The following is a 68,648-nucleotide window of genomic DNA, read 5'->3' as shown; positions in this document are numbered from 1 at the left end:
CAGGCGTCATTTAAATGTTCGTGATTTGTTGATACTGTAACAAAAAATACAATTCAAACAAGCAACAAATCCACTGCATTCAGGGAAAATTTTGATTCCACGTATATCTTAATGCCATATTTATTGCGTTTGCTTTTTATGTATTGTCTAAATGACAATCTTCCCCTCCAAAGAATCACTGATTCACCTATTGATAAATCTCTTCCCGGGTAATACACTTGAGACATTCTCGTGTTAAAATAATGCAATATAGGTCGTATCTCATATATACGATCGTGTGGTTTCGAGTTTCCTGGAAATGGATTTTTTGCAAAACGCAGAGAGCGTAATATGATCAAATACTGGTCTCCTCTTATACTCATCGCTATTTCTCTATTCTCAGACAGCGGTTCTTTCTTCCAGTAGTCCTGTAATCGTGGATATTTGACATTACCCATATGTAACGAAACACCCAGGAAAACTAATAATTCGCTTATACTTAGAGGTTTCCATTTACAGTTCCTAGATACCTCTATTGTATTTTAGCTCAGCAATATGTTGATTGCGTTATTATTTGTTTCGTCAACTACAAGTTCCAACACATCGTCTGTTACCCATAATCTTAAGAAATCCATAGGAGAATTACCAGCAGGATGAATTTTCAAAACTTCTTCCTTTGTAAATGGGTAATACTGCATATTATGTGGTTCTTCACGCCAGGACTCACCTGGATTCTCTCCAAGTGACAGGTCGGGCTCTGTTTCGTCGTTGATTTCCACACAATCGTCGTGATCCGTATCGTCAGATTCGGAACTGTCACGAAACAGATTCGAAAGCTGTGCTTCCACGCTATCATCACTCCGCAATTCTTCAGCAGCCTCTAAATCACCTTCTCCGTGGTATGCCTCGTCCTCACTGCACAGAAAATCACTGTCGTCTAGTACACTACGTAACTGTTCCTCTGTCAATTTAACACTTTTCCTGTTCCTTTGCACATTGGAAGGTCCAGGTGTTGGTTCATTAGCCGCCATTACAGACAATATAAGTTCGATAACTAACCACACAAAACAAAAGTTTACACGCTTCGATGCTAGCTTAGACACTGAAACTAGACTGAGTAATCCGATAGTGAGCGCGGACGCTTATAAGCGTCAGCCGCACTGGCTCATGGCTTCTTGTTACGCTTATAAGCGTCAGCCGCAGCGAAAGCATGACAGTATATCCTCAGGTAAAATAATATGGAGGTTTAGATCTCTGTACATTGACCCTCCGGAGGATGTGTAGAAATCAGAAAAGCAAGACTGGCTTTCTACAGGTCAGAGCATGGGATGTTAGATCCTTTAATTGGCCTAGTAGATTAGAGAGTTTAAAAAGGGAAATGGATAGGTCAAAGTTTAGATATAATGGGAATAGTGAAGTTCAATGGCTGGGTGAATGGGACTTCTGGGCTGGTGAGTACAGGATTATAAATGCAAAATCAAATAGGAGTACTGCAGAAGCAGGTCTAATAATGAATAACAAAATAAGAATGCGGCTAACCTACTATGAATGGCATTCTGAACACATTCTCAGAGCAAAGAAAGACACCAGCTAACACACACCATAGTACAAGTTTAGATGCCTACTGGCTCCGCAGATGACGAACAGACTGAAAGAATGTATGATGCAGTGCAAGAAATTATTATGATAATAAATGGAGATAAACATAGGAAAAATAATAGGAGAATATGAACTGGGGAAAAGAAATGAAAGAGGAAGACTCCTGGTAGAATTTTGCACAGAGCATAACTTAATCATTGCTGACACTTGGTTTAATAACCACGAAAGAAGTTTATATATATGAAAGAGACCTGGAGACACTGAGTTTCAGATTGATTACATAATGGCAATCCAGAGATTTCAGAACCAGATTCTAAACTGTAAGGCATTTCAAGGGGCAGATGTGGGCACTGACTGAAATGAGAAAGCAATACAGTAGAATATGAAAGAGTAGCTTTGAGAGATGAAATAGGAAGATCACAGAGGATCGAACAGGTAAAGAGAGAAGGCCTAGAAGAACTCCTTGGATACCACAGGACACACTGAATTTAATTGAAGAAAAGAAACCTTATAAAATGCAGGAAATGAAGTAGGCAAAAGGGATCAGACGTCTAGAAAATGAGACTGACAGAATGCGCAGAAAGGCTAGAGGACAAACCCAAGTGTATAGAAGCATGTATCAATAGGGGAAAGATGGATACCACCTATAGGAAAATTAAGCTTCTCGTGCACAGTGTCCACTTCAGTGGATAGCAAATTTTCTGTTTTGTACACCCTTGCTGTTCCTCCCTCTAAGAGCTCTGTTGCATACAGTCCCTGGGTGCAGACATTAGCTACTCAGTGGTGCTGCCTTGTGGGCAGTGATATTTTTACTTTGCTTTGCTTTTGGCCTGCATAGAAAGGTCTTGAACCTATGGCCTCAGTTGAAACAAATTCATTTTACGGAAGGCATTTAAAACTGGTAGGAAAAGTATAGTGCCTAATAACAATCTGATTTGCATACTTTGCATCATTGTGGAGAATGAATTTTAAATGTGTGTCCACTAAAGTTCATGTGTGTTGTGATTGCAGTAACTTGTGAAAAATCACAAGTTGACCTTTATGTCTACTTCAGGACATACTGGAGCATCTACCACAGGACTCTTGACTATTTGATGGGTGCTGATAGTAATACAGATGAGGTCTCGGACATCTGCCATAACAGGCAAACAATGTACGAGGGCAGTTCAATAAGTAATGCAACACATTTTTTTTCTGAAACAGGGGTTGTTTTATTCAGCATTGAAATACACCAGGTTATTCCCCAATCTTTTAGCTACACAACACTATTTTTCAACGTAATCTCTATTCAATGCTACGGCCTTACGCCACCTTGAAATGAGGGCCTGTATGCCTGCACGGTACCATTCCACTGGACGATGTCAGAGCCAACGTCGTACTGCCTCAATAACTTCTTCATCATCCGCGTAGTGCCTCCCACAATTGTGACAGCACTACCAACAGAGATGTCAAGTTGAGCACTGAGTTGTTTGATGGTGATCCGTCGATCATCTCGAACGAGTGTGTTCGCACGCTCCGCCATTGCAGGAGTCACAGCTGTGCACGGCCGGCCCGCACGCGGGAGATCAGACAGTCTTGCTTGACCTTGCGGCGATGATGACACACGCTTTGCCCAACGACTCACCGTGCTTTTGTCCACTGCCAGATCACCGTAGACATTCTGCAAGCGCCTATGAATATCTGAGATGCCCTGGTTTTCCGCCAAAAGAAACTCGATCACTGCCCGTTGTTTGCAACGCACATCCGTTACAGACACCATTTTAACAGCTCCGTACAGCGCTGCCACCTGTCGGAAGTCAATGAAACTATACGAGACAAAGCGGGAATGTTTGAAAATATTCCACAAGAAATTTCCGGTTTTTTCAACCAAAATTGGCCGAGAAAAAAAAAGTGTTGCATTACTTATTGAACTGCCCTCGTAATTGTTCCACAAACTTGTTCTAGCTCAGAGGAACCTGAAGCAGTGGCTGAATTTCCTGCTGTTCTTACACGTTTTGTGACCACTACCCCAGCCCAAAGAAGAAACGGGAAAGTGAATAGAACATAGTGTGTGGCAGAAAGTGGTTTTTCCATATCTGTTTCTCCACTTTTAGGGGAGCACAAAATAAAAACAGATCAGAAGGCAACTGTTGATGTTTTCAATTCTCTGTTTCCTTTTGCTTTGATGAAAACCATTGTTTGCCAAATTAATCTGTATGCAACATAAAATCTGAAGACAAAACTATCTGTCTGTGCCACAGTTGCAGAAGTTCTTGGGTATATATTTAATTGTGTTGTAAGCTCTCTCACCTTGCAGTTTTAAGTGATCTGCCTGTGATCCTAATGGTTCGCTATCGGAGTAAAGGGTGAGAGAATTAAATCAGCTGTAAGAGCAAAAAAACTAAACTGTAGCCTAACTGTACTTGGTATAATGGTAATTATTTACTATGAAATTAGCCACAAGGGCTGGTCAGGTTCCTGTTAAATAAAAAATGACACCCTTTGGATTGATTTATTCACCTACAGACAATGTAAAACATGCCTAATTATTTCAAACTCATTTTTTTGAGGATTCTGACAAATTCTGCTCTCCATGCCCTTCAAATAACTTACAGACAATTTAACATTCCTATTCCAACAAATTATGTCCCTCAAATGCATTACTGAACACTTCACAATTCAACTTCACATATTTCCAGCTCACAACTTGTGATAAAGCAGGTGGTTTCTTTCCATCTGTTATGTTTTTCTACTCTGAAAAATAACCAAAATCTTTTTACCAATTTTTGTCTTGTTTAGACCAAATTTAACTATAACGCGTTATTTAGGTTCTCACTTCCAGTGTTCCAATTCCATTTGTGAAACTAATTTTCATTAATTTTTCTGTGCCATATGACATAGAGCTCTGATTAATTAACTTACTAATTAATAATTTCATGAAATTCAGTTTGATTTGCAATATTGCACTTATTCATGTAAACGATATGAATCACAATGTAGAAGAAAAATAGTGTTTACATATTTTTATAAATTGGTGGCCAGCAACATTTTCCTTAATCTAAAATTCTATTAATTTTTGTAGTCCATCAAAAACATTAAATTACAACCAGGCTATATTTCAAAGCACAATGTATGAGCTGCATCTAGAGATGGCATGAGTATTCAGATAGGAATGCGCATGCGCAGGTGTAGAAAGAAGGTATGTGGGGAAAATGTAGTATAGTTTCAGTCTTGTGACTGCACTGGTTACCACTTAGTGCTATGATAAAATGGCTGCTCTGAGACTGTCTCGCATCAACTGCGAGGTTCACGCGCAGTTATCAGATTTTTGCATGCTCAGAAGCAATTTCCAGCAGAGGTCCATCACCAATTGTGCCATGTGTATGGACACGACATTACGACAGTCAGGTCTGACAATGGTGCAGGCAATCCACTGAGGGACAAACCAATATTCATGACAAAGACTTTAGAGGCTGACCATCTCTGGTGACACCAGAACTGGTGCAAATTTTGCGCAGCTAGCACGTGACAATTTCAGAGGCATTACGCCTATGCACGACAATGCAAGACCTCATACAGCGAATGCCACACGAAATGTGTTGAATCGGTTTGGATGGGAGATCTTCAACCATCCACCCTACAGCCCCGACTGCACCCCAAGTGACTTTCATTTCATCCACCTCATGAAGCGTCTTCTGGCAGGAGAACATTTCCAGAACAATGCTGAGGTGCAGACTCAAGTGACTTCATGGCCTCGGACATTGGCGACAGACGCCTATGACATGGGCATACGATTGATGGTGCACTGTTACGATAAATACCTTGACAATGATGGTGACTATGTTGAGAAATAGCAATGAATCTATTGTCATCCAAACTTACTTTCTGAATTCAAGTTTTCAAAACAGTTTGCTCTTATGTTTCTCTATAAGAAATTGGACATCACACTAATATTCATTCTACAGTTTGGAGTTTGGAAGCCAGTGAAACACCGTTCTGGATGTGCACTTATTATTTGTCTCAGATTTATATTATGCACATACCGCATGCAAGAATACACATCCTGCAAACTGTGAAACTCACTAACTGTAAGTTTAATTGTGAATTCAGTATGTACAATCGACATTATTCTTCTCAACTGTGTTGGTATTGTGAAAAGTATATAATGTTATTGTCATCAAAACTAGCTATTGTTGGATTCTGTGATGGACTCATTTAAATAAAGCACTGAATTGTAACCCTCTTTAACAAATTGCTAAAGGTCTGTGCTAAATACTGTCCCTGTTCATGCTCATTATGTGCCCATAACACTGAAGACTGCATTACTTTATGACACTGGTAACAGGAACCGCGATAACAACTACTTTTCTATTCACCTCGCTTCTAATTTTGTCCTTTCTAGTTGTTTGATTCACAGTTCCAATGAATCTCATTTCTGTTGCCTGAATTCTGCTCAGGTCTTTCTTTATTAGGGTACATGTTTCTAAATCACATGTAAGGACTGGTACGAAATAGGTGTGGTACATGGTCGCTTTCGCATTTTGTGGCATTTTATGGTCCCAGAGAAGATTTCTGACTTGACTGTAGAAATTGGATGCTTTCTGTATCCTGCTGAGTACTTCCTGCCTAATGCTGTTGCCTTTCGAGATCATGCTTCCTAGGTACTTGAAGTGGAAAACCAATTCTACTTTGACTCCTCCTAGAAATATATCTGAGGTAGTTTCTTGCCTGTTGATGGTCATTTCTATTGTCTTTGTTTTACTTATTTTTAGTCCAACATTTTTGGATGTGTTGTTCCAATCATTAAGTTTCTTTTGAGCTTCAGCTTCTGTCTCTGTAATTTCTAAATTTTCATTGATTGCCCTTTTTGAACAGAGGGACGATGACTCCTTTACTCTAATCTTCTGGAATTTTGATTTCTTCCCAAATAACTTTTCTCTATATAGCCAATTTAAGCCTAATATTCCTGCTGCCTTTATCATGTCTGAGCTGAGACCATCAGAGCATGTCAACTTTCCATTCCGCATGCTCTTTAATGCTGTTTCTAGCTCAACGTTTTATTGGGTGTTCGTTGGTTTGGAATTCATTAATTACTCTACAGTCATTGATGGTTGTGTTGCCCTCACCTCCATTTAGCAGCACCCTAATTGCTTCCTTTGCTCGTATTAAATTGTCATCTGTTTCCAGCACAAGGATATTTACATATTCATTTTGTTTAGTTTTTAGTACTTTGTATAATAATTTCCTACTTCACTGATAGTCTCAGTTTTCGGGCATTTGGCTGTTATTCATACCTCATAGTTCCATTTACTTTCCATGTCCTTCAACAGTCAAGTCTTAATCTTTGGCATTCTCTTTTGTTTAAATTTTTGCACTTTAACATCGTTTAGGTCAGAAATTAATAGCCAGTGGTCACTATCTAGGCACTCACTGGGTAAGACTAACATCTGTAACATTTTCTATCAGTGATGACAAAGTCTCTCGTAGTCTTAATCTCACCATCCCAGCTGTATCTCGTTATTTTATGACTTTCCCTCTCTTCTGAGACCACGTGTTCTGTATGGTTGTTTAGCACGTGGAAATCAATTAGGTTCTCTCCTGGGTTTGTTCCCATAACCATGAGAACCGATGATGTCTTCACATCCCAGTCTTTCTTTACCGACTTGAGCATTCAGATCACCCACAATGATGGCGTTCCGTTATTTGTTCTTCAAGTTCATTAAGGAAATGCTGATTCTCCTCAGTGGTACATCCTGTCTGTGGTGCATATACCAGCAAAACAGTATGCTGTGTATAGCCAGCTCTTAGTCTCATCTGGATGATCTTGTCACTCACATATGCCTATATCTTTATAGAGGACAAGGCCAACTCCATTCTTGGATTCACTATTGTTACCACATATAGCACATATCCATTTCTCAGTGATTTCTTCCCACAGCTTTTCCACTTTGTCTCACCCAACCCCAATACATTGAGCTTACACCTGTCCATAAGTTCTACTAGTTCTTCATATTTCTTTTTGAGAGGGGCTTGCGTCTTCTCAGCATCTTTCATGAGCACCATCAGGCATTTGCTCATCACTATTTCGAGTGGTACTAGAAGAACTGTCATTTCTTGTGTTTAATTTATTCTTACATCCGATGCTTGGTTTAGATTTGGAAGCAGTATATACAGACTTACTAGGCCTGATACAGATGAGGATTAGCCTTTGAAGATCTCTCTTCTCCACAAGGCAGTGGTGTCCTCTTCTAATTGTCCCCAGGGAAGATGGGTTGCCTCCTCCACCATCTCTACCGTTTTGAAGGTCTCCTTCTGTGCTGAAGCTGCCATTAAGGTCTTTGCCCATAACCCTGGGCATAGACTTTCCGAGATACATGTTCTTGAACAATCGAACACTTACACTTTTATTTATATAGATTAAGTGGGACAAAAGGTAAGTTCACAACCTGTAGGCCTAATTGTAAATACTTTATTATCACAAACAGCTTACATAATTAAAAAATACTGTACATGCACTACATTATAGTTCATCTGTCAACTGTTTACAAATTTACACGTTTAAGAATTTTTTTTTTTTTTTTGGGATTACTAAAAGCTACTAATTCAATTTAATATTAAGGTTTTTAAAAGACTTCACCACTCCAAGTCTGCCAAAGGGACATCATCAATGAGTGGCTCTGGGTAGCAAGAGTCATCCACTTCAAAAAGTTCATCTGCAAAATAAAATCTTACTTCAGAATTTTTTATTATCTCTTTATATTGTTGCGCCTTTTTTTCCGTCTGCAAATGAGAACACATTTCAATAAGATTGCTATGGTAAGCATTTGAGCATATTTCAATGAGAAATTTAACATCAAAAAGAGATTTTTTTTATCCGGGGGGAAGGAGGAAGAAGAAGAAGGGGGATGCATTTAATAGCTGGCACAACCATGCTGTGGGCTTTTTGCTATGGTCTTCTCATGTTCTTTCGCAATGGTCTGTTACTGGAGCAATCTGTGCAGTTTTACGCAACAATGACAATTTTTCAGTACAAGTGTTCCAACATTTAGCAAGTGACTGTTTTGATGCAGCAACGGGGATTTAGGCTTACTTGAGGCCAGTTACACGAAGACTTTAAAGTTAAGCATTTCCACGACTGACGATTGACTTGGGGGGGATGCTTTTTGGACTTATTTGCAGTTATTATGACGAATAAAATTTAACACAAATTGCAGGTCTCTGATGTTAACCATATTTACTGTGAATATTTTGTAATTGTAAAGCCACCACCTGTCAATGTGGGAATGAACAGAATGGAATCTTTATTGTCACATGACATTTTATATACAATCATATGATTGAAACATTGGTGACTCGTCAATGGATAATTCTATGCCTACCTAAGTATACCTCAAAACAAGATGCGCTAAAAGGAAGCACATGGATGCTCCCGGACACACATTACAACATAAAATGATAAATACACGTTAGATTTCTTACCGTTTCTTAAAATTTTCCTCGGTGGCTTAAAATCTTTCTTTTTGAGTATTTTTCATGTTTGTATCTCAAATTTATTGACTATGGACATACTTAATAAGTGCACATACTTCCATGAAAGGAGTATATGTGTATACATCTAGATATTTAGATACACAGTTTACACAATACAAGTATGGACCCACCATAAAAAAAACATATACCTCCATTAAAAGAGAACGTAAGCATACACATAGAACATAATGTAGGCAAACAAAGCAAATGTTTTATCTCTTACTTGTCTTCCTCGTTTATAAAATCGTCCCCATTGGAGTAACATTTGCTTTTTAAACAGTTTTCAATGTTTGCATGTTTCTAGCTTGCAGTCCTAGAATTTTGAACAAATTTTATTGCTAAGCTTCAAAGTCATATAATCTTGTTTGTGCCTTGTTTCATAAGCAGGTGTGAACAAATTTCCTTAAAAAATGTGTGTGTCTTTTTAGCTCAAGAGAAGTGTTTCAAATACAAACAGATAGGATTATCGGTAAGTCAAGGTCTGCAAATAAAGGTTTGCATGATCGTCTACCATTTGTTCCAGTCATAGCTCTGATAATTTTTTTTTCCTGTTGCTTGAACATTTTAAGGCTGCTTCCTTTTTCAACACCCCGAAAAATTATGCTGTATCTTACAACTGATATAAAATAGACATGATACACAATTTACACAACAGCAAAGTCAGTTACTTTATTTAGAACCCTCATTGCATAAACAGAACTATTTAACTACTTCAGTAGGCAATCCACTTGATCAGTCCATAACAAGCTTTTGTTTATGGTCACTAAGAAATTTAACAGTCTGCAGTGATCAGTTCTCTGCTTTCATAACTCAACTGTGTTAAGTTTGTTTGGTCCTGAAGTGACAGTTTGTGTCTTTGTTAGGTTTAGTTTCATAGCATTGTTATTTATTCAATTTTCTAGTTCTTGAAGAGTTTGTTTCGTTTTCAGTGATAATTCTTCAGTGTTTTTACAGCAGACTACTGCTGTTGAATCATCCGCATACAGAATTACATCTGAAGTTACCTTACCTGGTATGTCATTTATATAATATAGAAATAGTAATGGGCCTAGTATGGACCCCATGAGGTACACCTGCTTGTATTTCATTCCAACTAGAGCAAGATTTCTCACCCTTCTATTGAGTAACTACCCTCTGCTTCCTATTTTTGAGATAATATGTGAACCAACTTAAAAAAAAATTCATGGAAGCCATAAGAAGCTAATTTGAGGAGCAGCTGCTTATCGTTTACCATTACAAATGCCTTACTGAGGTCACAGAAGATACTGTACACTCTCCTTGTTATTGAGGCATTTGCTTAATTTTAGTGATTAGTTCATTAATAGCATACTCAGTGCTTCAGCCCTTCCTAAATCCATACTGATTATTGAGAATAATGTTATATTTTTTGTTGTATTCTTCTAATTGGTTACACACTATTTGATCAAATATTTTAGAAAAAATTTGTAGTAATGATACTGAGTGAATATCTCCTATCTCCCCTTGTCTGTTCTTTTTGTGAATAGGTTGAATTTCCGAAGTTCGGGATAGCAGCCCTCATCAGATGATTGATTTATTATGTGACAGAGTTGGGGTGCAACATTATCACATCTTGCCTTTATTATTTTTGTCCGAATTTCCTCCCAGCCCACAGACTTGAGATTTTTTAGGGATGTTAGCCACTTCATAATGGGGAGTAAATTTGAATACTCCTAATCTGTGTCACGTTATATTGGGACTTACCTGTGGAGGAGGGAGATTATCAATTTTGTTGTTGTTGTTATGGTCTTCAGTCCTGAGACTGGTTTGATGCAGCTCTCCATGCTACTCTATCCTGTGCAAGCTTCTTCATCTCCCAGTACCTACTGCAACCTACATCCTTCTGAATCTGCTTAGTGTATTCATCTCTTGGTCTCCCTCTACGATTTTTACCCTCCACGCTGCCCTCCAGTGCTATAGAACATGCCCTACCAACCGGTCCCTTCTTGTCAAGTTGTGCCACAAACTCCTCTTCTCCCCAATTCTGTTCAATAGCTCTTCATTACTTATGTGATCTACCCATCTAATCTTCAGCATTCTTCTGTAGCACCACATTTCGAAAGCTTCTATTCTTTTCTTGTCGAGACTAGTTATCGTCCATGTTTCACTTCCATACGTGGCTACGCTCCATACAAATAATTTCAGAAACGACTTCCTGACACTTACATCTATAATCGATGTTAACAAATTTCTCTTCTTCAGAAACGCTTTCCTTGCCATTGCCAGTCTACATTTTATATCCTCTCTTATGACCATCATCAGTTATTTTGCTCCCCAAATAGCAAAACTCCTTTACTACTTTAAGTGTCTCATTTCCTAATCCAGTTCCCTCAGCTCACCCGTCTAAATTCAACTACATTCCATTATCCTCATTTTGATTTTGTTGATGTTCATCTTATATCCTCCTTTCAAGACACTATCCATTCTGTTCAACTGCTCTTCCAAGTCCTTTGCTGTCTCTGACAGAATTACAATGTCATCGGCGAACCTCAAAGTTTTTATTTCTTCTCCATGGATTTTAATTCCTACTCCGAATTTTTCTTTTGTTTCCTTTACTGCTTGCTCAATATACAGATTAAATAACATCGGGGAGAGGCTACAACCCTGTCTCGCTCCCTTCCCAACCGCTGCTTCCCTTTCATACCCCTCGACTCATAACTGCCATCTGGTTTCTGTACAAATTGTAAATAGCCTCTCGCGCCGTGTATTTTACCCCTGCCACTTTCAGAATTTGAAAGAGTATTCCAGTCAACATTGTCAAAAGCTTTTTCTAAGTCTACAAATGATAGAAATGTGGGTTTGCCTTTCCTTAATCTTTCTTCCAAGATAAGTCGTAAGGTCAGTATTGCCTCACGTGTTCCAACATTTCTACTGATCTTCCCTGAGGTCGGCTTCTACCAGTTTTTCCATTCGTCTGTAAATAATTCATGTTAGTATTTTGCAGCTGTGACTTATTAAACTGATAGTTTGGTAATTTTCACATCTGTCAACACCTGCTATCTTTGGGATTGGAATTATTATATTCTTCTTGAAGTCTGAGGGTATTTCGTCTGTCTCATACATCTTGCTCACCAGATGGTAGAGTTTTGTCAGGACTGGCTCTCCCAAGGCCGTCAGTAGTTCCAATGGAATGTTGTCTACTCCCGGGGTCTTGTTTCGACTCAGGTCTTTCAGTGCTCTGTCAAACTCTTCACACAGTATCGTATCTCCCATTTCATCTTCATCTACGTCTTCTTCCATTTCCATAATATTGTCCTCAAGTACATTGCCCTTGTATAGACCACCCTCTATATACTCCTTCCACCTTTCTGCTTTCCCTTCTTTGCTTAGAAATGGGTTTCCATCTGAGCTCTTGCTATTCATACAAGTGGTTCTCTTTTCTCCAAAGGTCTCTTTAATTTACCTGTAGACTGTATCTATCTTACCCCTAGTGAGATAAGCCTCTACATCCTTACATTTGTCCTCTAGCGATCCCTGCTTAGCCATTTTGCACTTCCTGTCGATCTCATTTTTGAGACGTTTGTATTTCTTTTTGCCTGCTTCATTTACTGCATTTTTATATTTTCTCCTTTAATCAATTAAATTCAATATATCTTCTGTTACTCAAGGATTTCTACTAGCCCTCGTCTTTTTACCTACTTGATCCTCTGCTGCCTTCACTACTTCATCCCTCAGAGCTACCCATTCTTCTTCTACTGTATTTCTTTCCCCCCATTCGCGACAATTGTTGTTCCCTTATGCTCTCCCTTAAACGATGTGCAACCTCTGGTTTAGTCGGTTTATCCAGGTAATATCTCCTTAAATTCCCACCTTTTTGCAGTTTCTTCAGTTTTAATCTACAGTTCATAACCAATAGATTGTGGTCAGAGTCCACATCTGCCCCTGGAAATGTCTTACAATTTAATACCTGGTTCCTAAATCTCTATCTTCTAGTATCTCCAGGATTCTTCCATGTGTACAACCTTCTTTTATGATTCTTGAACCATGTGTTAGCTACGATTAAGTTATGCTCTGTGCAAAATTCTACCAAATGGCTTCCTCTTTCATTTCTTTCCCCCAATCCATATTCACCTACTATGTTTCCTTCTCTCCCTTTTCCTACTCTCGAATTCCAGTCACCCATGACTATTAAATTTTCGTCTCCCTTCACTACCTGAATAATTTCTTTTATCTCATCATACATTTCATCAATTTCTTCATCATCTGCAGAGCTAGTTGGCATATGAACTTGTACCACTGTAGTAGGCGTGGGCTTTGTGTCTATCTTGGCCAAAATAATTTTGTTAGAATTTATAAAATCCTATTGAATTCTTCACATGTATGTCTGGAGTTTGTAAACATTTCCCCATCTATTTCTAATTTAGGGTTCACCTATTTTAGTCTTGACAATCTGCCATACCATTTTTGGTTTATTTGTGGCATCTAATATGTGTTTACTGTTTGTCATTTGCCTTTGCCTGTTGAACTACTTTGTGAAATATTCTTTTGTATTTGCTTACATAGCTGACAAACTCTGCATCATGGTTGTTCTTTGCTTCCATGTGCAGTTTCCTCTTTCTAATACTGGAGATCCTGATGCCTTCAGTTATCCCGAGTTTTTTTACAGTTTTTGTCATGTGCTGTTATGAAGGGGAACATTCATTGAAAACACTCATGCATTCTGATACAAAAGCATAGTAGTTTGTGTCTACTGAGTAGTGCTTGCTGAACAACTGGGAAGTTCCATTTAGTCTTGAGACAAGTGTATTCACATTTTGTTGGCTGACATTTCTGACTCAATTTCACTGTTACAGTTTTATCTAAATTTGTCACCGACATAAAAAGGGCTGAATATTCAGATATCCCTAATTCTAAGATGAACTTCTCTGTAGCACCATAGTTGATACTGCTCACTACATTATCTATACCTGTACTTGCTAAAGATTAATGTTAAGCCATTTGTAAATAACACGTCTTTCAGAGAAATGGCAAATCCATCATCAGCTCTTACACTCATGTTGAAGTCAGCACAAACTATGACCTTTTTACATAAATTTTCTACCTGCAACCTACACAGCAAAGTTTCAAATCAACCTACACAGCAATGTTTCAAATTTGTCTTGAAACGCACATGTAGCTGAATAATCAGGGATATGATATATGCTAATAATTAAACAATGCCTTCCAAAAGTTCAATGCACCAGCTTTCAAATAATAGTTAGTTCATTGTTCAAGCAATTAAAAGTCTGCCTGACTTAAAAGCTTGGTGATTCTTCTACTTGAATGCATGACCTTCCAAAAACCATTTTTCTACAAAAACTCACTGATGAATTGTAACCGGAAAGTGAGTTTATCAAGTTTATATTTTCACTTTTAAGCCAGCGTTTGTTTAAGCATATAACTTTTACAGAACTTGGGTTCCCCAGAAATACTTCTAGTTCATTCAATTTGTTGGTATTCCTACTGACAGACCCCCTATAGTAAAATGCATTATGCAACTATTATGAACTAAATCCAACACAGAATCATTTAACTGATCATATGCATGAATCTAATTCTGAATTGCATTCTGTTATTTTGTTTCTCGTGGACCAAATTCCATGGGAATTGGTCCACTCCGTTAGTTTCCCTGTGAAGGCACACCCAGCACAATAAATGACTTATTTCTACTTTTGTTGACCAGAGAGATATCTTCAAGAGCATCGCGTATGTTAGAAGCTGGCCTCCTTTTACCATATTTGTTGAGATACATTCCATGGTTTGTGTGAAACAGTTTCTTTCATAATTACTAATGTCTGTCACCTTAACATTCACCAACTTGGCACTGAAGCTTCTCAGCTTCATATTAGTAAGTCTAATTTCATTGTTAACGCATGATCAGTCTGGTAAGTCATACCTTAGTGGCAATGTTGTTACGATGACACTGGTGAAATGCAGGAGCCGCAGCAATTTAAGTAGCTTCTTAATCAAGGCACTAGCTTTGTTCCTACAGAAGTTATTAGCACCTCCTATGAGCACAGCACAATCAGTCTTTGAGAAATCAGAACATTCTTCGTTAACACTCACCGTTATACTATTGAAATTTGCTCCAGGTTTTACACCGCCAGAAACTTTAACACTGTCTTCCACATTGTTTATCAATCATACCTGCATGTTTCACTGCCAAAGAACCCACAAATTGTCAGACAACAATACAGTATTTCTGTTCAACAATAATGTTGCTATTCCATGCTGGGCTTCCACTGTGAGTATTTCAGTTAAATATGGATAGGTTAATTATTATCCTCAAGCGCAACTAGTGAAACAACCAATGCCGGGGAGTAGGAGGCGAAGAAGAAGAAGAAGAAGAAGAAGAAGAAGAAGAAGTAGAAGTAGTAGTAGTTCAATGGCAATATAGTGATAATTATTTATCTTAAGTTTTTTTTTTTGGTTTGTGTGTGTGTGTGTGTGTGTGTGTGTGTGTGTGTGTGTGTGTGTGGTGACAGAACACACCCAATCCCTGAGTGTGTTGGGTATAGTGAGAAACTCTGTAATGCTGCTATGGTTTCCAGTAAGCAAACGAGTATTTATAGCAGTAAAGAATTCAATAATATCCAGTGAAGTTATTAGCGAATGCGAATGTGAAATAATCTGGGTTAAGTTAAGTATCAGAGGTGGGTCAGATATGATAGTCGGATGCTTCTATAGACCACCTGCATCAGCAACCGTAGTAGTTGAGCGCCTCAGAGAGAACCTGCAGAACGTCGTGAAGAAGTTTCGTGATCATACTATTGTAATAGGGGGAGACTTCAATCTACCAGGTATAGAATGGGATAGTCACACAATCAGAACTGGAGCCAGGGACAGAGACTCTTGTGACATTATCCTGACTGCCTTGTCCGAGAATTACTTCGAGCAGATAGTTAGAGAACCAACTCGTGAAGCTAACGTTTTAGACCTCATAGCAACAAATAGACCGGAACTTTTCGACTCCGTGAATGTAGAAGAGGGTATCAGTGATCATAAGTCAGTGGTTGCATCAATGACTACAAGTGTAATAAGAAATGCCAAGAAAGGAAGGAAAATATATTTGCTTAACAAGAGTGATAGGGCACAAATCGCAGGATATCTGAGTGACCACCATCAAACGTTCATTTCTGAGAAAGAGGATGTGGAACAAAAATGGAAAAAATTCAGAAACATCGTCCAGTACGCCTTAGATAAGTTCGTACCGACTAAGGTCCAAAGCGAGGGGAAAGATCCACCGTGGTATAACAATCATGTACGAAAGGTACTACGGAAACAAAGAAAGCTTCATCATAGGTTTAAGAGTAGTCGAATCATAGCTGATAAGGAAAAGCTGAACGAAGCGAAAAAGAGCGTAAAGAGAGCAATGAGAGAAGCATTCAACGAATTCGAACATAAAACATTGGCAAACAAGCTAAACAAGAACCCTAAAAAGTTTTGGTCATATGTAAAATCAGTAAGCGGATCTAAATCCCCTATTCAGTCACTCGTTGACCACGATGGCACCGAAACAGAGGACGACCGAAGAAAGGCAGAAATACTGAATTCAGTGTTCCGAAACTGTTTCACTGCGGAAAATCGTAACACAGTCCCTGACTTCAGCCGTCGCACGGACGCCAAAATGGAAAATATTGAAATAAACGATATCGGAATTGAAAAACAACTGCTATCACTTAGTAGCGGAAAAGCATCCGGACCAGACGAGATACCCTTAAGATTCTACAGTGATTATGCTAAAGAACTTGCCCCCTTTCTATCAGCAATTTATCGTAGATCGCTGGAAGAACGTAAAGTACCTAGCGACTGGAAGAAAGCGCAGGTCGTTCCCATTTTCAAGAAGGGTCATAAATCAGATGCGAATAATTATAGGCCTATCTCGCTTACGTCAATCTGTTGTAGAATAATGGAACATGTTTTGTGTTCTCGTATTATGACGTTCTTAGATAATACAAATCTCCTTCATCATAACCAACATGGATTCCGCAAACAGAGATCATGTGAAACTCAGCTCGCCCTATTTGCCCAAGAAATTCACAGTGCCGTAGACACTGGCGAGCAGATTGATGCCGTATTCCTGGACTTCAGGAAGGCATTTGATACGGTTCCGCACTTAAGTTTAGTGAAAAAAATACGAGCTTACGGAATATCGGACCAGGTTTGTGATTGGATTCAGGATTTCCTAGAAGATAGAACACAACATGTCATTCTTAACGGTTCAAAATCTGCAGATGTAGAGGTAATTTCGGGAGTACCGCAGGGAAGCGTGATAGGACCTTTATTGTTTACAATATACATAAATGACTTAGTTGACAACATCGGTAGCTCCGTGAGGCTATTTGCAGATGACACGGTTGTCTACAAGAAAGTAGCAACATCAGAAGACTCGTACGTACTCCAGGAGGACCTGCAGAGGATTAATGCATGGTGCGACAGCTGGCAGCTTTCCCTAAACGTAGATAAATGTAATATAATGCGCATACATAGGGGCAGAAATCCATTCCCGTACGATTATGCCATAGGTGGTAAATCATTGGAAGCGGTAACGACCGTAAAATACTTAGGAGTTACTATCCGGAGCGATCTGAAGTGGAATGATCACATAAAACAAATAGTGGGAAAAGCAGGCGCCAGGTTGAGATTCATAGGAAGAATTCTAAGAAAATGTGACTCATCGACGAAAGAAGTAGCTTACAAAACGCTTGTTCGTCCGATTCTTGAGTATTGCTCATCAGTATGGGACCCTTACCAGGTTGGATTAATAGAAGAGATAGACATGATCCAGCGAAAAGCAGCGCGATTCGTCATGGGGACATTTAGTCAGCGCGAGAGCGTTACGGAGATGCTGAACAAGCTCCAGTGGCGGACACTTCAAGAAAGGCGTTACGCAATACGGAGAGGTTTATTATCGAAATTACGAGAGAGCACATTTCGGGAAGAGATGGGCAACATATTACTACCGCCCACATATATCTCGCGTAATGATCACAACGAAAAGATCCGAGAAATTAGAGCAAATACGGAGACTTACAAGCAGTCGTTCTTCCCACGCACAATTCGTGAATGGAACAGGGAAGGGGGGATCAGATAGTGGTACAATAAGTACCCTCCGCCACACACCGTAAGGTGGCTCGCGGAGTATAGATGTAGATGTAGACATTTGTCAACAAGACATTCCTGTCTGTGAAGTAAACATGTGAATTACTTTCACTGGTAGTTGGAACAAAATAAAAAAAACAACTGAAGCTCATAACTATATCAGTACAAGTTTATGTTAATGGGTGTTGTTGCGTTGAACAACAAACTGCACAATATTTCAGTGAGACAGCTACTTCTCAGTTTCAGGTGCTTACTAACGTGCTGCTGCAGTGGCTTGCCAGTATATACGTTGGCTCGCTAGGGAAGCACAGGCGCCAACGGGTGGGGCTATAGCATCATTGTGGACGAATCAAGAGCGGGGCAGTATCCAGTGTCCCCTATCAGAGGAACGGGGCATGGTCTTTGCGTGTGTGATGCGGGGAAAAATGTGGCAACACAGTGAGACTGCTCAAGAAATAAGATGAGAGACCTGCAGGCCCATAACCAGGATGCCTGCACCCAAGCAGAACACTGAAGAAAGGAAAGCACTCCATTTTTTAAGAGAAGACACAGAAACTAATTTTACCTGCTGACACACTACTCTTCTTTGGCCTGCAACATCTTACTTAACATGATGATGGATTTACTGCAGGACTCGGCAGGTACAAGTGCCAGTTCCACCATGACTTTATGGGCTGCTTAAGATCCATAAGGACGGGGGTTCCACTTTGGCCCACTTTATGTAGTACCGGAACCCCAACATATTACCTAGCAAAATATCTGTCTTCTCTTCTGAGTCCATGCATGCATGTCTGAAGGAACATGCACTGGGGTGATTACAACCATTATGAAATAAATGAAATGTATTTGCAGGTGCGAATACAGATTACTATCAGCTATATAATTGAATGACAACAATGAAAATTTGTAATATGCTTGTTTGCGTGGCCATCTTCCGAAGCAGCTGTTAACACTGTTACTATAGGTTATCTGTCTTGAGCTGACTGCAATCTAATTAATAAGAATTATACCAGACGCATTTCGCTTTTATTTATAAAGGGTCTTCTGTAGGTTATTCTATAAATTGGATACATACGTTTGTACATTTTTCTGATTGGTTTAGGTTAGAAACAGCATTTTATTTATAAAGTTGGTCTGCAAGCTACTTATGGTGTTTCTTTACATAATCTGCTCCTTCCCTTCTTGCTAGCAGTGGTTGGTGTCTACAGGCTTCATTTCACATCTGCACTTGGGAGTTTTTGGCATCCTGCAGTGCACTATTTACAAATGACTTTCTTAACTGTTTTTCATTCTACACTGCCACAGTGTTTACGCCTGTTTGTTTGGTTTCATTCACATAGTGAGTGTTGCCAATTTATGGTACGATTGTGTGTGTGTGTGTGTGTGTGTGTGTGTGTGTGTGTGAGAGAGAGAGAGAGAGAGAGAGAGAGAGAGAGAGAACCCCACTCCTCTCATGTCACTACCTTCAAGACTATTTCACTAACTCATTACTGAAATATTCAATTCCAGAATTTATATTTACTTGCTGATGCACGTCACTAATAATAACATTTCATACGGTCTGAATGTTCCTGAATCATTTCTTCTGAGATCATAAACAGGAGATATTCATTCAATTAATGCCTGTGTTTTCTTTCACACATTCTGTTACATACGCAATAGAAAACACACATATTTACAAAATTATAAAACTTTAAATAAACTACTACAAGTTGAATTTTGTAACCCAGTATGTAGTTAACTCTTTCCAAATTCTCACTTTGTCATTAATTTAATTGTGAACATTTTATGAAAAAAAATTAAAAACTGAATTGCACACAGAACATTATGTACCATTTCTACATAAAAATGTTATCTGGAGGAAGTCTAACACACCTTTTTTGAAAATTCTCATTATTTTCTTTTAAGCAAACATTTTGTCAGCAAATTTATTAGTTTAGACGTTATCAGTATTAACAAATTTCTAACTTTAAAATGTAATTACTTTGAAAATCCCTTATTAAGAGGGCTTGCTGAAAACTATTATCTGTATTTTTAAGTAAAACTCTTTAAGCTTTTTAAAACAAAGATTATTAATATTCTACATCTTAATTCTTCAAGTTTACATATATATTTCTGTACATACACACCCTGGTGATTAACACACTACTCCCAACAAGAGACCAGTTTGTTGATATCGCAACTGTGGACCTATTGATGGAGCCACAACTTCACCTCTGCTTGCACTGCTTCATATATATCAAAAGTGAAGTCCTCGAAGGTGTTCTTCAAGTTTTGGAACAGATAAAAATTAGATGTGACAAAGTCAGGATTGTACGGAGCATGATCAATGACAATGAACCGATGTCATCAGATTGTTGGAGATGTTGCACCACGTAAGTGTTCTGGCATTGTCAGACAGAAGGAGAGGGTGTTCTATCTGTGGACGAATTCTTTGAATCTAAAACTATTACAGTAGACTGTTTCTCAGACACCACCACAGTTACATTACACACCACCATCTTGCATGCTACAATTCTCAGGCCTCTATTGGTGGAGGTCTGCAAATATGTAGACATGAAGAATAAAGATATAGAATGTTAATAAAAAATTTTGTAGAACGTTAATAATGTTTGTTTTATTTAAAAAGCTTTACGGGTTTTCAAACAACAAATTCAGAGACATTACTTTTCTGCAAGCCCTAGTACAATTTAATTGTCCTGATATTTCTGTTCATTAAAGTGTCCTTTTTGTTAAAATTCATCTTTTGATTATAAAGCTAAGGTTTTGTTTCCAGAACAATCACATGTTACAAAGGTACGTTATAAACACAGGCAAGGTACGCCAATAGTGGATTTCAGTTTCAGTACCTCAGTTGTTCTCATTACTATTATTTTACCCACGAGTTCAACCTGGTCTGGAGCCATTTAAATTTCGTTATGTGGGAATGAATTTTTAAATTTTGTGAACATTAAAAGCAGGAAGATGGAAGAAAATAAATGGCAATACGAAATGCGCAAACAAATGTTTCACCTGCGAACATTAAGGTCTAGAGCTATTTTGACGGCACCAGCAGGCAACTGTAGACTGCACAATAAGCTGTGTAGAATATTTTAAAATTCCGTTCCCTAATGAATTTATGAAGTAATTTTCTTACTAGAAGCACACTTTTATTGCCTGAGATTAATGCAACTTGCGAAATAAACATTGCAAGTTACTAGACTTGTCTGAATCAGTACAAACGTGTTTTCATGTTCAAGATGAAATGTATTGGTTATTAAGGCCACACAAATGTTCTGCGAACAATACCTTCCAACAAATTTCCACATTCCACTAGATCAATATCTTCATGGTAATGAATCCAATGTTAAGATTCAGTTCACACAGAGAAGATACAACATGTTGCAATGAAGGCCACATGATGCTTCCTGGTGCGACACTTATGTTCCCACTGAGATGACACTACATGTGATACAGCTCGCCACATGACGAGCACCAAGACAGCATAAATCCTGTTTCTGTCTCAGTTACTATCTTGGGCTCTTCTGTGAGGACACTGTGGAGTATCATTATTTATAGCCCAAAAAACTGGGCAAGAAAAGGAAGTGTTGGGTGTAACTATACAATGCTATACATATAAAAAATATGTTTGATTGTGGTTTCTTGTGAGGTCTCTCCAACACAAAACAATTCCTCCAATTCTGCAGAATGACTTCAGACAGTTTCTACTTTTTGGAGCAAATAGGATCAGCTACTCTGACAAGGGAGGACATAAATTTTCGACTTGCTATTTCTCCTGCTGAGGAGCTTCTCACTGCAATAAGGTAAGTTGGTGAAAAAGAGGGAATAATGTTAAAATGCCACCATGAAAAGTTAATATTTTGTAAGACCACCTAGTATGATACTTCATCAATTCAGTACATATATAACATGCCGTCCTCAGCTTCACACAGCTGCTCATTCAGAAGTAACTCAAATTAAGTTTCAGATCTCTTTTACAACTGTCACAAAGTTTTCTGAAATCAGGGAACATAGACTGAAAGAAATCCCAGTCAGTATCATCAGCTGATGATTCCTGGGATGTTTTACTTTCAATAAGTTTTTTCATTTTGGGCTTCGACTTGCATCGGAGGCTTACAAAAATGAGGAACACGAGGCAGCTCCGCACTTCACATACTAGGAGGCAAAGAGCCTCGTGTGTGACGCATAACTACCAACCGAACGAAAACCAGTTTATTATCAAGCTATGATCTTGAACTGTAAGAGGCAAAACTTTTTTATATTTTTTTATTTTAAGAATAGTTTTCTCAAAACCAAACAAGAAAGACTTCATAGGGGAAAACATATGGTACCAACAAAACAATGGTTTTTAATTTTTACATGAAAAGTAAAAGTTTAACTGACAAAATTAACTACAGAAACAGATGTAACTTGGCTTCATATACATAAAACAATTTATATTCGAGCCACATAATATGACTTGAAATTTCCCGTCTCCATATATTGTACGACCCAAGTTGCTTGTGTGACCAGCACTTCGTACTGTGCTGGGCGACATGACAGATAGGTACTGGGGTCGTATTTCTGTCATCAGACTATTAATCAGAGAAGTAGTTTCAACTGTTCCTATGGGCTCCACCATTGCTGGCTGCTTCTGCACAGTATCGCGACTCATATCGCCTCAAGAGTGGAAACTGTGCCTTACAGTTACCTGAATGTTGTTTACAAAAATTGATGTGATCGTCATTTTTATGGAAAATTTTGTTTATCAACTTTTATTTTTTACAAACCATGGGTAATTTCATTATTGCTCCTTGTTTTATTGATGAGACTAAAAACATCCTAAGCAGCTATAGTTACTAACATATATACTGCCGCAGTTACTGGAAGACGTCACACTGAACTTAAAGCAATCTATGCGGTAGCAATGTTTGGTTTCGGTTTTGTTCTGCTTTAGGACACAAAAAACAACTGGGCCCAAGTCAAATCTATAGAACACGAAGAAAGAGAGGAGTTAAAAATCGACTATAAGTCAGTCCCAACTGGCATAATGGAAGACAGCTAAAAACAGGTAAAGGGCTATAAAATACACCATACAAAAATGGAGGCCCAAAACTAAAAATTAAATGGCCTTCGCCATATTGCTTTGGTGGATAAAAAGTAAAACGCGGTCAACAGTCCGTGCGTCATTTGCTAAAATGGCCAATAAATCAGACGGCAAACCCAAGCAGGAACATAAACAGTTACAAAATGGACATTCCATTAGGAAGTGGCGGACAGTTAAAACTTGGGTGCAATGTGTAAAAAGTGGTGGGGTAGTGCCACTTAGCAAATGACGATGGCTAAAAAGGCAGTGCCCAATATGCAGCCTAGTTAAAATGACCTCCCCCGGCAGGAGGGCCAAGAGGAGGTTGTCCAAGCCTTGGCAGCAGCACACGTGCCCTCATCTCGTTTCCTCGCAGCCCGACATGACCAGGAACTCACAGGAGCACCACACTGGCTCCACCAAGAGTGAGCAAGTGACAGTTTTCCTGGACCCGCTGCACTATGGGATGGGAGGTGTACAGCACACGTAGACTTTGAAGGACACTAAGCGAGTCTGAGCAAATGACACAATTGAAAAGGCTGTATCGCCAGATGTACTCCGTGGCCCGAAACAAGACAATGAGTTCGCCTGTAAATACTGAGCAATGTGCTGCAAGCTGAGAGCGAAAGACACGGGTGCCAATGACGAAGGCACACCCGACCTCACAGTTGGTTGGTTTGTTTGTGGGGGCTGAAGGGACCAGACTACAAAGGCCATCGGTCCCTTTTTCCACAACCATGAAAACCCACAAGGAATATAAACATCAACAGAGGTAACAAGGGACGACACAGAACAAGAAAACCAGAAAACAAGGAATTAAAAGCACACTGAGTTTTACAGTGGTTGGCAGACCATGGAAACAAAAAAGGAAAGGCCAACCGCCAAGAGAGACACTAAAAACCCCAATCTAAAACTGTAGGCCAAAGGCCAGATGCAGCACACGAAAGGGACAAACCCTCACATTGAACGATAAAAGCCCCCTGCTCAAATAAAACTCAAAACTACGGTTGCCACTGCAGTGTCATCTGTTGAAAGTGCAGGGAGCGTATCAGGCAGTGCAAATGTCTGCCCGAGTGCAGTTAAAAGTGGACAGGCCAAAAAAATGTGGACCACTGTCAACGCTGATCCACAGCGACATGGAGTTGCGTTCTTGAGGTGCAATAAATGAGCATGCATCAGCCAGATGTGGCCAACGCGCAGGCGGCAGAGAACAACGGAGTCCTTGCAAGAGGCTCACAAGGAGGAGTGCCATACACCAGTAGTCTGCTTGATGACCCAAAGTTTGTTGGGGGGAAGGCAGGGTGCGCCATTCAGCACCCCAAGCACCAAGGACTTTTTGCCACAATACCGACTGGAGATCACATTCCAGGACCGGAGCACTGAAAGCCTGTTCGGCCAGCGTGTCAACATGTTCATTACCCAGGATGCCGACATGACCCGGGATCCACACAAAAACCACAGAGCGGCCGCAATAGGCAAGAATATGGATGGACTCCTGGATAGCCATCACCAGACGAGAGTGAGGAAAACACTGGTCGAGGGCTCGTAAACTGCTCAGGGAGTCACTACAGATAACAAAGGTCTCACCTGAGAGGGAGCGGATGTACTTTAGGATGAGAGAGATGGTGACAAGCTCTGCAGTGAAAACACCACAGCCATTGTTCAGAATGATACCCAAGAGTAATAGCATAACCAACTTGACCTGCAATCACCGAACTGTCGGTACAGACCACATCAGAGCTGTGAAACGCAGCAAGGATGGAAAGAAAGCGGCGGTGGAGGGTCTCAGGAGGGACTGAGTCCTTCAGGCCGTGCCCAATCCACCTGAAGGCATGGGCAAGGCACACACCGCGGGGGTATACGTATATGGGCCCAGAAAATGGGTGAAGAGGGAAAAACTCAAGCCCAGAGAGAAGAGCCTGGACGTGAACCGCGATTGTACACCCTGACTGGGGCCATCGTTCTGGATGATGGACGACCGAGTTGGGGAACAGGAGGCGGTAATTTGGATGCCTGCGCAAACTACAAACATGTGTAGCATAAACTGCCAGCAGGTGTTTGCACCGGATTCGCAATGAAGGGACACCAGCCTCCACAAGTACGCTATTTACAGGGCTTGTGCGGAAAGCTCCAGTTGCACGCACTGAAGTATGGGGTCAAGCAACCGCAACGCGGAAGGTGATGTCAAACTGTAAGCCAGGCTCCCATAATCAAGACAGGACTGAATCAACGCCTGATACAATCGTTGAAGGGTAGACCAATCGACACTCCAGCTGGTGTGACACAAGCAACAAGGATTGTTAAGATGGCGCCAGCATGTTTGTTTAAGCTGCCGAATATGAGGGAGCCAAGTCAACCAGGCATTAAAAAGCAATCCCAAAAACCGATGCAGCACCACCACCACCACAGCAAGAGGTTCACCATCAAGATAAAGCCGTGGCTCAGGGTGAACAGTGCGACGCTGGCAGAAATGCTTGATGCAAGTCTTGGCGGCCAAAAACTGGAAGCCGCACTATGCGGCCCAAGACCGCACCTTGCTGATAGCGCCCTGCAGATGCCGTTCAGCAACCGCAATGCCAGTGGAGCTATAGTACAGGCAAAAGTCATCAGCATACGAAGAAGCCAATACGGATGTTCCCACAGCTGCAGCAAGACCATTGATAACAAGTAAAAAGAGGCAGACACTCAAGACAGAGCTTTGTGGGACCCCGTTCTAATGGACTAGGGAAGAACTATGGGAGGGACCAACTTGCACACGGAAGGAATGAAGGGACAGAAAATTCTGAAGAAAAGTCGGGAGTGGGCCCCTATGACCCCACCCATGAAGCGTGGTGAGGATGTGATGTCACCATGTTATATCATATGCCTTCCGCATGTCAATAAAGTCCGCAACCAGATGCTGTCGGTGAGCAAATGCCATATGGGTGGCAGACTCCAGGCAGACCAGATTATCGGTGGCAGAGCGGCCCTTACGGAACCCACCATGGGACAAAGCCAGAAGGCCCATAGACTCAAGGAGCCAACTCAACCTCTGGCTCACCATGTGTTCCGAGCAACTTACACGGAACGTTGGTGAGGCTAATGGGGCGGTAGCTGTCCCCCTCCAGTGGGTTCTTTCCAGGTTTCAACATGGAGATGACGATGCTTTCCCGCCACTGTGATGGGAACTCACCCTCGACCCAGATACAGTTGAAAAGGTCAAGGAAGCATTTCTGGCAGTTTACCAAGAGGTGTTTGAACATCCGATAGTTGATGCGATCCGGCCCGGGAGCCATATCAGGGCAAGCGACTAGAGCACTTTGGAATTCCCACTAACTGAATGGAGCATTGTATGATTCGGGGTGGTGCATATGGAATAAAAGGCTTCGACATTCCAACTGCTGTTTCAGGGAGTGGAAGGCGTGGGTAATTCGTAAAAGCGCAACTCTGAGCATACTGCTCGGCTAAGAGTTCTGCAATCGTATCAGAGTCAGTACAGACTGCTCCACCCAGGGAGAGACCAGATACACTGACGGGAGTCCGATAGCCATAGAGTCGCCTAATCTTTGCCCAAACCTGTGACGAAAAGGTACGGACACCAATGGTGGTACTTTTCCCAGCACTCCTGCTTCCGTCGGCGAATAAGGTGTTGGGCTCGGGCACGGAGCCACTTAAAGGCAATGAGGTGGTCCAGTGACCATTGGAGGGCCCACCTGCGATCCCAAAACGCCTCAGCAACCTCTGGTGACCCCAAGGCACAGTCCTCAGCCGAGGGGACCCTTAACAACAGGAAATTGCAGATTCCGCTTCAGAAGCTATGCCCGTGGTGACCGTGCGAACCACCACATCAATGGCATCATGAGAAAGAGGCTCAATAGTGGCAATGGAGGCGAACGAGTTCCAATCAGCCTTATTCAAAGCCCAGCTGGGGAGGCACCTAGAAGAGTGACACTGTGGCAGTGATAGAAAGATTGGAAAGTGGTCACTACCACACAAGTCGTCATGCACATGCCAGTGGACAGATGGTAAAAGGCCAGGGCTGCAGACCGAAAGGTCGATGGCCTCACGGTCAGTCCGAGAGCCATCAGCATATACAAAGGTACTATTGCAAAGTTTCATGTGAAGGTCGTGAAACTGAAGGTGGTAGACCGAGGCTGGAGTATTGTCTTTAGGAAGTGAATGAAGGCAAAGGTTAACATGGGCCATTTCATGAAGCCAAGGTGGTGAAGGGTTCACACCCACCGGAAAAGTTGCAGGTAATGTGAAGTTAAGCCACCGTAGAAAGTGCCGAAAGCAGATTCCAGAAGGTAACAGAAGAGGGACGTGCCCCATACTGATGATCACAGGAAGCATCAATGAAGGAGGCATAGGCTGGATGGTCACAAATGGCAGACAAACGGCATGTGTCCCTACTGAGGAGAAAGTCACGACGGTAGGACAGTGGTAGTTCAGCAGCTTTAGCACACAGACTCTCAACCGGGCTTGTGTAAAAGACGCCCGTGGCCAAAGAGATTCCGTGACGGTGGACAGTGTTGAGACGGCGAAGAGGGATGGGCGTACAGATGCATAAACAAAGCACCCATAGTTGAGTTTTGAATGGACAAGGGACTGGTACAAACAGGAGGAGGTTGGTTCGATTGGCACCCCAGTAAGTACTATTGAGGACACGTAGAAGATGGAGGAACCGCGTACAGCGGGCTGTCAGGTAAGACACATGGGAGGGCCAAGAGTGTCTCCTATCAAGCATGATCCACAGAAATTTTGTAGTTTTGACGAACGGAAGGGCAACAGGTCCAACAAGAAAAGATGGTGGGAGAAACCACTTGTGTTGCTAGAAATTCATACAGACAGTTTTGTCAGTGGAAAAGCAAAAGCCATTGCCGATGATCCAGGAGTAAAGACGATCAAGACATCGCTGAAGATGTGCTCAATGAGACAGGTCCGTAGAGAACTGCAACAGATGGCAAAATCATCAACAAAAAGGGATCCGGACTCCAGGGAAGAGTAAAGCTGCCAGTCAGCCTTAGAAAACTGCCACTTGGGCGTACACGTGGATGAGGTAGGAGTCAGCAAATGGATAGCACATGGGAAATGGTCGCTCGAGTAGGTGTCAGAAAGAACGGACCACTCAAGACGAGGGGCAAGCTGGGTAGTGCAGAAGGATAGGTCCAAATTGGAATAGCTGTGCGAGGAGTCTGAAAGGAAAGTGGGAGCTCCAGTGTTAAGGCAGAAGAGGTTAAGTTGGTTAAGAAGGTCAGCCAAGAGGGCACCTCACTGACAGGTCCTGGGAGAAACCCAAAGGGGATGATGCACATTAAAGTCACTGAGTAGCAAAGATGTGGGAGATAGCGGCCCAATCAGCTGAAGTAAGTCTGCCCTGGTGACATCAATGATGGAGGGAGGTAAATGGTACAGAGGGAAAAAGTCAGGTGGGGAAGGAGGAAAAGGCAAACGGCAACATCTTGAAGATGGGTAGTCAGGGAGATGGGTTGACTATGAATGTCATCCTGTATGAGCAGCACGATGCCCCCATGAGATGGAATGCCGACCTCAGGGGGAAGTTCAAAACCGATCGGTAAATAATGTGAAAACTCAAAGCAGTTGTGAGTATGCACTTTCGTTTCTTGAAGGCAGAGTACAAGAGGATGCTGTGATGCTAAAAGCAGCCGTAAATCCTCATTGTGGGACCGAAGGCCATAAACGCTCCATTGGAGGGGAGTCCGAGGATCATGCTCCATGGGGTCCACAGAAGCATTGGATTGCTAGTGCAGTCAGTCTGTGGAGTCCAATGCTGAAAAACGATTGGTGGTGTGTACCGGCAACATTGCAGCCGGGCGGGCTAAGGTACCACATGGCGGCACCGTTGAAGAGGATCTTCAATTTGGTGAAAGAGAAGACTGTTTGCCTTTGGTGGACTTGGTTGAGCCTTTCCGGGTAGAGGAAGACTCAGGTGTTGTTTGGCTGGAGGGACGGAGGATGTCTACACGGGAGTACTCTTTCTGTCCTTTCCGGTCCACCGGTTGTGTAGCTGGTGGCTTAGCCTCTTGAGGTGAGAGTTTGACAGTTTGTTGCACAGCTGGATGAGGGGATGGCGATGCTACCTTGACACTGGGCGATTTCACAACCTCAGAGTTGAATTTGAGGTCGCATGTCTGTGTGTCCATGTCCTTCATGGAGCGAGGGGTAACAAGAACAGAACTACAGGTGCCAGATGGGAGAACACAGGGTTTGCGACTAGCCAGTAACTTGCGAGTGACTGGGTATGGCACTTCACTTTTTCTGTTACCCGGATCTCTTTGACAGCCTACTCATCAAGATACACAGGAAAATCATGAGAGGAGGTGGCATGGCCGCCACTGCAGTTGATACAGCGGGGAGGAGGAGGCAGACAACTGCCTTCGTGTGCATTCCTACAACAGGTTACACATTTGGCTGGGTGTCGACAAGACGTTCTAGAGTGGTTAAAATGATGACACTGGTAGCAGCACACTGGGTTCAGAATGTACGGCCAGACTGTGATAACTTCATAGCCTACTTTGATCTTGGATGGCAGCATCTCTCTATCAAAGGTGAGGAAAAGAGTACGGGTGGGTACTAAGGTGGAATCTACCTTTCTAATGGATAGCAATGACACCCTGATCAGAGAGGTAAGATTGGATTTTGGCCTCGGTTAGACCGTCGGACAGCCTGGTGTAAATTACACTACGGGAAGAATTCAAAGTTCTATGGGCGTCAACACAAACAGGGTGCCCTGGAGAAGCGAGGCAGCAATAAGTTGTTGTGCTCGAGGATCAGAAGTGGTCTCCAAAAGCAAAGTGTCATTCTGTAAACGAGAGCAGGATTTCACAGCGCCAGCAATTGCATCAACACCTTTCTGAATAATACACAGATTTATCGTAGTGAAGGATTGATTGTCTTCAGTACGTGAGACTACGAGGAACTGTGGTGCAGCGGGAAGGGTCTTCGAATCACTAGCCTCATTATGTAGAGGTTTCGTAAACGTTGGTTGGGAAGATTGACTCAATGTGAGAAAATCCCCACGATTGCCAGCATCTCCGATGGCATGCTAATTTTAACTGGGGGCTCCCTTCACAAGGGGGCGCACCTGCCTTATGTGATTGTTCACACCTCAGGTCACACCTCCCGAACACCCAGTGACCTGTTACGAGTCAGATGCATGGAATGGCTTTCAAGAGCACACAGGAAGGAAGAGGAAAAAGAGGAACCTCTAAAGGTGAAGTGGAGGAACGAGAGATTGGAAACAAAGAAAGGGCAAGTGAGCGAAAGCAAAGGTAAGGTGAGACAGTTCTTACATCAGGAACAGACAATACAGAACATTCCCAATAACATCCCAGACATGTTCCCCAAGGGAGGGGAAAAAGAATAGTGAGAGGATAGACATTCAGCACGAAAGAGGGAAAAATGCTTCAAAGGCTGGGATCCCATGGGAGCTAAGCACGAACCTGTCCTGGGAGGAGGAGGGGGTGGGGGGTGAGCAATGTGCTTGGTATCACACCCATTCTGCACTATAATTACACAACCTGAAGAGGACATCTGAGGAGTATTTCCTAAAAACCATGCAATGACCAGGCCTGCTTGCACACCAGGAGAAAAAAACATGCCATGCCATATTCCACGGGTGCATTCTGCATCAAGCCCATATATCATTGAATTTTCTCTTTTGCCTGTCCTGAGTTGCTTCATAGCTCAAGGTCAACATTTTAAAACTGGGTATGAGACTCAAAATAAGCCCACTGACCATATCCAAGTTGTTTGATGTTGAAACGCTGAACTTTGTGGGACTACTACTCTGATTTGCACGACAATGTTTTGTTGAAATGTTATCTTGGCACTATTTGATCAAAGTCAACTTATCTCATGGTCTAAATGCATGAAAAAGGTATAAGGTTCCATAAAAAATTATGTCAGTATCATAATTTGACAGCTATTAACATTAAAAATTATTTATGGTCATCAGTGATTGGCTACAGTGATCGCTACAATTTAGTGCAAAACACATCTCAATAACTTATTTGTTGTGGATATATTTTGGGTGGTCTTTATGAGCTGCCTACCCCTGTCTACAGGGCTTACTTCAAAGGCACCAGTCGCAAATCAGATCCTCCAGTGGTTCAGTAGCTGCAATGGTGATGGGGCCACTGATCCGTAAGCCATATTCCTTTCGTTGAGTCTATACAGGATGAGGGCTTTGAGAAGGTCCAAGAGAGTGGAGGGGCCTGCACCTCAGGAGGTGCAATTGTTGTAACTATGGGGAGAAGATGGCATCATAGTTCCTGATAATTAACAATGAGCAGAAAGGGGTGGGCATCCCACAATAATAACTTTTCTTTCCTCTTGACTAAGGTAGTCTGACTGTAGTTTTAAATATTGATAATTTATGTGGAATAATATTCATGTGATTAACATACTTTGAAATATTAAGCATTTTAAAATTTGTGATTTGTAAAACTCAATAAAATTAAATTCTAACGCCAGGTTAAAAAACACAGACTTCCATGACATGTCCCTGATTCTTCCATGTAAAACGTAATTCCCTGAGAATTCCAGGTTTTCTAGAAGAATAACCACCCTAGCAGTTCAGTGTGAAGTTAAAGTTCTGGGTGTGGATAAACAGTTTTACATCAGCAGAATTGCATAATACACATGGAAATTGAGAACTGCAAGCTATAGGTGTGGGCCTAGACTGTGCTTCCTTTATGACACCTTGAATGAGTTCAGAAACACAGATCAATGGATTAATATCTTCCATGTTGTTGATTTTAGTCCGAGTCATTTCTCAATGCTAGTCAATCCTGTGTAAAACCTCTTCACCTCTAAATAGCTACTGCACACTTCACACAGTCCTTTTCTCTTCTTACCTCAATTGCTTATTGTCCACATTTCAATTTTGTACAGAGCTATATTCAAGAAAATACGCCCTAACATTGAAATTCTTACAACATGTTAAATTCCTCCTTTTCAGAAATGCTTTTCTTGTTCACGTTTCCAATTTGGCCAGGCCATCAGTTATTTTAATGCCCAAATAGAAAACAATTTTTAGTGTCTCATTTCCCAACCTTATTCCCTTTGCATCATTTCTATTACATTCCATTACCTTGTTTTACTTTTGTTGACATTCATCTTATAACCTCTTTTCAAGACATTATCCATTTCTTTCAACTGATCTTCCACGTCCTTTACTGTCTCTGACAGAATTACAATGACATCAGAAAAGCTCAAAGTTTTTATTGTTTCCTCCTCGAGTTTTACTTCCCATTCTAAATGCCTCCTTGTTTTTCTTAGGCATGGTTCACACTGAAATGATATGACATGTTGCAATAAGGGTCGCTTATTGGTGCGACTCGCCATACGACATGCAATAACACAGCACAAACCACATTTCAGTTTCAGTTGCATCGTGAGCTCTTCTGAAGAGGATGTTATTGTGGCTTGTTATTTAAAGCTCAAAAAATTGAGAATGAAAAGGAATTCCTGGATGCACCTGTAAAACGCTGTTGTTGTTGTGGTCTTCAGTCCTGAGACTGGTTTGATGCAGCTCTCCATGCTACTCTATCCTGTGCAAGCTTCATCATCTCCCAGTACCTACTGCAACCTACATCCTTCTGAATCTGCTTAGTGTATTCATCTCTGTCTCCCTCTACGATTTTTACCCTCCACGCTGCCCTCCAATACTAAACTGGTGATCCCTTGATGCCTCAGAACATGTCCTACCAACCGATCCCTTCTTCTAGTCAAGTTGTGCCACAAACTTCTCTTCTCCCCAATTCTATTCAATACCTCCTCATTACTTATGTGATCTACCCATCTAATCTTCAGCATTCTTCTGTAGCACCACATTTCGAAAGCTTCTATTCTCTTCTTGTCCAAACTATTTATCGTCCATGTTTCACTTCCATACATGGCTACACTCCACACACGTACTTTCAGAAACGACTTCCTGACACTTAAACCTATACTCTATGTTAACAAATTTCTCTTCTTCAGAAACGCTTTCCTTGCCATTGCCAGTCTACATTTTATATCCTCTCTACTTCGACCATCATCAGTTATTTTGCTCCCCAAATAGCAAAACTCTTTTACTAAATAAGTGTCTCATTTCCTAATCTAATTCCCTCAGCATCATCCGACTTAACTTGACTACATTCCATTATCCTTGTTTTGCTTTTGTTGATGTTCATCTTATATGCTTCTCTCAAGACACTATCCATTCTGTTCAACTGCTCTTCCAAGTCCTTTGTTGTCTCTGACAGAATTACAATGTCATCGGCGAGCCTTAAAGTTTTTATTTCTTCTCCATGGATTTTAATACCTACTCCGAACTTTTCTTTTGTTTCCTTTACTGCTTGCTCAATATACAGATGTAAAACACTATAAATATAAAACATAGTTCACCTATGGTTTTCCTCAAGAGCTATCCCAAAACAAAAACAAACTGCACAAATTCTAGAGAATGAGTGCAGTCAGTTTCCACTATTTGGAATAATTAGTATCAGCTAACTTGACAAAGCAGGAGACAAGTTTCTGATTTGCTACTTCTCCTGATAGACTACACATTGCAATAAAGTTAAGCTGGTGAAAGTGTTTTCATGACATTAAAAACTCTGCTACGAAAGGTTTATTTTTAGTACAACCACCTAGTATAGTACTTCATTAAATGTGGTACACAGATAAACAATGGTCACAAATTAATAAAGCCACGACAATGTTTCTACAATTGTTCAATTACGCTAAGTGCTGTACGATTCAGGTTGAGGAGTATTTAGAAGAAACAATTCTGGATCTGAAGAGAGATCAGTCATCAGAAATGATGTAGCAGTGGGTGGCAAATGTTGCATATCTGCAGAAACAGAAGAAGCCAATGATAAGGAAATTTCCGATTTATTCTCAGTTTGTCCAGCTGCTCATTCAGAAGTAACAGGAATTTAGCTTTTAGACCTGTTTTACACCTATCACAAAGTTCCTGACGCCAGGGAGTGCAGACTGGAAAGTATCCTGCCAGCACCATCAGCTGATAAGAGCCAGTGGATTTTCATTTCAGTAAGTGTTTTCACATCAAGCTTCACCTTCTATTGGCAGCATACAAAAAAGAGAAACACGAGACAGTTCCACACACTACATAGCAGGCAGCAATAGGCTGGCGTGTGGTGCCTAGCTGCCAACCTCGTACGAGACAATCTCCAATGTATTTCATGTACTAGGCACATCCAGAAAGTGAGTTTCCCTATTTTTTTAAAACAAAGGCAACACAGTCACATGAAAAACTTTATTGGCAAGCAACATTTGAGCTATTTTTTGACACAGACACCAGAAGAACAGACACTTTTCATATTGTGGGATCAACATTTGTAATCCTGTGCCGTAGAAGTTTGCCGCCTATGAATGTGACCAGTGTGTCTGGAGGCATGATGTATGCTGGATGATCAAACAGCTCAGATCGCGATATCCATGGAAAGTGGCCGGCAGTGCCCATCAGCTTTGGCTACACTGAAGGTCATCAACAGAAGTAAGAGAAAAGATTTAGCAGCAGACACATCCAATTAAACTAAAATACTGCGACTGATATTTTCACCTAATGGAGTGGTAGGAGCCACTTGCCTACCAATCCTAGTCCTTTCTCGAGTGCCACATGCTCACTGTCTAGCTCATTTTGTACATACATGCAGAGCCTTGCCTAACATGGCAGTTGTCACAAAGTTATTTCAATAGGAGTATTTAATGGTAGGGCAACCAACTCATTCTACAGGAAACTCGTGCTAAAACTGAGGCTCAGATACCACAGTGATGAACAGAATGCAGTCATATATGATGACCAAGAACCCTTTATGAGTTCTGTAGGGAAACATTATTTTTCTCTTCTGAAGCACATTCTGGATGAAATTTCAAAATACGAACACTATGTGAGCAATGATCTCTTGGATACATGTTTTCCGAAGTGTACCTCAGTATAATGAATGGCAAGAAATCAGCAACAGAGTACTTGTAACACCACAGATATGGTATGGAGACCATTGAATGATGCAGTCATCTTCACCATAAACAACAGAATCCTTCCAGCAGCACTGAATCCAAAGAGTGGCATATAGCGAATGAAAGAGTGATTGTATGTACTAGAGAAACAGATGCTTGTGGTTGAGGTTTCATATCTAAATCATCATTATCAGATAACATTAAACAACTTTATCATCAGAAAAAAAACCATCTCACCAAAACTAGGATAAATTTAGGACATGCAGAAGAAATATATAGACAAATTATTAGCACTCCTCGAATAACAGAGATCCTTCAACAGTATCTACTGTCACACATGAACCTGTATTATAAAATAATGGGAAGTCCAGGATGGACTACAGCAATTGGCTGCTGCAGCCGGACTGAATTGTGACAGCATTTGATGGGAGCAGCAATCTGATGATGGGATACGGAGGAGGTATGGAGTGGGGAGGGGAAGGCGGAAATAACAGAGGGGGTGGGGGCAGAGGTTTGAGGGAAGGTGTACTGCTACTTGTGAGAGAGTGCAGAAATGGTAGGGAGACAGGGTAGTGCTGCAAGCTGTAATTGGGAGGTTTGTGGGATGGGGTATCAGGAAATGAGAGAAGTAAAGAAGGAGAAAAGGACTAGTGGGTGCATAGGTGAAATTGAAGGCTTTGTTGTACTGGAGTGGGAGCAGGGAAGGTGATAGGTAAGCAAAGGACATGGACTACTAAAGATTGAGACCATAGGGGTTACAGGAACATATGATATACAGCAATTCAGAAAAGCTGGCGGTGTTAGGAAAGATCCAGATGGTGCAGGTGTGATGCAGTCATTGAAGTAGGGCACATTGTGTTGGGCAGCATGTTCAGTAACTGGATGGTCCAGCTGTCTCTTGGGCACTCTGTCAGTGGCCGTTCACATGAACAGACAGCTTGCTGGCTGTCTTGCCCACATAGAACACAGAACAGTGATGCAGCACAGTTTGTACATCACATAACTGCTTTCACAGATAGCCCTGCCTTTGATGGAATACGAGATGCCTGTAAAGGGACTGAAGTAGCACAAGCTCGAATTAGGGAAGGACAGGAAGGAAATCGGTTGAACTGCTTCAAAGGAACCATCCCAGGTTTTGCCTGAAGTGATTTAGGGAAATCACGGAAAACCTAAATCAGGATGGCTGGATGCTCTGGCATCTAGGTCTATTGCAGGGATTTCCACGGGGCAAGGGGTTGGGGCAGGAGTGGAGGAGGGACAGACAAGGTTACTGAGTAGGTTTGGTGAGCAGCAGAATACTGCTTTGGAAGGGTGAAAAGGACAGTGTGTAGGATATTTCTCGTTTCCAGGCACGCCACGAGGTATTCGCAAAACTGTTGGAGAATGTGTTTCACCTGCTCCAGTGCTGGGTGGAACTGAGTCACAAGGAGAGTACTCCTTTGTGGATGGAGGGTGGGTACATGAGAGGTGGTAGGTGACTAGAGAGGCTAAGAATGGCAGACATTTTTCTAAACACGGCTGGATGATAAATTTTGCACTATGAAGGCCCCAGTGACACCCTGGGTGTATTTAGAGAGGGACTGCTCATCACTGCAGATGCAACAGCCATGGGTGGCCAGGCTGTATGGAATAGGTGGCCACTGTCTACATGGAGTTATTGCTAGCCCATGAATAGATTAGCATAAGATGGTGCCAGGTGGGTGTCTATTGCTGTACCATGGATTTGTTTGGCGGTGTTGCCTTCAAAGAAGTAATTGTGGACACGGATATAGTTGGTCATGGTGACCAGAAAAGGCAATGTAGGTTTGGAGCGTCGGGTGTTGGTGGAAGGTAGTGTTCAACAGAGACAAGGCCATGGGCATTATGGATGTTAGCATAGAGGGAGATGGCAACAATAGCGATGAGCAGGGTGCTGTGTGGTAAAGGAACAGTAATTGTTAAAGAGTCACACCTACTAGTCCTTGCCCCCCCCCCCCCCACCCAAACCTCACCAACTGCATCCAGAAACCCTACATTGCCCCACCACGTCCCTATACGCTCCCACTAGCAGCATTACAACTCCCCCACCCTGCTATTTCCCCCTCTCCCCACCCCATGCCGCCGCCTTATCTGACACCACAGGACTGCTGCTTCCATCAGGTGCAATTGCAACTAAGTCCGGCTGCAGTGGAAATGGACAGCAGTTGTATGAATACGTGTGTTTAAATTTTAGAAGAAGGCCTTTTGGTGAAAGCTAAAATATATAGCAGTCTTTTTGTCATGCCTTTATGCAACTTAACATCCCCTTTGTATGGTGAGTAGCACTCTTATCTTTTTCATAATATTGCTGTGCCATAAAATAATTTTACATATGAATGTATAACTTACCAAAATTATTTTCATCTGTTGGATTTTGTGCACTGAAATGTTCAACACCTGGAAAGTCTGGTTCTATCTCAGGGCTTGGTTCCAGATTAATTATCCTAGCAAGGTCGTCTTTATTATCCCACAAAGGTTCCAGCAACCAACCACCTACAAAATACATAAAAAGCATAATTACAGGAGCAAATAAAATAACTGTGTTACCCTTTGGCAAATGAGCAATATTATTTTCTTACACCTTTAAAACATTGCATGTGGTGGTTCACGGACAGCTTGCTGCAACAATACCAGTCTAAGGTACTCTTGAGTGACACTGACAGCTTTCTTTTGCTGCCAATGTAGTCAAGAGTTTATTAGCAGGCAGCACTAATATTACAATGTTATCTACTTTTATACACGAAAGCAAATGTCAATCACAGAGTTAATGACGTACGAAATAAAACTTGGTTCAGTGAAGAAGACAACTGTGGTAACAACAACAAGAACAACATATACTGCTCTTAAGCAGTTTCTTCCTTACTCCTGAATTTTCACGTGTCTAAAATTCCTTCGTTTTCAAGTTATTAATGAAAGTTTACACTCTAGCTGTTTGGAACTCATCAATACACAAACTCAAAAAGTGATCGACATGTCCTCCTCTTGCTTCTGAACACATGTGCACTCATCGAATCATGGATTGTAATACCCTTTCCAATCCTCCCTGCCAGTTTCGAACAGTTTCGCAGGCTTCAACGACACGTCGACGAAGAGTTTCTGCATCCAGGTGGTCTGCTGCACAGACCAATTGTTTAAGGTGTTCCCAGAGATAAGAATCCAAAGGACTGAGGTTGGACGGAACATGCAGGCCACAGAACTGGTCCTCCTCTACCTGTCTATCTATCATGGTAGACACCAGCCAGTGCATCCCGAACATTGGGGATGAAATGTGGAGCAGCTACAGCATGCACAAACTGCACGTTTCTTCTTATTTACAGAGGTTCGTCACCTAGCAGGTCTTTGACGGTGTTATGAATAAAGACCCTGTAGACAATACCCGTAAGATGTGCTGGGAGAATGTATGGCTCTACCAGACAGTCACCTACAATTCCAGCCGGCCCATTAAACTGGTGCAGATGTCTGATCTGTCTTGTAGCAAGAGGACTGTGATCGGCCTGTTAAATGTTGGCTCCATGCTGAACATGAAGATGTATTACATACCAGGGCACTTGTATTGCACCGATATGGGACTCTTCTTTGACAGCCTGTAGAATATGCTCTTCCTCGTCAGGCATATGAGTAACATGTGATCTTCCTCCATCAATGGCCAGTGGTGTAATGACCCTTTATCTCAGCAACTTGACTATACGTACCACCAAAGATCGGATGACACTGTTGCCTTCAGTTTGGAAATGCTGTCTAATATAGCTGCACTTTCAGTTAACGCACTACCTTCAGTACACGCAACAATGGAAATGTTGATGACAGATGTACGTAAACAAGTTTCCCCAGCAATACAACACCATCTAGGTTACAATGAGTCGAACTAGTGCAATGATAAATGAAGTTGTTTGATTGTAACTGGAAGGCCGTTTGAGGTAAACTTTCATTAATAATTCAAAACTGAAGATTTTCGAACATATGTTTATATGAACTTCTTCCCTTTGTTTTGGTGTAAGGAACCCGTCCCTAAAGTTTGTGAATTTCTTTTGAAAACCCTGCACCCAAATTCCAGGGAGGTGCAAGTGTCCCCTTTTGCAGATGCCTATGAAAGGCTACAGGTGTTGGTAATTTCCAAGCAAGTTTGCCTATCGAAGCGGCAAGCTTAAAACAATGGATACCGAATGTGCGATTCTAAATCGATCATGCGACTGTGGTGGCAGGTGTCATGGAGTGTGTTTATAGTGGTCACTACAGCAACGACAAAAGAGCGTTTAAATTACAAATGAAACAGCTTACCTCACTTGTTGCCAATGTTGTCTTTATGAGAAAGTCCATTTGATGTGTACACTATGGGAAGCATTCCCTTTTTGTCATAACCTGCATAGACTCTGGCAATGTCACGCAAAAATATGGGTAGTGTGTCACTTTTCCAACAAAAATTCAAACAATTTTCTACATTGCATAAGCATGGAATTAGATTCCTCCACTTGAGGCAATCGGCCGAAGAAACGTCTACAATACCAGGCATCCCACTCACTACCATCATAAATCATTTGGGTTCTGCTAGCATCTCACAAATAATTTATCATAATGCCAGCCACCACAGTCACGTGATCAATTTAGAATTGCATGTTCGATATATATCGTTTGCACCCTGCGGCTTCAATTGGCAAACATTCTTGGAATTTACCTAGCTGTTTCTGGACAGACTTATTGTGGCATATTGTCTGAACATTATTTGCACACTGGCAAATAGGCATTAAATGCAAAACATTTGCAGTCCATCCTTACTGTATACAAAAATCTCTGATATGGTATGAGGTGCACTGCTCTGCAACATAAACTTTTACAAAGCTGCAGCCAATGTGTATTTGCTCACCTCAGTTACTTGCTACACAACATTCAATGTCATGATAACTCTTGCTTTGAGACCCTGTAATCATTGGGAGGGGAAGGGCATGACAAAACTTCTCATAAGGAGAAAAAAAAAAAATTAAGGTTTACAACTGTGTCATTGGTGTGGTCTTCAGTCGTAAGGCTGGTTTGATGCAGCTCTCCAACCTACTCTACCCTGAGCAAGCCAGGTATGGGGAAATATACCCTTTTGAAGCCACTCACTATATTCATTTCTGTGTCTCTCTTTACAAATTCTATGCTTTCCGCGTTTCCCCAGGAGTGAATTAGTGATCCCTTGATGTCTCAGTATTTGTCTCTATCAATACATCCATTCTTTTAGTCAACTTTTCCCACAAATTTCTTTGCTCCCAGTTCTATTCAGTACCTCCTCACTTGTTATATGATCTGCCTACCTCATCTTCAGCATTCTTCTGTAGCATCACATTTCCCCAACTTTTATTCTTTTCTTGCCTGAACTGTTTATCGTCAATGTTTCACTTCCATACGAGAATACACTCCAGACAAATACCTTCACAACAGGCTACCTAACACTTAAAATATACGTAATATGTTAACAAATTTCTCTTCTTTAAATAAAAAAAAGATACCTTTCTTTCCACAGACAGTTTACATTTTATACCCTCTCTACTTTGGCTATCATTAGTTACTTTACTATCCAAATAGTGAAATTCATCTACTACTTATAGGGTTTCATTTCTTTATCTAATTCCCTCGGCATCACTTGATTTAATTTGACTACATATAATTAACCTTGTGTTGCTTTTGTTGGTGTTCGTCTTATAACCTCTTTTCAAGGCAATGTACATTCTGTACATCTGCTCTTCCAAGCCCTTTACTGTATCTGGCAATTACAATGTAATCGACAAACCTCGAAGTTTTTATTTCTTTGCCCTGAACATTTAATTCCTTCAGCAAATTTTTCTTTGGCTTCCTTTACTGCTTGCTCAATGTACAAATTGAATAACACAGGGGATCAGCTACAACCCTGTCTCATTCCCTTTCCAACCACTGCTTTCCTTTCATGCCCCTTGAAATGTGTACCTGCCATCTGTTGTCTGTACGAATTGTAAATAGTCTTTTGCTCCCTGTATTTTACCTGCCCCTGCCACCTTCCGAATTTCAAAGAGGGTTTTCCAGTCAACTCTGTAAAAAGCTTTGTCCAAGTCTACAAATTCTACAGCAGTAGTAGATTTGCCTTTCCCTAACCTATCATTAGAACAGAAGTTCTAGAGTCAGGAATGGCTCATGTGTCCTTACATTTCTCTGGAAACCATACAAATATTCCCTGTGTTCAGCTTCTACCAATTTTTCCATTCTTCTATAAAGAATATGTGTTAGTATTTTGCAACCATGACTTATTAAACAGATAGTTCAGCAATATTCACACATGTCAACACCTGCTTTCCTTGGAACTGGAAGTATCACACTATTCTTGAAGTCTGGGATATTTCACCTGTCTCCTACATTTGTAAACCAGATGGAATACACTAAATTCTCACTAATCTGGTCCTAAGTAGTCCAGCCCCTAGTCCGTCAAGCAGAAATGACGCGTACAACAACGCCATTAATTAATTATAATGTTACACAGCCCACAAGGAGGAGACATTAATGAAGAATATGTTGCTAAGTGGTTGAATGGGGGAAACTGTCAGGTAAACAGATGAAGAAATAATAACTGAAAGTGCGTAGAAAATTGATGATAAAAGGGGAGAGACGAAAACAGGAGGAAATAGCATGAAAATGTTACACACCGCTGATGCTGAAGCTGTGGACGTTTTCCTGGAGTACACTACGCAACTAACACACATGCATTACTGATGTGATGTAATGCTTGTAAAGCAGTTGCATGCCAGCATCACGTCATTGATGCGACAACTAAAAGATTTTGGGCAAGTTTAATGGTGAGTGATACTACTGTATACATGCACACTCAAGAACTAAGTTTTCTAAGAAAATGACTGTATCTTTGGATTTAATGAAGTGTAGTCCCTATGCAATTAAATTTTAGGCACACTTAATAATTCAGCACCCATATTTGAATGGAATGGACAGTTTAGCGTAATTTTGTCATGGTTGGCTTTCTCCAGGCTCTCAGTAGTTCCGATGGAATGCAGTCTACTCCAGGGGCCTAGTTTTGCCTTAGGTCTTTCAGTGCTCTGTCCAATTCTTCTCATACCTATTTCATATTCATCTATGTCCCTTTCCCTTCCTATAATACGGCCTGCAAGTTCATCTCCCTTGTATAAGTGCTTTACATATTCTTCCACCTTTACCTTCTTTGGTTGGTACTAATTTTCCATCTAAGCCCTTGACACTCATAAAACTGCTTCTCTTTTCTCCAAAGCCCTCTTTTAATTTTCGTATAGGAGTTATCTATTTTGCTTCCAATTCCTTACATCTGTCCTCTAACCATTCCTGCTTAGCCATCCTGAATTTCCTCTCAATCTCATTTTTAAACATTTGTATTCTCTTTCGCCTGCTTTATCAGCTGCATTTTTATATTTTCTTCTTTCATCGGTTATGTTCATTATCTCGTGTGATAACCATGGATGTCTGCCTCATTATTTCACCTAAGTGATCCCCTGCTGCCATCACAATTTTGTCTCTCAAAAATGCCCATTCATCTTCTACTGTATTTCTTTAACATGTTCTAGTCAATCTTTGGCTAATGCTCCCTCTGAAACACTCACCCTCTGGTTCTTTCAAGCTATCCAGGTCCATTTATTTAGTTTTAATCTACAGTTCATAACCAATAAATTGAGGTGAGAGTCAACATTTGATTCAGGCAGTATCTTCAGACCCAGACTTACCATTATATAATTAATCCGAAACTTTCTGGTGTCTCCAAGTACACAACCTCCTTTCATGGTTCTTAAACCAAGCATTAGCAATGATTGAATTATGTTCTGTGGAAAATTCTACCACGTGGCTTCTTTTATTCCTTTCCCCGGGCCATATTCAGTTGCTATTTTTCTTTCTATTCTTTTTCCTTCTACTGAATGGAATCATTCAATCGTTGGCTGTGCCAGATCAGTAAGGCCATGTTGTTGGATATTACAAGACCAGGACTATCAGTCAACCAGACTGTTACCCCTGCAACACCGAAAAGAGTGTCCCTCTCCAGGAACCATATGTTTGCTGGCCTCTCAACAGATACCTATGGTTACTAAGAATCTAAAAAAAAAAATTACTGCCGAGTAAGGGAGGGTCCGGCATGTGGGTCACCGATTTTGATTGAGTTTTACAAGGACATTCTGTATTGAAAATAAGGAGACAAGTGTTTTGCCACAAACTTACCAGTTTTTCTGGGGGGGGGGGGGACCCTGGTCAAAGTTGAGGTGAAAAACAATATTTCCAATCCTGTACCTCAAAAGATCGTCTAAATACAATCTTTTTATTAATATAACATGGGGTGTAACGTTAATAATGCTCGACGTTTTCATGCTGTAGCCCGTGTACTCGTCATGAAATGCAAGGTTGGCAGTCGAGCAGTGTAGGCATTAGGTTATCAAACGGCTGCTCCGTGTTTGATTCTTGGTTGTGGTGTTTCTCTAGATCTAATTCCCCCCCCCCCCCCCCAAACGTGTCTGATAATATTCTGATAATGCGAACACCGTTCTTACCTTTGGAAGTAAAACATATCAGGAGGTGTGATTATGGTGATACCACTGAAATGTACCTCCCTTTGTCAACCTGAGACATTTACTTTCTCCGAGAGGTAAAAAATTTCATCGTGTGACTCGAAAATCATGAGAAATCACAGCGGAGCACAGAATTATGAGACAGGGCTATCGAAATGTGTGCATTGACCCACAAACAGTTTGACACCTGTCTTTCATCATATGGTTTTATAAAAAAGGCAAAGAAAAGTATTCAGATTATTAGAATACCATCAGACAATGTCATGACTAAGAATAAAGCACGTTGGTTGTCTAATACCTTGAGTGCTCGATCACCAACCTGCTTCTGCTAAACACGATGATTTAAGGCTATCCAAGCTACACACAAAAATGTTAGTAACTCCAACATTATTAAGTTTGGACCCAGTATTATATTAATGAAAATGTTTAAAATGATCTTTCAATGTATAGCGGAGAAAATATGATTTTCTGTCATCAACTTTGACCTTAATCTTTCCCAAAAACTAGGGAGTGTCTAGCAAAAAGCCAAAATGTTTGTCTTTATTTTCAATATACAGCATCCTTGCAAAACTTGATCAATCTGTGACCCACACGTCTTAAACTCTCCACGTAAGGTTAGCAACAAAACGAACACATAACTGCCGATTTTTATTCACTGCACCTAAGAATGAACAGTATACTTAGAAAACAACAATCTCTCTCTAGGGGCAATGACTCACTGTAATTAATGTTCACATAAAAGAAGGACAGGATACACACAAACTGATTGACTATTATTTGTACCACTTGTGGTACCCTTAGGTGCAGTGAATCAAATTATGGGCTACGTGTGACTGTTTTATCTGAATACTTCACATATTTTTATTTAACCTGATCAGCTTAGGGCCTTTATGCCCTCTTTTTACACTGGAGCAGGTTCTCACACAGTAGTTTTCACACCATTATTACCTGAGAAATAACAATTTTAATATGATAAATATATTAACAGAATTAAGAATGATAGGAGTACCAACAGTGTTAGTATTACTGCTACCGATGCTGCCGCCACCACCACCACCACCACCACCACCACCACCACCACCACCACCACCACCACCACCACCACCACCACCGATTTGTGGCAAAGCTTATCCTTAGCTCATGCATTTTTCCATTTATACAATAAAATGTGAATTGAAGTGTCTTAGGGTCATTCCATGTTAAAGAGACTTTGTGACAAAAAAATTAAAATGACAATATTACAAATATAACTTTAAAAATGCCAAGTTAAAAGTACATTTGTTCATTGCAAAATAATCATGAATATGAAAAAAATAAATTTCTACCTTCACTAAGTGTTTAAAGTGCACTGTTCTATGGCACCAAAGAGAGGTATGTTTTATGCTATTTCCAGATGAATATTAGTTGTGTTATCCATAGCTGATTGTTCTATTGTTGCAAAGAATATTGAAGTCAACATTGTTATAGCTCATAATAATTCATTTTGCTGAGGTAAGCTAATTGCATTTCTTTATTTTGTTAGTTTTATAATATATATGCAGCTTGTAACACCCGTAACAAAAAAGATACAAAAGTTTAATTTGTAATCTAGTAAATTTGTTCTGTGCAATACCTTTCTGTAAAAGTGAGGTTATACCCATGTTTTACAATATCATACCATTACATGGCATTTTGAAATCTTATTTAACACTCTTAGAGCTGTTACGGGTGTTACTAATTTTTGTTTCGGGTGTTACTTAACACATGCGTAACACCCGTAACTTGAATTGGATGGTTTAATGCCACCTCAATCTTTAGTAGGCCTAGGCCCTACATTTAAATTATAACCAAATGGTATTATTATTAATGAATAAAGTTTCTTAACTATGTTTATGACATATGAAAACAGTTTTGCCAGCCGGTGTGGCTGTGCGGTTCTAGGCGCTTCAGTCTGGAACCGCGTGACCGCTACGGTCGCAGGTTCGAATCCTGCCTCTGGCATGGATGTGTGTGATGTCCTTAGGTTAGTTCGGTTTAAGTAGTTCTAAGTTCTAGGGGACTGATGACCACAGATGTTAAGTCCCATGGTGCTCAGAGTCATTTTTGAAAACAGTTTTAAGCATGAAAACTAAAATTTTTATTCCACTGCATACATTTGTTTAAGCACTACACCTACATTATAAAAGTTAATTAGGGCATTAACCTGACTCAACTGACATCCTCCTAAAACGTTAATTAAGCCCAAAATTAGATTACATATAGTTTATGTTTTCCATTCTAACTTTTCCAAGAACAACAATATTGCTAACCTCAGTTTTAAATTTTATATAGGCCCAGTAAACAGCTCATTGAGGCAGATTCTAGTCATTCATAAGAGCCTATGCTTAACAATGTCTTTTACTTTTATCTCTCTGGACAGCGTTATGTTTATACATATATATGCCTACATTATCATGATTTCTGTCTTCGGAGACCGTGGCACCAGTACCAGCAAGGGAAAGAGTGAAGAAGTACCAAGAAAAGATTAAAGATAACCATGAAAACAGAGAAGCTTACTTGAAGAAAGAACAAGACGAATTAAGAAGATTGCAGATTAAAAAAAAAAAAAAAATTGAAAAATAATCAACGTCTTAGAGATAAGAATCGAAGAAAAATGAGAGAGAGAGAGAGAGAGAGAGAGAGAGAGAGAGAGAGAGAAGAAAAAACTAGAACTCGCAAGATCAAAAGTTCCAAATGAATCTTCTCCTATTGGGACTTACAAGTGTAAACAGACATTTGGTAAAGCTGTGAAGAAAGTGTTGAAGGTACTTCGAAAAAGCCCCAGTAAAAAATCTGGTGTTATTAAAAAGATAGTTTCCGATATAATTGGCTCTGAAACTTTGGATTGACAGTTGAATGGAATTTTTTTGCCAGTTCACATGGTAAAGGAGCCATGGATGGCATAGGAGGTTCACTGAAGAGGAGTGTGTGGACAGCTGTTAGATCTAGGAAAGTTATTATTAACAACGCAATTGACTTTTATGACTACACTCTGAAGAATTTTTCTAAAATTAAGGTGCTATGGGTTGATAAGATAACAGTGGAGCATAACATTCCTATTTTGGATGAAAGGTGGAAAAATTTACAAGCAATTCCTCAAATCCAGGGCTGCCATCACTTTCGGGCTTATAACACAACTGATTTGCTGGTTTCAAAACCAGCAGAGTCATTAATGAATGACAAGGATGTCAGTATTTATTACTGAGGATGCCAAAGTTAAAACATTACATGCAAAAACATGCATAAACTTCTATGAAATGTGCAGTTCTAATGATTCTAATCAGGAGACTGTTTCACCATCTGAATCGCAAGACAATATTGGAAGTGCTCGTCAGTTAAGCCTAACTAATAAAATTGAAAAGTCTGATTTAAAATTTGGGTTATTTGTCTTGGTTGACATTCCAAGTGACAAAAAGAAGCCAACCCTATCCAAAATTCAACACCGTTACTTGGGAATCTGTCAGAGTGAGGTTGATGAAGAGGAGGATGTGAAAATAATGTTTCTGAAGTCAGTAGGAAAAAGTAAAACACTTTTTAAACTAGATGAAACTGATGTTTGTTTTGTGAAATTCAGTCAAGTACTATCTAAGGCAACAGCACCAGAAATCAAACAAGGTAACCGTTTGTACTATGAGTTCAATTTTGAATTGGATGTTGCTGGAAAAGTTTTTTAAATGAAGTTTTTAAACCTATCAATAATAAGAAAACTTTTTTGTCAAATTTATTAGGCCTACAAAACGAGGTAAATGTTAAGTAAGTAACGATATCTTGGCCTAGTTGTACTATAAAATTGTAACAAAATTTTTTGTGTAATAAATAGCTTTATCCTTCAAATATGTTCTCTTAAGTACATACTTTCATTCCAAATAAACTACAATACTTCTTTTCTTTTTATGCAATTGTAAGAGGTAGATTTATTCCTTCAAGAATCAAATCTGATGCATCTATGTAACACCCGTAACATTTAATGTAACGCCCGTAACAGCAAAAAAAATATATATACGGAGTTATGATGTCCAAAAAAATAAAAATTTATATTTCAAAATAAAATTTGGGGCAATACCTCTTGACAGTTGTTTTACAAGAATGAAAGCTTCATCAAGTTTGCAGAAATTAGAGAATTCCCTAACTCATAACAGGGACTAGGTCTACTTTTGGTAACACCCGTAACACTACTTTTTTGATTAATAACCAGGAGAACAATAAAACAATTCCAGTATCAACATTTCTAACATGAAATATAATGTACGCCTTAAAATTTTTCAATATTAATTTCAATAAATATTTTTCCTTACATTATTTTTCCTGATTTTAAGGTGTGTACATGTAACACCCGTAACTATGGAATTGCCCCTTAGCACTCAAGTGATTTCTGCATGGGGCATTTCTTACCAATGCTTCATAACAGATGTTACACATATACCACACAGTAAAGAATGTCTGTAGTTTTATTAAAATGTATGCTGTATCAGTAAAACACAAACGAGCAACAATTTATCTGTAATTAACATGCATAAAACATATTGCAGGTAATATCTCTATGGGGAATGTGAGGCTAAATTGCATGAACAACCGATCACAGTGTCTTGCTAATGCCAAAAGGAGCAACAGGTTCAATGAAGTACTCCGACTTCAATTGTACTACTGCTTGAATAAAAGGTATACCAAGGGCATCAGTAGCTCTTAAAATGAGTCGCAGATTTGAATTATACATATTTCAGCCCAAGTGAAAGGGTGCAAACAGGCAACAGGCTGCTAAGAATCATTCAGCAATCTTTTTGAGAACGTCGCCTTCCAAATGTCAAAAGGTCAAAGATAGGCTATGGTCATGTAACAAATTTGCCTATGACAATTCCAAATGCATAATACCAGTATCAATCCTAAGAGATTTAGGGGATAGTCAATGGCTGATTCCAGCCCTACTCCACCCAAATTGCACTTCCATGTCTTAACCATTGCACTGCCTTGCACCACCTGGTTTAAGATTTTTCATCAACATTGGCACTTTTGACATAGGCCTACTAGTTACAATGACTGAATGTTAGACGATGAAATCGAATATTTAGCCTGGATGGACATGAATTACTTATGAACGTAAGTACAGGCAATGGAAAAGTAGAAAACTTTATGATAAATTTCAAGGGTCACACAGCAAAAATTCATTGACTTGTCCATAATTTTAGGCAACCTGCCAGTGTTACAGTGTACACTGCAAAAGTGACAGTATGCACAAGAAACCCAGTTTTATATCGCTCCACCTGGCAACATAAACCATTATTTCAAAAGGTACCAAGTATACTCGCTAAAAATGAGCTGCTCAATCAGAGCAGTTCTTGTGTTGTATGGGATAGGGTTTTTGGGAAAAATGGGAGGGACAGAACTATCCTAACCTCCCCACCAGTGATCACATAATAATCATAATGTGTGTGCCACAAATAAATTCAACACACTAAACAGATAGCACAACATTCTGAACATAGAAGAAAAAAACTAAATTCTGAGTAATTAGCAAGCTTTTAAATATTTAAGACATTATTTTCGGTGTAGGTTATAATAAGTTTTATATTGTTTCCAGCAGAGTGTACACTAGTTACTCGTACATTCGTGAGTCCAGCAGTATATTTCAGTTACTTCCTGTTCCTTGAATTTTTACTTTCAATTTCTTTTCATTTATTAACTTATTATGCACTCCAATCACAATGTGGACAATATATATTGGTATTCTCCTAATCATGCACCATGCAACATGGCTACTCCTGTCTTAAATGTTCTGGACTCGCATTTGGGAGGACTGAGGTCTGGTTCCCATCTAACTACTCTGACTTGGGTTTTCCACAGTTTCCCCTTGTCAGAAAGGTGTGTTTTACTGATACAGCATACATTTTAATAAAACTACAGACATTCTTTGCTGTGTGGTATATGAGTAACATCCGTCATGAAGCATTGATAAGAAATGCCCCATGTAGAAATCAAAAGATTATTTTGACAATTACGCTTAAATTAAAATTAAAGGGTAGTATAGTTACATAGCAATGTGACAATCAACAAAGAAACATTTGTATCAAAAGAAATATTACTAAGAAGCCAGCACATACCAGCACTATCATCTGGTGTCTCACATCCTTCACAGCACCCATAGATCTTCTGTGGCGATACTTCCAGGTCACAAGTATCCAATTCATTCTGATTGTGAAGAAATACTTCATCTAATTCGGGATCTGATGGTTCCTGACAACCATCATTCCAAGTATCTACAAATATTGAAACTTTTGTTGCCCCAAGAGTTGAACTCTTGGCTGTTGGCTTTGGAGTGAACTGGGTCTTTACTTTCTTAGGAGACTTGTCCCTTTTACTGATTTGAATACCAGATTCCTTCGCTGAATGGTCACCATGGATATGACCTTCAGAAAACAAAGTTTTCTTTATTGATTTGTTAGGTGACAGGGAACGCAGATGGGACTGAGTATCTGCTGTAAGCGTATTTTTCACTTTGTTGCTGACATCGCCAAGAACTATTTTGCTGCTTCCTAAACTCAGAGGTCTCAATTTCTGATTTAGCTCACCTGAAAATACGTAAAAACCATGACTGAAAAAATGATAGGTGTCAAATAGCTGGTATTAAGATATAACGCAACCACAAGTAATTTCCACAAACAGCAGCGTGAATAAATTAGCATTATGAATAATACAATACCGTACTTCACAGAAGTAGTTTGTAGGGGACCCTTGACTCTTATATCACAGTGGAATTTATGTAACGCGATGTACAAATGAACAATAAAAATTTATCATTTGAAGCGAACAACAGTACACGAACAGCAATTATTAGTTAAATCGTATTACGGCTTACCTTTGATAGGTATAGAACTGCTAAGATGCGGCTTCGGAATACTATTATTCTTACGAACAGTAACTGCTTCCCCGTTTCCAAAAATCTCGTACATATTTTACGTTTGCGGATAAACAGTAAGTAATGACCAACCAACATGCAAAGATTTGATCAATAATAACAATTAACTCATCAACACAAAACTGCATACATAGAGCAAACACATCAGTTTAAATTCGTAATTCCGCTCGATCTATGGGCTGCCAACATGACAAAACAAAGATCGTTGGAGATATAAAATATCGATTCTCTCTATCTCGTGCTATGTACTACATGAAATTGTACGTTAATAATAATAATAATAATTTTATTGTCATTAACCATTACGGCAATGGATAACGTCAAACAAATAATACTACACAGTTGATAATTTAAAAGAAAAAAGAGGCTAGTTGCAGTTACATGTTACAGTTGATTAATTTCGTTATATTGTAGAATGAGTTTGCTACAAATCAGTCAGGCAGTGTTTTTTGAGGTCTGCTTGTACAATCACAAGCTAAATACGGGGATAGCTAACCGAGAAAATTCCCAAGGTAGTTATACACAGAATAGTGAAAATGTCCAGTTAAGTTGGCAGCAACTGAAGAGCACTCTGGGTATTTTGTCGTACGTCATTTTATATTTACACATTCGTCGTCTGCAGAAATAGCGTGTTAAGCACATGATAAGTGTTCCCCGTCGCAAAACTATTCACTGGCAGATACTTCGAGGCTGGTAGATACTGTAATTACATGTGGGGGTCCCACAAGGTTCCATTTTAGGGCCCTTACTTTTTCTTGTGTATATCAATGACCTTTCATCAGTAATATTACCAGACGCCAATTTCGCTTTTCTTCCCGATGATGCAAACATTGCAATAAATAGCAAATCAAGTGTAGTCTTAGAAAGATCGGCTCATAAAATATTTGTGGACATTAATAAACAGTTCCTAGACAATTCTTTGCCACTAAACTTTGAAAAAAAAACACACTTTACATGCAGTTCAGAACTTGTAAGAGGTGTCCCACGAGTATATGCCTAACATACAATGACAAGAAGATAGAAGAAGTGGACAGTGTTACATTCTTGGGATTACAGCTTGATAATAAATTCAACTGGGAGGAGCACACCATAGAACTGCTAAAGCATCTTAACAGTTCTCTTACTTTCATTCTGTAATGTCATATGGGATTATTTTTTGGGGTAATTCATCAAGCCAAGCCAAAGTTTTCAGGGCACAAAAACGTGCAGTAAGAGTTATACGTGGTGTGAACTCAAGAACATCCTGCAGACGCTTGTTTAGGGGACTAGGAATTCTAACTACTGCTTCCCAATATATTTATTCCTTAATGAAATTTGTCATTAAAAATATATCACTTTTTGAAACCAACAGCTCAATTCATGGAATCAGTACCAGAAATAAGAATAATCTTCACAAGGATTTAAAGTCACTTACTCTTGTACAAAAAGGTGTGTATTATTCAGGAACACACAATTTCAATAACTTGCCAGCAGCCATAAAAAGCTTAACAACCAATGAAATTCAGTTTAAGAGAAGCCTAAAGGATTTATTGGTGGCCAACTCCTTCTACTCCATTGATGAATGCTCAGTAGAACCAACAGGGTGGTCCATGGATAGTGACCGAGCCAAATATCTCACGAAATAAGCGCCAAACGAAAAAACTACAAAGAACGAAACTTGTCTAGCTCGAAGGGGGAAACCAGATGGCGCTAAGGTTGGCCCACTAGATGGCGCTGCCATGGGTGAAACGGATATTAACTGCGTTTTTTAAAACAGGGACCCCCATTTTTATTACATATTCGTGTAGTACGTAAAGAAATTTGAATGTTTTAGTTGGACCATTTTTTTCGCTTTGTGATAGATGGCGCTGTAATAGTCACAAACATATGGCTCCCAATTTTAGACGAACAGTTGGTAACAGGCAGGTTTTTTAAATTAAAATACATAACTTAGGTATGTTTGAACATTTTATTTCGGTTGTTCCAACGTGATGCACGTACCTTTGTGAACTTGTCATTTCTGAGAACGCATGCTGTTACAGCGTGATTACCTGTAAATACCACACTAATGCAATAAATGTTCAAAATGATGTCCGTCAACTGCAATGCATTTGGTAATACGTGTAACGACATTCCTCTCAACAGTGAGTAGTTCGCCTACCATAATGTTTGCACGTGCATTGACAATGCGCTGACGCATGTTGTCAGACGTTGTCAGTGGATCACGATGGCAAATATCCTTCAACTTTCCCTACAGAAAGAAATCCGGGGACGTCAGATCCGGTGAACATTCGGGGCATAGTATGGTGCTTCACGACCAATCCACCTGTCATGAAATATGCTATTCAATACCGCTTCAACCACAGGTGAGCTATGTGCCGGACATCCATCATGTTGGAAGTACAGTCATGCTCAAAAGTATCCGAACGACCTGAATTGCATTTCGCTTGATTCGCGTGCAACCCACATAACGCAGCTGTCTAGCAGGTCCTCTAATCTCTCCTTGGTACAGTCGTTTAACTACTGAAAATGGCTCCAACAAGTCACCACTTGAAAACACTGCTCTGTATCGCAATAACTCAAGATGTGAAGTAATACCACGATACTGGAAATATCACAGACAAGACTGTCCTTAAGGCTTGTAAGCTCACATTTATTGCAATAAAAGACATACCTGAAATGTTACCACTCTCATTATTATGTCAGATAGGTAATACACGTAGTAAGTTCGTCATATTCATGGTTTCCTCTTCAAAGTAACATACCGTACTTGTCATTTAACACAAAATGACATTAAAAATTTAAGTTATTCACGAGCAACTAGTTGAGAATATGTATGAACTTCAAACGACACGACGAACTGTCTCGTTCTGCATATGGATTCAAACCCAGGTCATGCAGACTAAGATTTCCTGACTGACGGAAACTAACAGTCATTTCTGACTAGGCATACACAAAGTAATATACCTCGATTTTAGACAGGATAAGTTAGCAAATATCAACTTTAAATTACATAACGTAAACATTTTTAACGGACGCGAATTCCTACTCAGCAACTATTGTCCCTGTTAACGAACTACGAGAGATGTTAAATATTACTTCTTCACAAGTAACTTACTTGAAATGCCGTGAGGTAAGGCTTTGTGTTGGACAGGGATTCGAACTCAGAACCTAATCGGATTGTTATCGAAGCACAATCAACCGTGACATATCGGATTTTCTCGGCAGTAGCTAGATGTTTTAACTGAAATGACGAGATGAAACATTAATTTTTTCCTTACTGGGACTCCAACCCGGCCTCTATCGCTGTTATATTCTAAAGAAAACGAATGTTAAATATGGGTTTGTTACACCAGCAGCAACATGTGAGCATGTTTGAACTAGAAATAATATGACGAAGAGTTCAGTGCTGACTGGGAATCGAACCCAAACACATATCGTTGTTGACTACACACAAACAGACGTCAGCTAACGAATTTTTCTCCACCAGCAGCTCGGAATAACATCCTTGAACTTACAGTGATCTTGCAAATAGTTATATGTCTCACTGGGAGCCAAAAACGTCAGATATCGTTAGTGTTGACAACGAATGAAAATGTATTAAAAATCAAAATTATTATCCACCAGCAGATAGGTGTTCTCATGATAGAGCTTGATAATTCATGACTTAAACCTTAGTGCCGGGCCAGGATTCGAACCCATTCACGCGCAATACGTGGAGATGTTGAGGAATCTGCAGTTTTGAACAAACAACAAATTGTAGTCGACCTGTAATGTCACGAAGGGGTCAAATTCCGTGTGAAGGGCGGTCTGAGTTGCGTTTCCTGTTCAGAACCTATTCTATCGGCATACAGAATCTCTAACAAAAGATGAAATAAGAGTTCTGTGACCCTACATAGCGTTTGTTTCGTTACTAGAGATAAATAACTAATATTAGAAAGGTTACTGGTGATAGAGTTCCTACATGTCGCCACTCCTGACTTTATTGTGTTTCAGCCTAACGTCTACTTGGTAGAGAAGGAATATCATGTTTAATGTGAATTTCAAACCACAATGCCATTATACCTTCTTCACTTGGGGTAACCAGAAGCGAATAGAATCTGTCTCTCCCTATCAAAAGGCATCGGCAGAAGTTCGAATCGAACCTAGACTGTCATTTTACGAACCTGTCATCAACCCGACAGACCACCAAATCCTCTTCTCTGTGACTCATTTTTCTATCATAACACTGATGTGGCACACCCGATGAGAATTCTGACACTCAGGCTCCCTGTAGTGGCTTGCAGCATGTTCAGTACATTCATTTGCTTGGTTGACCGAATCGCCATGAACTAGCTGCCTCGGCTATCCAGTGCATACATTCGACTCTATTTTGTAATCACCGAAATAAAATAACGAAACTGCCACCTACACAGAACTGCCAACAGTGTAGGATGCTGAAATTTAAATAGGAAGTGTCCCTTTCCATTTTAGCTACTCTATTGCGCTATCTCTTTGTTGAAACCGTCGTGCAGTGCAAAAGAAAAGCTGTAACTGTCTGTCTCTCAGAAGTCTAGATCCGGTCATACACATTATCTCACAGCACTGTGGAATGCGGAAGTTCTGGAGGAAGTGTTGTTGACTTCTGGAGCTCAAAAATGGCTCTGAGCACTATGGGACTCAACTGCTGAGGTCATTAGTCCCCTAGAACTTAGAACTAGTTAAACCTAACTAACCTAAGGACATCACAAACATCCATGCCCGAGGCAGGATTCGAACCTGCGACCGTAGCGGTCTTGCGGTTCCAGACTGCAGCGCCTTTAACCGCACGGCCACTTCGGCCGGCTACTTCTGGAGCTGCTAGCTAGTAGCATAACGGTAGGCATCGCGAGTTCTACACTCCTGGAAATGGAAAAAAGAACACATTGACACCAGTGTGTCAGACCCACCATACTTGCTCCGGACACTGCGAGAGGGCTGTAGAAGCAATGATCACACGCACGGCACAGCGGACACACCACGAACCGCGGTGTTGGCCGTCGAATGGCGCTAGCTGCGCAGCATTTGTGCACCGCCGCCGTCAGTGTCAGCCAGTTTGCCGTGGCATACGGAGCTCCATCGCAGTCTTTAACACTGGTAGCATGCCGCGACAGCGTGGACGTGAACCGTATGTGCAGTTGACGGACTTTGAGCGAGGGCGTATAGTGGGCATGCGGGAGGCCGGGTGGACGTACCGCCGAATTGCTCAACACGTGGGGCGTGAGGTCTCCACAGTACATCGATGTTGTCGCCAGTGGTCAGCGGAAGGTGCACATGCCCGTCGACCTGGGACCGGACCGCAGCGACGCACGGATGCACGCCAAGACCGTAGGATCCTACGCAGTGCCGTAGGGGACCGCACCGCCACTTCCCAGCAAATTAGGGACACTGTTGCTCCTGGGGTATCGGCGAGGACCATTCGCAACCGTCTCCATGAAGCTGGGCTACGGTCCCGCACACCGTTAGGCCGTCTTCCGCTCACGCCCCAACATCGTGCAGCCCGCCTCCAGTGGTGTCGCGACAGGCGTGAATGGAGGGACGAATGGAGACGTGTCGTCTTCAGCGATGAGAGTCGCTTCTGCCTTGGTGCCAATGATGGTCGTATGCGTGTTTGGCGCCGTGCAGGTGAGCGCCACAATCAGGACTGCATACGACCGAGGCACACAGGGCCAACACCCAGCATCATGGTGTGGGGAGCGATCTCCTACACTGGTCGTACACCACTGGTGATCGTCGAGGGGACACTGAATAGTGCACGGTACATCCAAACCGTCATCGAACCCATCGTTCTACCATTCCTAGACCGGCAAGGGAACTTGCTGTTCCAACAGGACAATGCACGTCCGCATGTATCCCGTGCCACCCAACGTGCTCTAGAAGGTGTAAGTCAACTACCCTGGCCAGCAAGATCTCCGGATCTGTCCCCCATTGAGCATGTTTGGGACTGGATGAAGAGTCGTCTCACGCGGTCTGCACGTCCAGCACGAACGCTGGTCCAACTGAGGCGCCAGGTGGAAATGGCATGGCAAGCCGTTCCACAGGACTACATCCAGCATCTCTACGGTCGTCTCCATGGGAGAATAGCAGCCTGCATTGCTGCGAAAGGTGGATATACACTGTACTAGTGCCGACATTGTGCATGCTCTGTTGCCTGTGTCTATGTGCCTGTGGTTCTGTCAGTGTGATCATGTGATGGATCTGACCCCAGGAATATGTCAATAAAGTTTCCCCTTCCTGGGACAATGAATTCACGATGTTCTTATTTCAATTTCCAGGAGTGTATTACATTCACTGCTACATTTTTTAAAACACAATTCTGCAGTCTGCTGAAGTAATCAATTTCATGGAACTTTGAAAATAATTCCCTTTTCTACCCAAAATAGTCGCATGTGGAAAAAAGGCTAACTTCTGCGACATTTTGTTCTTTTCAGGTTTAATAGACGGACAGGCAGCAGATGCATCTCGAAGCTTTTGTATTATGTATGGGGAGAGCGCATTGTGCCAAAATAGTCAGAAAAGTATTTTCTACATTAGCTGTCGTCTAGTAGTGGCATTTTATTCTTCTTCAGACCTTGTTTGTCAGCTTTAACTCAGAACAAGTTTTCTACATGCATGTAATCAATAAACTACTTGTGCATTGTCAGACTATTATAGATAACATCAGAGAATTCGCATATATCGTTGATGATTAATTTCTCTCTCATGTTTAGTATTGTTTTAACAACACTAAAAGAAACCTTATGAAAATATTGCACTGTATTATAAGAAATGAAATAAAACTACCCATGATAACCTGATGACGAAAGTCTGTTTTAATAAAACTGAGTATCTGTACACAAGCGTGCCTCTTTCGGCACGAATTTGTAAAATACTACTCACTAAGATTTCGATTGGATCTTTGTTTAATTGGTATGCCATGTCATACTCAACAGGTGTGCAAATGTAGCATTTCATAAATAAAGTTATGTATTCTTAGAAACTCTAAATTTGCTTATCAGCAGCAGAAAGAGGCGTTACCTGTTGTGCAGCACAGTAAGGTTCTCACCATTGCACTATGAGCTGAAAGTATTCCCTTGCGATTTGCTTATCAATTCATTTCTTTCATACTTATCACCCTGGCATGTGAGTGAAGAACAATATTGAACGTCGTATCGTTGATGGTCACTTCGAATTTCTTCAGAGACGCTTGTATTGTGAAGCAGCTTGGCAGTCCGAAAGCCGAGATCTATGACCATTAACACAACTTACTGAGTCGAGATGCCAAGAGGATTTGATGTGTGAAGGTTTTCTTCTGATTTCGTTACAGATTTTTTTCTGGAAATTCGCAGCTCCATAAAATAAACCACATAAAAAACCTCGCCCACACTGGCCCCTACCCCAGTTAGAACTGACCATTGCTTGAACCGTTGCAACACGAGACACGGGCGGTACCGCGGGGCTACGCACACACTGCTACTGGCATGACACTCTCATCGTAGTATTGGTGGCTCAGCCTTATAACGCATCGTGAAAGATAATAAAAGTTGTCACTTACGTGAAGAACAGCATTTCTTTAGCCAAGAAATTGAATTTTCTGCCTCATTGTCTTAGTTTACATGAGGATTATATAGCACGAATCATTCAAATGGAAAGGGAATATCAAGTGAATTTAGCGAGTTAGTTCAGTACCATACGCGGAAGTGATTGCACTGTCACAGTGTTGCCAAATGTTTGTGACGATGTTGCCAATTCTCAGCTGTGCTAGGAACAGCTCTGTAGCGTTATGGGACGAGAATCCCATGCTCATGTCATAGGAGGATACGGAGAGGAGGTACGGGGTTTGGTTAATATGCAGCGTTTTCTCATACCAGTTGTGTCAAACATTCAGGTGTATAATCTTCCATCACGGTTACAGTTTCCCACAAAATATATACGAATAAAACTCTTACCTTCTTACCTTGTTACTTTGTGACAAAAGTTTATTTCAGTACAATAGAAAGTCTTTGGAAATCAACTTCGCCCACCTGTCACGAGAAGTAAAATAACAAACACTTTGCACCTTGAAATCGATTGCATCTATGTGCAGACTTGTGATGACACAAGTAGAATTTCATGAGTTGCACGAGAATGTAGATAAACGTTGGTGCGAATGGAAGCGGTTAGAAACACAGTTAACTAATTATTCTGTACCACGTAAAAATCAATTCACTTGAAAATTCAGAAGAGAAGAAACTAAAAATTATGCCCATTAAGACAGAAACTGAAGTGCAGATGCGGGCACTGTGCACATCTGCGCTTTTTCATCTTCAGATCTATACAAATAATGTATACCAACCAGCGTATTCATTGCTTTCGTAATGTTTCCCTCTTGTTTAGTCTTCTAATGATGAACTGTATCCACACCCATAAGTCTGATTGTTTCTTTGTATCCTTCCATCTACTATCTTTATGTGTTATTGTTAGGTGTTCAAAAAGCAAAATATTATACCTGCTCCCATGAGGTATTAAAACGAGGTCGCAAGAAGGCTAATGAATTATAATCAAAATACAGTGAGACGCCAATTTGTCTGTCGTTATGGTGTTAAGTCAACAGAAATAGTTGGGTGTTACTGCCTGCATCATCGGCATCAATTTGTCGTCTTCTCTTATTGAGATTTTAATATTAACCTGAACACAAGACGCCGAGATAAATATGTATATTCTCCGTGACGAAACATCCCACATTCCATTCATCCTGATCCATTCGTTATGTGCATCGGCGGCAATGAGTGATAGGAAAGCTGTTGTGAGGTGACGAATAACAATAACAATGGTAGTAATAACAAATCAATAATCAAGGATGTTTACTGGACTACAGACTATTGACAAAATAACCAAGAAAGGCTGAGTGTTTAATTGGCGCACTGTGTAGGTGTTCTTACCACTTCGTTACTGAATTCTGTTCTGGTTGTTTGCAGAGAGAAAAGAAAGAACCCTGTAGCCATACATATCGCTAGTACAACGAGATATTACCTATCAACTATCCTTGCTTTACGAGGTGCATTCAAGTTCTAAGGCCTCCGATTTTTTTCTCTGGACTGGAAAGAGATAGAAAGATGCGCATTGTTTTAAAATGAGGCCGCGTTCATTGTCAATATGTCCCAGAGATGGCAGCACCGTATGGCAGATGGAATTTTACCGCCAGCAGCGAGAATGAGAACTGTTTTAAATACTTGAAATGGCGACGTTTTCCTTACTTGAACAGCGTGCAAGCATTCGTTTTCGGAATTTGCGTGGTGTGAAACCAATTGAAATTCGCCGACAGTTGAAGGATACATGTGGTCATGGAGTTATGGATGTGTCGGAAGTGCGTTCGTGGGTGCGACAGTTTAATGAAGGCAGAACATTGTGTGACAACAAACCGAAACAACCTCGGGCTCGCACAAGCCGGTCTGGCGACATGATCGAGAAAGTGGAGAGAATTATTTTGGGGGATCGCCGAATGACTGTTGAACAGATCGCCTCCAGAGTTGGCATTTCTGTGGGTTCTGTGCACACAATCCTGCATGACGACCTGAAAGTGCGAAAAGTGTCATCCAGGTGGGTGCCACGAATGCTGACGGACGACCACATGGCTGCCCGTGTGGCATGTTGCCAAGCAATGTTGACGCCCAATGACAGCATGAATGGGACTTTCTTTTCGTCGGTTGTGACAATGGATGAGACGAGGATGCCATTTTTCAATCCAGAAACAAAGCGCCAGTCAGCTCAATGGAAGCACACAGATTCACCGCCACCAAAAAAATTTCGGGTAACCGCCGGTGCTGAAAAAATGATGGTGTCCATGTTCTGGGACAGCGAGGGCGTAATCCTTACCCATTGCGTTCCAAAGGGCACTACGGTAACAGGTGCATCCTACGAAAATGTTTTGAAGAACAAATTACTTTCTGCACTGCAACAAAAACGTTCAGGAAGTGCTGCGCGTGTGCTGTTTCACCAAGACAACGCACCCGCACATCGAACTAACGTTAGGCAACAGTTTCTTCGTGATAACAACTTGTGAAGTGATTCCTCATGCTCCCTACTCACCTGACCTGGCTCCTAGTGACTTTTGGCTTTTTCCAACAATGAAAGACACTCTCCGTGGCCGCACATTCACCAGCCGTGCTGCTATTGCCTCAGCGATTTTCCAGTGGTCAAAACAGACTCCTAAAGAAGCCTTCGCCGCTGCCATGGAATCATGGCGTCAGCGTTGTGAAAAATGTGTACGATTGCAGGGCGATTACGTCGAGAAGTAACGCCAGTTTCATCGATTTCGGGTGAGTAGTTAATTAGAAAAAAAATCGGAGGCTTTAGAACTTGAATGCACCTCGTACATCATGAGAACAACATGGCGTCACTGAGCTGATATTTGAAATACATTTCTGTTTTCTCTCTCTGTCTCCCCCTCTCTTTTTATTTTTATTTTTATTTTTTGAGGAAAGCATCGAGAAGCGCGAATAATAAGCAAGTAGGCATATAACCTGGTTACAATTATTTTCATCGGGACACATAATGCAAAAACACAACTTTTAAGTGTATTATTGCGTAATTCCAGTTGTTCGCAGTCTATTCGTCAGCTTACTGGCATTCAGTGGGTGAAACCTACCACAGAAGCAAGCAAAACACAAATATTTCTTGCACCATGCACAACACACACAAACTAAATCTCGCTGCACTGACGTATTGTCGCCGGCCGGTGTGGCCGAGCGGTTCTAGGCGCTTCAGTCTGGAAGGGCGCGACCGCTTCGGTCGCAGGTTCGAATTCTGCCTCGGGCATGGATACGTGTGCCGTCCTTAGATTTAGTTAGGTTTAAGTTGTTCTAAGTTCTAGGGGACTGATGACCTCAGACGTTAAGTCCCATAGTGCTCAGAGCCATTTGGACCATTAAATGCTCAGAGCCATTTTTTGACGTATTGTCTGATATATTGCACGGAAAACATATCTGATTCATGATGCTAAATACAGCTCTATCAGACATCAATTTGGATGCGTTCCAAGTGTATAAAAGTATATCTTGAAACACGCAGAAGGGCACATAGAGGTATTCGACTGAAACATAGCCATGGCCAAGATTGTAACTGGGGTCGACAGCATCGTCGTCTACCACCTTGACAGCTCGAACGGTGACAGTGCTCGGCCGGTTACTTACGTTTACTGGTATCAAAGCTACAGCATGAAAACACAAAAATGTTAATAACCCGAAGATCATTAATTTTGGAACCCACAGAAAGTAAAGCAGTCATCAGTTGGAACAGTGGTTTTAACACGACAGTGCTTTAATGGCCACGGTCTTGTAGGAGGTGATATGCCGTTGCTTTCCTCCGACCTTTGACTTACCTAGCCAGTTAATAGGGGAGCCTACAGTTTAACGTGCCTTTAGGGCCACAGTGCAACTCGGCATTTTTCACATCAACAAACACTGCCCGAGGGGAAATAAGTGTAAAATGGCACATATCTATAGTGGGATTGACGAGGGATCGAACGTGGGACCTTCATGATCGTAGTCGTGCTCTTTATCAACTTGTCACCATGCAGCCAACTCAGTACTTTCTGCTTGGATTTAAAATTAGGATCTCTTGTTTGTGCCTGCGTCGTCACTTGCGTGTCCCTTAGGAGACCTTATCTTTGGGATTACCCTCGTATACGTGTGTGTAAACGCCTTCCAATGCCCACTCAAGGAAGACAAGGATACACGGTCTAGCTTCAATATTACAAATACGCCTCAGTTTGTGGATGAACGCAGACATAGGTTCGTAATAATTTTGAATATTTAGCAGTACTGTACCCATTGGTGTTAAACTCGTTTTCAACCAATGATTCCCACAGGTACAGGAACACTACTTGTGATACCTCTTAGACAAAATACTTTCGCAGTGCTATCAGACGAAAAGATTAACCTGACACAAACTGCGGGAAGTTTGTTTTAAAACCTTCGTACCTGGATAAAGAGCTTTTCCTATTTGAGATCTCTGTGAACGTTGCTGCATTAGAGGATTTAAGAAGAAACTAAATTCCTTCAGCTACTCAGTGTTTAAAGAAATCGCCTTAACGGCACTAAATCGTGGTTTGTGAATCGTTTACTGGCCGTACTCTGCCGCATTTTGCTGGTTGGAAGGCAAAAAGCTTACTGACAAATTTCACAGAAGGAAAAGGGGGACGTAATGTATCCCACTGGAAGGTCATGTTGTTTTATTTAAATGATTACAAAATCAGGTAAAACGAACAGTGAGGTTGTCAGTATAAGCACATTACTGTTGTCAGTATGATGTTGCACCGCCCAGGGCGTGTAATGATAATGGGCCCGTTTAGGAGGAGGAGATTAGTGTTTAACGTCCCGTCGACAACGAGGTCATTAGAGACGGAGCGCAAGCTCGGGTGAGGGAAGGATGGGGAAGGAACCATCCCGGCATTTGCCTGAAGCGATTAAGAGAAATCACGGAAAACCTAAATCAGGATGGCCGGAGACGGGATTGAACCGTCGTCCTCCCGAATGCGAGTCCAGTGTGCTAACCACTGCGCCACCTCGCTCGGTGCCCGTTTAGGTCAGGCATATTGTATACAGAAGTGGAAGAGAGAGCACCACTAACTTCTACAATCCGTATGCATTGCATACAAACAGAAATTACTGTTACAGTGTACTTATGGAGCCGAATGAGTGAATTGCGTGTTCTCCGGTGAGAAAGAGCACTGGCAAACAGTGTTCACTAAATTAGGTTACTTAAACTGGTGTCACTCTGAGCTAGTCCGCAGCTCGTGGTCGTGCGGTAGCGTTCTCGCTTCCCACACCCGGGTTCCCGGGTTCGATTCCCGGCGTGGTCAGGGATTTTCTCTGCCTCGTGATGACTGGGTGTTGTGTGCTGTCCTTAGGTTAGTTAGGTTTAAGTAGTTCTAAGTTCTAGGGGACTGATGACCATAGCTGTTAAGTCCCATAGTGCTCAGAGCCATTTGAACCATTTTTTGAACTCTGAGCTAGAATTTATGGTCAGTGACTAAGTGTAAGGACAATGAGTCGGATGCGGGTTTTGCAACTGTGAAATACTTTCCTACATTATAGAAGCAAATATTAAATTTGAACTTATATTGCGAAAATATTGGACTTGGATAGCTTAGAATGAAAATCTTTCTTTTTATAGCAAAGGAAAACAATTGACTTTCTAAAACATTCTCTGTCATACACAACTTGACACAGGTCACGTCGACCAAATCATATGGAAGAACTGACAGCGTCGTATATCGGAAGTTTGGCAGTATTCGACAACGCTTTCTAGGCGCAAATAAATGAAGAAAGGCTTTTCTTATCAAGTAACGTCTTCATCAATTACTTTAGTTTTAATGTGATCTACGAGTAATTGTTGATGTTTGATATTATCATGAAAAGGATTCTGTAGACAGGGAAAGAACCTGTTCTAGGGCATCTACTTCTATAATGACCAAAAGGCCTTAAATGATCTTCAAGGACATGTGTTCCAGCAGCGGTATGAAGAAAATGATAGTAATAATGACGGTAACAATCGAATTATCAAGTAACTTCACACTTCACATTGGATTTTCTCGAACTAAGAAATTTGCTGAATTAGTGAAAACTTCAAAATGGCTTCACGTCGAGGATATGATGCCTATAAGAGTCTTTATATCCGGCTGACATGAGAATAGCATAATCTCCACGTCAGAAGCTTGCTTCTACTTACCCATTTAATACTCTCGCATTTTTTCCAACGTGACTAATTTTGTAAGCTAAGCACATCATCCGTTACAGCACACTCCTGGGGCTGGTAAATGTGGCCACAATGGTCTGGTGGAACGTACTATCACACGTGCAATGCGTGGGTTCAGGCATTTACTTTTAAGAGGCACAAACAGATTTACTTTACCTCTGGTAACCTCAAGAGAAAGATGTTATAATCCAAAATCCACATTAAACATCACGTCCCTTCATTCCCAACTGGGCAGAGCCGGTTTACGTTGGGAAATGACATAGGTGGAGGTCATGGTAAACAGAAATACTGTCGACAGTAAACTTACTTACATTAGAAAATTTTATTTTATTTGGTGAACCAATAGCCATTTAAAGGAACAGGGCTCTTATTTTACTTGTACTTGATTGAACTAGAGACGTTAAAAAATTTGGTGCTGGACTGTGATTCGAATTCGTATCTCCTCTTTCGAGGATCTGAATCTCTCGGAACAGTATAGTTCAATCATTTCGCTCCTTTCTCCAAAACTGCAATCTTCTCTAGGTCTTCTCCAAAGGTAACTATGTGGGTCCGAATCCTGATCTAGTACAAAAATATTCATAATTTCATTTCAAGCCCTATCACGTGCACACCGGCCTGCTAGTCAAAATTAACGTTTATTTTTCTTGTCTGTTCATGTGTTGCCAACAATTTCTGGGCAAACACGCACACGTCTTACTGTTGGTGCGTAAGCAATTGATACTTAGGCTATATTCGTGGACGATAAAGAAGAACGATAGGAGTGCGGTTCGATTGTCGCTCAGGCACAAAAATTTGTAACCTTATTTTAGATTCAAACACCTAGCAGTTGGTAATAAAAACCGATACGTAACATTTGATTTTACTTAGTTAACAATCCGATTACGTGCTGGGTTCGTATCTCCGTCACAGAACTTCACATCAAGCGCTTCATCTTTAAATGCATACACACTTTGTTACTTCTGAATTGAGGTATGTCAGACATCTTTCGTGGTTAGTTAACAGGGATGAAAGGGTCTTGATAGGAGTCCCGGCTTATTACAAAAACTGTCGTCTTTTATTTTCAAGTTAAGATTTGGTTACTGATATTGGCGAAATTTTCGGTAATTCATGACCCTTCATGTCTAGTCAGCAATATGATATGATTAGATTAGATTAGATTATATTAAATTAGATTAATACTTGTTCCATAGATCATGAAAACATTTCGTAATAATGTGGAACGTGTCGTTTTAATGAAAGATCTCTTTTTTATTACTCTCTCTCTCTCTCTCTCTCTCTCTCTCTCTCTCTCTCTCCCACACACACACACACACACACACACACACACACACACACACACACACACATACATACATACACACACATTCTCTTTTTATTTTTATTTGTTTGTTGTACTCGACTATCGGCGAGGCACTAAAACGTCCGTGAATGAGTTTCTTAGTTTTGAGTACAATTACGAAAGAAATATAAAAACAACTAAGAGAATTACTGATTTATGATGCTTAGTTGGCAGTCAGTTCTGAGTATTATAAGTAACTACGCTCCAGTCCCTAAACCTAGTTACAGAAATGCGAATCAGACGCATTACGTATTCCAAGCCGTAGCAGCCGCCCGCGTCTTTGAGACGTCAGATATGGTCACTTCCCAGCCCGCTGTAGAATCACATCGCTTCGTCTTCTTCCTGCTAGTACTGTAACTGAGATTTGTCAAAAAGACAAGGTATGTTTGGAAACACTGTGATCGACGAGTTACTTCCTTGTGTGCGCGGAATTAAGCCTCATAGTTCACTTGATTTTTCCTGTCATTTACATTGAATAATACGAGTTATTATCGCTTGAGGTGTAACAGAAGATTGTAAATTTACGGTTTTCAGCCGAGGAAAGTCGTTGCGCATGGAAATCGCACTAATCTCGTCCTTTAAATAGCGGTTTACGAGTTCTAGCCACTATTGGCCTTGTAAGAGGAAGGCGCAAAACCTACCTATTCGCTAGCTATGTGGTGACGTGCTCACCTGTGAAAAAGCGTCTGTTTTTGTTCGCGGGGACCGTCTCACTGACTGTAACGTTTTTATCCCTTCTGTGATAGAGCAACAAGCAGTCAGATGAAACATAAAACATCGATAAGCAAATCGCAAGAAGATACTTTCAGCTCACAGTGCAATTGTGAAAACCTTACAGTGCTGCACAACAGGTAACGCCTCTTTCCGCTGCTGACAAGCAAATTTTGGGTTTCTAGGAATACACAACTTTATTTATGAAATGCCACATTTGCATACCTGTTGAGTATAACACAGCATACCAATTAAACACAGGCCCAATCGAAATCTAAGTGAGTAGTATTTTACAAATTCATACTGAAAGAGGCACGCTTGTGTACAGATACACAGTTTTATTAAAACAGACTTTTGTCGTAAGGTTATCGTGGGTAGTTTTATTTCATTTCTTGTAATACAGTGCACAATTTTCGTAAGGTTTCTTTTAGTGTTGTTGAAACAATACTAAACATGAGAGAGAAATTAATCATCAACGATATATGCGAATTCTCTGATGTTATCTACAGGGTGTTACAAAAAGGTACGGCCAAACTTTCAGGAAACATTCCTCACACACAAAGAAAGAAAATATGTTATGTGGACATGTGTCCGGAAACGCTTACTTTCCATGTTAGAGCTCATTTTATTACTTCTCTTCAAATCACATTAATCATGGAATGGAAACACACAGCAACAGAACGTAACAGCGTGACTTCAAACATTTTGTTACAGAAAATGTTCAAAATGTACTCCGTTAGCGAGGATACATACATCCACCCTCCGTCGCATGGAATCCCTGATGCGCTGATGCAACCCTGGAGAATGGGGTATTGTATCACAGCCGTCCACAATACGAGCACGAAGAGTCTCTACATTTGGTACTGGGGTTGCGTAGACAAGAGCTTTCAAATGCCCCCATAAATGAAAGTCAAGAGGGTTGAGGTCAGGAGAGCGTGGAGGCCATGGAATTGGTCCGCCTCTACCAATCCATCAGTCACCGAATCTGTTGTTGAGAAGCGTACGAACACTTCGACTGAAATGTGCTGGAGCTACATCGTGCATGAACCACATGTTGTGTCGTACTTGTAAACGCACATGTGCTAGCATCACAGGTAGAGTATCCCGTATGAAATCATGATAACGTGCTCCATTGAGCGTAGGTGGAAGAACAAACTAAAATCAGTTCTAACATGGAAATTAAGCGTTTCCGGACACATGTCCACATAAAATATTTTCGTTATTTGTGTGTGAGGAATGTTTCCTGAAAGTTTGGCCGTACGTTTTTGTAACACACTGTATAACAGTCTGACAATGCACGTGCAGTTTATTGATTACATGCATGTAGAAAACTTGTTCTGAGTTAAAGCTGTCAAACAAGGTTTTGAAGAAGAATAAAATGCCACTACTAGACGACAGCTAATGTAGAAAATACTTTTCTGACTATTTTGGCATGATGCGCTCTTCCCATGCATAATACAAAAGCTTTGAGATGCATCTGCTGCCTGTCCGTCTATTAAACCTGAAAACAACAAAATGTCGCAGAAGTTAGCCTTTTTTCCATATGTGACTATTTTGAGTTGAGAAGGGGATTATGTTCAAAGTTCCATTAAATTGATAACTTCAGCAGACAGCAGAATTGCGTTTTAAAAACATGTAGCAGCAAATGGAATAGAACTCGCGACACCTTATCTATAGTGTGCGACATTTACTGTTACGCTACTAGCTAGCAGCTCCAGAAGTCAACAACAATTCCTCTAGAACTTCTGCATTCCACAGTGCTGTGAGATAATGCATATGGCCGGATCTAGACTTCTGAGAGACAGACAGTTACAGCTTTTCTTTTGCACTGCACGACGGTTTCAACAAACAGATAGCGCAATAGAGTAGCTAAAATGGAAAGAAACACTTCCTATTTAAATTTATTTCAGCATCCTACACTGTTGGCAGTTCTGTGTAGGTGGCAGTTTCGTTATTTTATTTCGGTGATTACAAAATAGAGTCGAATGTATGCAGTGGATACCTGAGGCAGCTAGCTCATGGCGACTCGGTCAACCAAGTAAATGAATGTACTGAACATGCTGCAAACCACTACAGGGAGCCTGAGTGTCGGAATTCTCATCGAGTGTGCCGCATCGGTGTTATGATAGAAAAATGAGTCACAGAGAAGAGGTTTTGGTGGTCTGTTGGATTCATGATGGG

The 68,648-nt window shown here is 40.8% G+C and overlaps 1 protein-coding gene across 1 annotated transcript; it reads right to left on the bottom strand.

The window, feature by feature from the left end:
• Positions 1 to 8,011: 8,011 nt before the first annotated feature.
• Positions 8,012 to 50,866, bottom strand: LOC126456261 (uncharacterized). Its single transcript, XM_050092013.1, has 4 exons — positions 50,645 to 50,866; positions 49,890 to 50,357; positions 37,586 to 37,729; positions 8,012 to 8,270 (listed from the first exon to the last, which is right to left on the bottom strand). Exons 1-4 carry the CDS (start codon positions 50,736 to 50,738, stop codon positions 8,191 to 8,193), a joined length of 786 nt encoding a protein of 261 aa, XP_049947970.1. The 5' UTR covers positions 50,739 to 50,866; the 3' UTR covers positions 8,012 to 8,190.
• Positions 50,867 to 68,648: the final 17,782 nt, after the last annotated feature.

Source organism: Schistocerca serialis, chromosome 2 (genome assembly GCF_023864345.2).
Source record: "Schistocerca serialis cubense isolate TAMUIC-IGC-003099 chromosome 2, iqSchSeri2.2, whole genome shotgun sequence".
In the NCBI taxonomy this organism is placed as follows: Eukaryota; Metazoa; Arthropoda; class Insecta; order Orthoptera; family Acrididae; genus Schistocerca; species Schistocerca serialis.
The sequence above is the reverse complement of the archived record's forward strand: the minus strand, read 5'-3'. Positions and strand labels throughout refer to the sequence as shown.

Excerpts from the sequence above, each read along its gene's own strand:
- LOC126456261 (XM_050092013.1), bottom strand. The coding sequence starts at position 50,738 with ATGTACGAGATTTTTGGAAACGGGGAAGCAGTTACTGTTCGTAAGAAT. Across the intron at positions 50,358-50,644 it reads CAGTTCTATACCTATCAAAG|GTGAGCTAAATCAGAAATTG; the intron begins GTAAGCCGTAAT and ends ACGTATTTTCAG. Across the intron at positions 37,730-49,889 it reads GACACCAGATGATAGTGCTG|GTGGTTGGTTGCTGGAACCT; the intron begins GTATGTGCTGGC and ends TGTATTTTGTAG.